Here is a 70,849-nt window from a genome sequence, read left to right as displayed (position 1 = left end):
AGCCAAAATTCAATAGCCAGGGCAGGCTTGGGTGTGGTGGCTCGTGCCTTTAGTCCCGGTACTGAAAGGGCAGAAGTAGGCTGATCTCGGTGAGTTCCAGGTCAGGCTGGTCTACGTAGTGAGGCACTGTCTCAAAAGAAAGAAAAAGAGCTAGAGACAAAAGGATTGTGATTTCAAAGCTACCCAGGCCCCCGGCTGTGGTGGTTCACGCCTTTGATCCCAGCACTCAGAATGCAGAGGCAGTCAGGTCTCTGTGAGTTCAAGGCCAGCCTGCTCGCTCTACAGAACAAGTTCCAGGACAGCCAGGGCTACACAAAGAAGCCCTGTCTTGAAAAACAAAAGCACTAAACTCAAAGCTAGCCTGGGCTACATAGTGAGATACTTCCTTTAAAATTTTTTGGGTTTTTGTTTTTGTTTTGTTTCCAAAGAAAGCTTGGATGTGAGAGAATCCACCCACCTTGCTTCTGGTGTGGAAAAGTCTGTGTTGCATGATGAGATAAATCAGCGCTTGGGCCCTGTGTGTAAGGAAGACACAGGTTGGAATCGGCATCCTCCAAAGGGTTTTCTGAACAGAACCCTGGCCTGTGGGAGGGGCTTCCGGGGGAGGAGGCTGACCATGTCTGAGATGGGTGTTAGACGCCCGCCTACAGTGAAGTCAAACAGTTCAGAGACCCCATGCTAGTTAGTGACAGGACTCTAGCTGAAAGAGCAGGTGTGACTGGCAGGTGGACTCCAACTGCATCCAAACTCTGTGTGGGAGGGAGGGAGACAGAGAGAGAGAGACAGAGACAGAGAGACACAGAGACAGAGAGACAGAGACAGAGAGAGAGACAGACAGACAAAGAGACAGAGAGACAGAGAGAGAGGGCCCACAAAGAGGGCAAACACAAACAGACAGGCAGGGCTACATGGAAACAGTTGACTCAGATCTGAGATCACTGATGAAGGATTAATGATAGCTCCCCTGTAGAAACATTAAAGAATCGCGCCCTTGGGATCCCAGTATTCAGGAAACTGAAGTAGTCGTAGCAAGAGTTCCAGGCCTGCCTGAGCCTCAGAAAACAGAACAAAAGAGCCAGGCATGGTGGTCCACACCTATAAACCCAGCACTGGGGAGGCAGAGGAGAGCCTGGTCTACATACGAGTTTCAGGACAGCCACAGTTACCTAGAGAAATAGATGCTGTCTGAAAACAAACAAAATTATGGGCTAGGCAGCAGGGAAATGGCTCAGCAGGTAAAGGGGCTTGCCACTAAGCTTGAAAACCCAAGTTAGAGCCTTGTGACCCACATGACAGGAAGAACTGACTCTCTTAAATTGTCCTCTGACCTCCGTAACTACGGCACACACTATAAATAACAAGTGCTCTAATAATTTAACACAACATGGCAGTCAAACCACTGTCCTCTGCTGCCATCTAGTGGAAATTGTCAGGACCGTGAACATTGCTTAAAGGGGCAGACTAGATAAAGTAATAATTACTGGTTAGTTTTTTTTTTTTTTTTTTTTTTTAGCGTTTTGAGACAGGGTCTCTTAGGTAGCCGAGGCCAGCCCAGAACTCACTATTATAACTCAGAATGGAGTTGAACTTAATCTCCCTGCCTCGGCTTCCAGAAGGTGGAATTACTATCCCCAGCTCATACATAGTTATTTTAAAGGTCTGAGTTGTTCCTTAATAAAACCCTGCGGCTGGAGAAACGGCTCAGCAATTAAGAGTACTGACTGCTCTTCCAGAGGATCCTGTTTCAAGTCCCAGCACCCACACAGCAGCTGACAACTGTCTGTAACTCCAGTTCCAGGGAATCAGACACCGTCACACAGGCACACATACAGGCAAAACACCAATCACATAAAGTAAATAAATAAACAAATCATTTTAAAATTAAAAAACTGACCCCTTCATTTACATGCAGAATCTAGCAAAACATGCCCTTATAAGAAAGTAGTAATTTTCACTGCAATAAGCTGTTTCGAAAAAAATATCATATAACACTATTTGATGCATAATTTCTAAAAGTATCACAATAAGACTGGGTGTGATGGTTCATACCTTTAACCCCAGCATTTGGAAGAGGCAGGTAGATCTCTGGGAGTTTGAGGCCAGCCTGGTCTACACAGCCAGTTCAAAACTGGCCAAGACTACATTGAGAGAACCTGTCTCAACAAAACACGACCAATAAGTAAATAAAACAAAATAATAAAAGGAGTAGACTACTCCTCTAACAATTATAAACACTGATGGCCAAGTGCGTAGGATATGGAGGCCACGGCCCATATTGGGTACACAAACCCTCCTGATCCCAAAATGTGCTAACCTATTGTCTTGGTGAGGGTTTCTATTACTGTGGCAAAACACCAACCATGACCAAAAAGCAAGTTGATGAGGGAAGGGTTTGCTTGACTTACACTTCAGCATTGCTGTTCATCACCGAAGGAAGTCAGGACAGGAACTCAAGCAGGGCAGGTTCCGGGAGGCAGGAGCTGATGCAGAGGGGAGCTGTTTACTGGCTTGCTTCCCCACGGCTTGCTCAGCCTGCTTTCTTATGGAATCCAGGATGAGCAGCCAGGGATGGCCCCACCCACCATGGGCTGGGCCCTCCCCCATGAATCACTAAATGAGAAAATGCCTTACAGCTGGATCTCAAGGAGGCATTTCCTCAGCCGAGGCTCCTTCCTCTCTGATGACTCCAGCTTGTGTCAAGTTGACACACAGAACCAGGCAGAACACCTATCTTTTTCCATTAAAGGCGTTAACCAAAGTCGCAGTAGACCAGCAAAATGCCCTGCATCAGACTACATCTTGTTATATATGTCCCTGAAAGTGTGCGTTAGCCACTTTCTGTTTTTTAATTTTACCAAGAAAGATGCCTCTGTGTAGAAGGATCACTGGTGAGCTGCAATTGACTGACAGACCCGAAAATGCCTGACACGACAATTAGATGTATTCACAACTGTTAGTGTCTGTCCGTCTGTCTGTCTGCCATGTGGGTAGCTGTTTGGTTGTGTGTTTGCAGGGCTGGGGATCGAACCCAGAGCCTTGCACACGCTAGGCCAGCTCACCACCCCTGAGCCACACTTGCCAGCGGTACATCCTTAATTCAGAACTTTTTTTCCCCTGCGGGTGCACCCCTTGCAGAGCCCCTGGAGGCTGTGTATGGAAGAAACGGTTGTGGGAGTCTCCTGCGAGAAATGGAGCTTTTAAATCAGGGCTACCCTCAAAAGAGCAGGGTTGTTTGTTTCTTGAGACAGGCTCTCAGTGTGTAGGCGTGACTGGCCTGAAATTCACTATATAGATGGCATTGGCCTTGAACTCACAAAGATCAGCCTGCCTCAACTTCCCCGGGACTGGGCTTAAAGGCGTGCACCACCACACCTGGCAGGGTACTGTATTTCTTATTCATTTACTTTTATTTTATGTCTGTGGATGTTCTCTTTGCACACATGTATGTGTACGTGGATGTTCTCTCTGCACGCATGCATGTGTATGTGGATTTTCTCTCTGCACGCATGTATGTGTGTGTACATGGATGTTCTTTCTGCACACACGCATGTGTGTACATGGATGTTCTCTCTGCACGCACGCATGTGTGTGTACGTGGATGTTCTCTCTTCATGCACGCATGTATGTGTACGTAGATGTTCTCTCTGCAAGCATGTATGTATGTGTACGTGGATGTTCCCTCTGCACACACGCATGTATGTGTACATGGATGTTCTCTCTGCACGCATGCATGTGTGTGTACCACATGTGTGCCTGTTGCCTGTGGAAGCCAGAAGGGACTACTGGATCGTCCAGAACTGAGTCACACAGGTTGTGAACCATCCTGTGTGGGTGCTGGGAATTGAGCCTGGGTCCTCTGGAAAAGCAGCAAATGCTCTTAACAGCTAGGGATAGAAAAGTAGAATTTAACGACCCAACAATATCAAGTCCTTTTTTAGGGCAGGCCTATGTGGGCCTCAACCCCGCTTTCCTAGCACACTATTTGAGGGCCCTCCCTTTGACTTGTCTTTTAGCCCGTCTACACTTTAGTAGGTGTTTCTTAAAAAGCAGGACACCCTTTTACACAACTACAGTGTAACTATCAGCTTGGGCATTAGCGGTGATACACAGTTGCCTAGCAAATAAGCCTGGTAGTATTTCACCAGTTGTCCTGATGTTATTCTTTTTAATTGTTCCCTTTCCCCCATTTATTTAGTGTGGGGGTGCTGTCAGAAGACACCTCGAAGGAGTTGGCTCTCTCCTTTCACCAAGAGCATTCTGGGGATTGAACTCGGGGCTGGCAGGCAGCAAGAGCCTACCCACGGTCCTCCAGTATTAGTTCCCGTGGCATTTTCTCCCTAACCATCCCCACTGTTTTGGCTTTTGCTTGTCACCTCTGTATCTTGTTTGATCTGAAAAGTCCACTCATCATTTTTGCTCCTCATCCATGGCAGGACTGTTCTGAAGCATGTGGTCCTATTGTTGGATGTCCTTCCTCTTAGGTTTGCCTCTTTTGTCCTGGTGACAGTGTGACAGTTTGATTATGAAGTGTCCTCCGCCAGCTCATAGACTGAATGTCTGGTCTCTAAATGGTGGCTCTGTTTTAGGTCCTGATTATTTTTACTGTGTTCTCAACTTGTAGCCCCAAACTGGTCTCGAACTCATGATCCTCCTGCTTAAAAGCCTCCTGAGTGCTAGGGATTACAGGTTTGTGACTGCGTTGCGGTACTGTCTGGGGAGATCGTAGAAATTCTGGGAGGCAAAGCCTTGTGGAAAGAACCTGGCCGCTAGAAGTGTGTCTTTAAGGATTGCGTCCGTGCTTCCTGTTTGCTGTGAAATAAACAGTCTCTGCCCTGATCTTCTACTCAGCACCAGCAGAGCCAAGAACTACGAAGAACTCTCTGAAACCATGTGCCGAAATAAGCCATTTCCCCTCTGTCTCCTCGGGTGTCTGTCTATCAGGCAAGAAGAAGTAGCAGTCAGATTCAGGTTTAGACCCGCCTCCTGCACAGCCTGTATCCGAGAATGTGGCGAGGGCATCGGGATAGATGACACAGAGACCAGTCGGTTGTGTTAAGAAAACTTCGTGCTCCCCAAATTGGCTTAGGAGAACTTCCCAAGAAAAACACTTCCCTCCAGAAAAACTTCTGCCATCCATACATGCACAAATCTCCAACAGACCTCTCTTTTTCCTCCTGGCTGGTGGTTAAATCTCTGACACTAGAATCGGGAACAGCAGGGAGCAGAAAAAAGTAGCTAGCCATCAGGAAGATCAAAGTCAGGGGGTTTCAGTGAGTGAGCCCTTATCAGGAACTTATGGCATTGGATTGTTTTCAGTAAACATGTTTTCAGTAAACATTGTCTCCCAGCTGCCTGCTCCCAGGCTGATGGAGGAGTGGGTTTCTGGCCAGGGTCTGTGATCCCCACACCTCCACACTACAAGCCCTCTGGAGCCTGCCTGTTCCCCATTTGACCTTTCAGCCCAGAGGTCCGCAAACATCCTTTTGAACGGTTTCCATCGCAACCATTCCATGCGTCGCCGCAGTGTGAAGACAGCACGGGTACGGTGCAGGTGAATGCGCCTGGCTATCCCTGCAGATTGAGTGTTCCCACTGTCTCTGGGGATATGGTGTGAAGAGACACCATGACCATGATGACAGCTCTTATAAATGAAAACATCTACTTGAAGGGGCTCGCTTACAGTTTCAGAGGTTCGGTCCTTTATCACCACGGCGGGGAGCGTGGTGGCCCGCAGGCAGACGCGGTGCTGGAGGAGTGGCTGAGAGTCCTACATCTTGCAGTCAACAGGAAGTCGACTGAGACACTGGATGGTACCCTGAGCATAGGAAACCTCGAAGCCCACCTGACCCACTTCCTCCAGGGCCATAGCTCCCTATGAGATTGTGGGGACCAATTACATTCAAACTGCCACACCCACGCAAACTCAGGGAGAATGTTGAGAGTGGGGGGCACTCTCCTACAATCCCAGTGCTTGGGAGGTGCCAGTAACGGGATCGAATTCCAGCTTATTCTTGTACAGACAGAGCTCAAGGCTAGGCTTAATCCTGGGATATGAAGGTGGGAAGATCTCTGTGAGTTACAGAGTCCCAGAAAGCCTGTCTCAAAAAACTAAAACACCACCCTGGGTTACTGCAACCCTGTGGGTTTTGTTTGTTTGTTTTTTGTTTTTTAAGGAGATGGAGTGAAGGCTCAGGAGTTGAGAGGACTTGCTGCTTTTCCAGAGAACCCAGGTCTGGTTCCCAGCACCCACATTATTTCACTCACACTTGCCTGTTACTCCAGGTCCAGGGACTCTAATAACCTCTTCTGCCCTTCAAGGGCACTGCACACATGTGCTCCACAGGGTTTCTCTGTGGCTTTGGAGACTGTCCTGGAGCTCGCTCTTGTAGACCAGGCTGGTCTTGAACTAGAACTCACAGAGATCTGCCTGCCTCTGCCTCCTGAGTGCTGGGACTAAAGGTGTGTGCCACCACCGCCCTGCATAAGTATCTTTTTAAGGTAAACATATTGTTGTTGATATGCATAGGGCGAAGGCCCCGGGATTTGATCCCTGGAACTCACACAGCGGAAGGAGAGAAATTACTCCCAGTACTTGTCCTCTGACCTCCATAAATGACTCTGTAGACCCACACATGTGCACCCGAGTGCACGCGCACACGCGCGAGCGCGCGCGCACACACACAATAATAATAACAATAACAATAATATTAAGTTAAATATAAAAAAATGAAATGAAAACCTCACGCGGAGATTTAATCCCTGCTGTGAATTAATAAGCGGTCAGCCCAGAAGCCCGGCATGATGGAGCATGTCATGGTGGCACTCGTGCCTTCAATCCCAGAATTCAGGTGACAGACAGACCTGATCTCTTTGAATTCCAGGCCAGATCGGCTGAAGGACAGCCTGGGCTACAGAGCTGAATGGTCTCAAAACAACAACAACAACAACAAAAACCCCAAGTCAGAGCCAAGTGGGGCTTTTAAACAGTGGTTCGGTCGGGAAGGCTCTGCTCCCCGGAGCACATTAGTGCGCGGGGTATTTACAGGCTCAGGGGGCGTGGCAGCAGTCCATCCGCCACCAAAGCCAGCCCTGCTGACACTCCACGTGACTCCCTCTGCACCTGCTCTCCCCATGACACCCGCTGCCTGGTCACTGCCCAGCAGGAAGGCTTTTTCCCACCCGTGAGCGCCAGCCGGTGCCATGTTCTTAGACTTCACACTCCAGGAACGTGGGTTAAATAAACCTTTAATCTCCTGGGTAACCCAGGACTTGGTGACAGCAAACAGAATTAGACTGAGACCTTCTAGCTGTTCCCAAGGATGTGGTCGTGTTCTTCTTGTAGGGTTTCGCTGCTCTCTCTCTCTCTCCTCCCCGTCACAGACACACTTGGGTCTGAAAGGGGAAATGGGAGGACAAAGTCACACCTCCAGAGCCGGCTTCTCTGCAAGCTCAGACAGCACACGACAATTTACCAGTACGGTGTTCGTTACTCCAGAGTTTGCCGACATATATGCAAGATATATATATATATGCATATATATATATATATATTATATGCATGGGTGTTTTGTCTACACATATGTCCATTGCACCACATGATGGGGAAGTCCTGTGTATATGTCAATAAAGCACTGTTGGCCAATAGGGAAGCAAGATAGGTGAGACTAGGAGTCTAGGAGGACTCTGGGTAGGAGAAACACAGGGAGTCATCATGTAGCCCGCCAGAGAAGTAAGATGTCCATACGGTAAGAGAAATACTTAGATGGGTTAAATACTTAAGTCAGAGCTAGCTAATAAGAAACAAGCAAGGCCAACAGCTTCATAATTAGTACAAGGTCTTGTGTGTTATTTGGGGACTACAACTTGGCAGAGCCCAGGCGACTGGTGGGGAAAAAACCAAAGCGGCTGGCAAGGAAAAGGCTTCTCTCAACAGCCACATGTATTCCTGATGTCTGAGGAGGTCAGAAGAGGGTATCAGACCCCAGAGTTACAGATAGTTGAGAGCCACCATGTGGGTGCTGGGAATTGAAGCCCAGGTCTCTGGAAAAGTAGCCAGTTCTCTTGACCCCTAAGTCACCTCTCCACCCCCTATTTATTTGAATGGATTTTTTTAAGCATGGTGTCATTATATTGTTCAGATGGATCTCAAACCCATAACCCTCCCACATTCCGACTCCAGCCTGCTGACCCCTGCTCCATCCACGCCTGGCCACCAAAACCAAAGAAACAAAAATTCCATGCCTATTGTAGCCCACAGTTTCTAGAACTCTGTGGGCCCTCGCCCATGTCTTTTATCCCAAGGGATACAACGTTATCACTGGGGGATGTCTTTCTCCAGGATTATCTGTCACCAAGACATGTCATCTTTTATCCCGAGGGATACAAAGTTACCACTGGGGGATGTCTTTCTCCAGGATTATCTGACCTGGCTACTTTAATGGCAGATTTAGATACGGTAGCTGGAGTGTTTGTGACTGTGGGGAGACAAGAAGACTTGGCTGTCTCCCTTGACTCACCAAGTCCTGATGTGGGACCCAAAAGATCTGAGAAGCCTACCTTGGAACCTGCCTTTCCAGGTCAATCTAAAGTATGGCTAACACAATCGAAAGTGGAGACAACATGTCATGTATCATCTGATTGCTTGGATTATATTTTACAGATACTTGGCCTACATGTGTGCCTTGGTATTGTGCGTGTGTGCCTGTGTGTGTGCCTGTGCGTGTGCCTGTGCGTGTGCCTGTGCGTGTGCCTGTGCGTGCGTGTGTGTGTGTGTGTGTGTGTGTGTGTGTGTGTGTGTTTGCGCCCGAGCGCGTATGTGCCTGCTGTCCTAGGAGGCCAGAAGAGGGCACGGGAACTCCTGGAACTGGAGTTACAGACAGTTGTGAATTGCTAAGTGGGTGCTGGGAATTGAAACCACATTCTCTGGAAGCACAGCCTACGCTCTTAACTGCTGAGCTGTCACCTCTCTAGGCCACGTGCTATGCTTTTTCAGTAGGCACAGTGTGAGGCCGGTACCTCTGCTGCATATCACAGGGACAGCCTGTGTCAGGCGGAACACTGAGGACAGATGCCGTCATGCTGTACTTGTTCACACACATGTTCAGGGGCAAAAGAGTCTGCCAGTGGCGCACGCCTTTACTCCCAGCACTGGGGAGGCAGAGGCAGGCGGATCTCTGTGAGTTCAAGACCAGCCTAGTCTATGAGAACGAGTTCCAGGACAGCCTCCAAAGCCACACAGAGAAAGCCTGTCTTGAAAAAAAAAAATGCTTACAGCCACTCAGCTTGGTACCAATCCCCAGTCCTAGTAACTAAGCCTCTAAAAACCAGAACAGGCTGGGCGTTGGTGGCGCACACCTTTAATCCCAGCACTCAGGAGGCAGAGGCAGACGGATCTCTGTGAGTTCAAGACCAGCCTGTTCTACAGAGCGAGTTCCAGGACAGCCTCCAAAGCCACAGAGAAACCCTGTCTCGAAAAACCAAAAAAAAAAAAAAAAAAAAAAAAAAAACCAGAACAGAAAAGTCCCCAAGCTTTTAGTAGTCCCTCAGTCTTCCTACAGTCTCCCTCTGGGATCTGGGATATCTTTTCTTTATAATTTTTCTAAGTTGTTTGGACATGGGGTCTCGGGGGCTAGAGAGACAGGTCAGGGTCACACTATTCATTCAGAGGACTTAATTTCACGGTCTTGAACCCATCATGGGTGGTTCCCAGCGGTCTATAACACCAACTCCAGAGGATTCCATGCCCTCTTCTGACTTCCTGGGCGTATGTAACAGGTCTTTCTTTGGACCACCAGCTCCTGAATAATGACAGGGATACTTGTTTGATGTGGGATGTTCTTCTATATATGTGTTTCTCTTACTGGTTGATGAATAAAACACTGGTTGGCCAGGAGAGACAGGAAGATAGGCAGGATTAGGAGACAAGGAGAATGCTGAGGAGAGAGGCCTGGATGGGACTCCATGTAGAGACCGGGAAGATAGGATGTCCTAGGCGTTCTCTGGCAAGATAAGGCCATGTAGAAATACATAGATTAGTAGTTATGGGTTAGTAATTAGGAGAGCACCACCCAGTAAGAAGCCCTAGCCATCGGCCAACAATTTTATAATTAACATAGTGTCTGTGTGTGGGGGCTGGAGAGATGGCTCACAGGTTAAGAGCACTGACTGCTCTTCCAAAGGTCCTGAGTTCAATTCCCAGCAACCACATGGTGGTTCACAGCCATCTATAATGAGACCTGATGCCCTCTTCAGGCCTGCAGACATACATGCAGGCAGAATACTGTATGTATAATAAATAAATAAATCTAAAAAAAAAACCATAGTGTCTGTGTTTATTTGGGGGTGAAGAATCTGGCAGGACAGAAACCTCCATCTTCAAATGGTGTCCAATGTGAAGCCAGATTTTCTGCCCAAAACCTAACAAAAGTTTTATGGGGGATTTTTAAAAACAAAAGAGCAAAGTCAAGCATGGCTTCTTGGTAGCAGCATTTCCTCAGGTGGGCTCTGTTTCCTAGAGACAAACAGAGGCTCGGGCTCCTTTAAGAGAGGTTTCCTGACTCAGCAAAAAGCACAGGGCTCTTTTAAGAGGCCCTGCTACCAAACAATTAAATGGTATTTCTGAGCAGCTGGCGGCAGCATGCTTCTTCGGGGTAACATGGATCTAGAAACTACATGGAGTGGTGGCAATAAGCATGAAGCTGGACTCTCAGAAAGCCAAGGAATAGAATGGGGCCACCCGCCGGTTTAATTTTAGCCATGCTGTTTAGCAGATAAAAGACTCATAGCCAGAAAAAGGGATATACCGTAAAGACAGGTTCAGATGAAGAAAAAGCTCTAAAGTGTTTACAATGTGTTTAAAAATATTTGTAGGCTTGGGAGAGAAAAGAAAAAGAATAAAGTTCTTTAACAAAAAATAAAAAAGGAATAGAGTAGCTGGGTGTGGTGGTCCACGCCTTTAATCCCAGCACTCAGGAGGCAGAGGCAGGCGGATCTCTGGGAGTTCAAGGCCAGCCTGGTCTACAGAGTGAGTTCCAGGACAGCCAAAGTACACACAGAAACCCTGTCCCAAAATACAAAAAACAAGAGTAAAAGAAATAGAGTGATTAAAAAAGCCATGTAAACGACATAAAGATGGAAAGTACACAGAGAGTCTGGGTACTGTACATTATTGTGTTGTCTTTGAATTGTTTGATGGCTGAGGGAAATGCAAAGACTGATAAAAGACATTTGATAATCAATTCTGCTGAATTAATCCAAATTTCATATTTTGAAAATGCCTTGAATTCTAAATTTAAGTCTAAGGGCATGTTACTTTGGAAAAGAGATTTTGTTTTTGTTTCCACAGAAAATGAAAAGCTGTGGATTCCTTCCAGGCTAATATGGTTTGGTCAAGAAAGACCCCCTGAAGCAGGTGATCCAACATCCAAGACACCTGGGACCGTACAGCCTCACAGACCATGACAGCGAGGATTTGGGCAGGTTTCTGGGTTTTCTCAGGATCCCATGGTTTTGACAGCAACCCCTAACAGCAGGATGCAGTTTGGAGATAACGACTCCCAAATTCCCAAATATTGTTTATGTATGTTTGTTCTCATTTAAATGGGGTTGGTTATAAATGGTTAATGATCACAGCCAATATCTTTCTTAAAAGGGGGAGCAGAATATGATATAGAAATGGATAATTTGTATTGGTATGCATTTCGATTTATTGATACAAATTTAAGGTCAATTTTGTGATGTGCATATTTCTTCTCTTGTTTAGGTATTGTGTTTATACAGCTCGTTTAAAAAATGTAATGTGTAATTACAGATTGTAGTAACCTATAATAGTCAAAACTTACGTTAGTTAGGTTTTGTAGATATGTAGAGATATATTTCAAATGGGTAGATATTCTTCAGACCTTTCAAAGACATACAGAATACGACATTTAAAATGGCTTAGGGTTTTTAGTGGCAATGAGACATAGCTGCTCCTGGCAACACCAATTACATCAGAGAGGAAGATGGGCATAGAAGAAACTCATTATAGAGTTTGCCTTTGACATGGCAAGACCAGCCATTTGGGCAAGAAACTGCTCTTGCCTGGACTGTTTGACTGTATAATGTCCAAACTGGCCATACAGGATCCACAGGAAAGTGACTGCTGAATTTACCAAAACAAGACGGGACATTCCTTCAGGGTTCCTGCTTCATGGAAGAATCTGCCCGACATTCTACAGGACACAGAGAAAAATGACTGTCAATACAGGCAGGACAGTTTCAAATTTCCTGCTTCACTGAGTCTGCCAGACTCTCTTGGCCTGTAGGCTGAAGATGGATTCTCCAACACTACAGAGGAACTTTGGATGACTTTTCAGACAGTGAGAGGTCTCTGTCCATTCTAGAGTTTACATATTATCCTTCTGAGGTCTTTGATGGAGTTGAAGACAGATAGTTATGGTTATGGTTTTCCCTAGTTATGATAAGATATGGTACACATAAAACTTCAGACTCGCCGGGCATTGGTGGCGCATGCCTTTAATCCCAGCACTCGGGAGGCAGAGGCAGGCGGATCTCTGTGAGTTCGAGGCCAGGCTGGACCGACAGCCTCCAAAACAGAGAAACCCTGTCTCGTAAAACCAAAAAAAAAAAAAAACAAAAAAAACAAAAAACTTCAGATTCACAAAGATAGGATAGAAGATAGAATATTTTCTTTAGATTTTGCCAAATGTTAATGAACCGAATATTGTTTACTATAGTTCTTACTTGATAACTGTTTTGTTATATATAATTTTACTATGTTAAAGTTAAAACCGTTCTTTTCACTTAGACAGAAAAGAGGAGATGATGGGGGATGTTCTTCTGTGTATATGTTTCCCTTATTGGTTATTGAATAAAACACTGGTTGGTCAGGAGAGACAGGAAGACAGGCAGGACTAGGAGATGAGGAGACAGGGAGAATTAAGGGGAGAGAGGAAAGAGAGGCTGCAAAGGGACATCACGTAGAGACAGGGAAGACAGGATGCGCCAGGCATTCTCTGGTAAGATAAGGCCATGTAGTTACATAGATTAGCAACTATGGGTTAATAATTAAGAGAGAGCCAGCCAGTAAGACACCCTCGCTATCGGCCAATAGTTTTTAATTGATAGATCGTCTGTGTGTTTATTTGGGGCTGAAGGGTTGGTCGCTGAACATCGCAAGAGAGCAGTAAATACTTCTGAGTCATCTCTGCATCCCAGAATTTGTCTTTTTTTTCTTTCTGTAAGATCCATTTATTTTTATGTGCATGCGTGTTTTGCCTGCGTGTACGCGTGTGAGCCTTGTCATGTGCCTGTGCAGGCCAAGAGAGTGCATCGGATCACCCAGGACTGGAGTTACTGATGGTGGGAATTGAACCCGGGTCCTCTAGAAGAGCGACCAGTGGTCCTGACCACTTACCCAGCTCACCCACCCCCAAACTCGTCAATTTTGATACTTGGAATCTCCTAAGACAAATTTGATGAAAGTATTTTTGCTAAAATATATGGACTACTCTATTCTTCTACTTGATAGTAATTATGCTTATTGGCATAATTTGCTATTTGGACTTTATAAATAACTCAAGTCACTATCAGAACACATAATCGAGATGTTCTTTTGAGGCGTGGTCTCAAAAAGAGGAATAGCCCAAGCTGTGTGTGAATTTGCAATCCTCCTGCATCAGTGTCCTGAATGCTAGAACCACGAGCGTAGATTACCACGTGCGGCGGCAAATGCAGCTGACCCTTAAGATGCGAAACGGATAAAATACAGGTTTTTGCCCTCAAAAATCGTGCACACTGGAATCAGCTACTGATCGCTCTTCTAACTAGAGACTGTCGCAGAGTTGAGGGGGCTGGAGAGGTGACTCGGCCTACAGCTCGTGCAGAGGACCCGGGTTTGCCTCCTGGCACCCGTACGGTGACTCACAACCACTGTAGCTCCAGTTCCAGGAATCTGAACCCCGGGTAGTGCGAAGACCACATGGAATGCTTGGGCAAGAGCGTGGTAAATGGTGACCTTGATCCTCCGGAAGGCAATCTTTCCTTTAGGCTGCCGTTTCCATCCCTGGTTGACGCTGATTTCCTTTGACAGGTCATGAGAGTTAAGTTTGGGCGTGGCCTTGACTGGGCAAAGGGCTGCTCGGGTACTAATAAAACATTACGTCTGGGCACTTTGGTAAGAGGGCTCTGGGAGGAAACTAGCATGGCACCATTAAACTGAATAATGGGAAGCAGAGGTAGGCGGACCTTTGTGAGTTCGAGACCAACCCGGTCTGCAGAGCGGAGTTCCAGTACAGCCAGGGATACACAGAGAAACCCTGTCTCAAAACAAACAAAGCAAGGGGGTGGTGGAACCCTGGCCCCGACCTCCATCCCCATCCACCACTTCTTGGTCATGAAGTGACGGGTATTGCTCCACCACCCACGGCACTCAATGAGCGGCCTTGCCAGAGGCCCAAAGCAAACGGACCGGTCATTCATTGGCTGAGATCTCTGAACTCACGAGCCAAATCAGATGTCTTTGTAAATTGATTTTCTCAGGTATCTTGTGGGACATCTGTGTTGTGCTTTGGCAGATTTTGTTTTTGAATCAATGAATAGTAATTGTATAAAAGGATGAGTCTTCTTACACATGTACGTGGAGGTACACATTTCGGTTTTGCTTTGATACGGGGTCTCATTCTGTAGCTGGGCTGGCCTTGGATTCCAGAGCCCTCCACCCTCAGCCTCCTCCGGGCCTTGGTTTTCAGGCAAGGCATGTGTTGTGTGAGTCTCCCGCAGGAGGGAGGGACGCACTCGAGAGACTTAAGAGATAAAGGCAAGGTCACATCTGGGAAAGGCAAAACTTAGGAGATCCTTGAAGGTCCCTGCCCAGCTTCAGCAAAGGAGTAAACACTTGCTGAGGGCGGAGGGACACTGCCAGCTGAGGTGCAGAGAGGAGGGGAAGGGGAGACTGCCAGCTGAGGTGCAGACAGGAAACTACTGAGGACTGTGAGCTACCTGTGAGTTGTTGGGTGGGCAGCTGACGCCGTGGTGGGCTTCTCAGGCCAGGGTGGTCGTCTCACACTGGGGTGGGCCTATCCTGTTTGGGTGGGCTTCTCAGAGATGTAGCTGCCTTTCCAAATCATCCACACTCCTGTCACTAATCCTATTAACAGCTCACAGGCTGTAATCCTAGCACTCGGGAAGCAGAGGCAGGCGGATCTCTGTGAGTTCAAGGCCAGCCTGGTCTACAGAGCGAGTTCCAGGACAGCCTCCAAAGCAATACAGAGAAACCCTGTCTGGAAAAACAAAAGCAAACAAACAAACAAAAAAACAACCCGTAGGCTCACCAAGCTGGACGTGGATATGACCATTCCTTTAACATGCTGTGACTTCCAGTTTTGGGGGAGTAGTCATGCGTGTTGTGTCTCCCTGTGAAAAAGACCTTTTCACTAGCTTCTCATGTTCTCTTTCCCTCCTCCTCTCCCCTTCCTCCTGCTCTTCCTCTTCTCCACCTACCCCACTCCCACCCCACCCCCCACCAGTCAGGGTAAGACATCCATTTTCCCCTGTCCTCAGACACCAGAGCTCCTGGTTCCAGAACATACCTGTAATCAGGTTTGACTGGAAACGACATAGACTAGTCATCTCAAAGGCAAGGCTCAGTTGAGGGCAATTGCCTAGATCAGGTGAGCCCTGTCTGCCGGGGGCTGATTATTAGTAGGTGCAGGAGGCCCCAGCGCATTGTGGGCAACACCATCCCTCGGAAAGCGCTTCTGCGTAAAAAGGTAGCCAGCTGAGCATGAACCTGAGAACAGGCTGGCAGGCACCGTTTCTTCCCAGTTCCTTCCAGGTCCCTGGCCAGACTTCTCTCAACCGCAGACTGTGGTCTGAAATGCAAGCCAAATGTGGTGGTTTGAAAGGGAGGGGCAGTGTTAGGAGGTGTGGCCTCTTGGAGGAAGTGTGCCACTGCGGGGGTGGGCCCTGAGGTCTCTTTTGCTTAAACTTCCTGTAAAGAGAAGCCTTCCCGCCAGCCTGGTTCCAGAGCTGCATCAGTCCCCAATAAACACACAGAAGGCTATATTAATTATGAAGCTGTTGGCCTTGCTTGGTTCTTACTGGCTAGCTCTGACTTAAGTATTTATCCCATAATTGTTAATCTAAGTATGTCTCTTACCGGAGAGGTTTCCGGGCTTCCTACCCCATGGCGGTTACATCTTGACTCCTGTGTTTCTCCTTCCCTGAGTCCTCCTGGACTCCTAGTCCCACCTATCTTGCTTCCCTATTGGCCAACAGTGCTTTATTGACATATACACAGGACTTCCCCAACAGTTTCCCTTGAAGGTGAGGATATGATGACTTCACTAGACCCAAGATAAATGATAAACAGGTGCTTACTGGGGAACACTTGCACAGAAACATACCAAGAACCGCCGGAGTGTCTCTCTGCCCTTCCTACCAGATTGGCTGATGCACCAGAAAGAGCGCAAGCAGAAACCACGCCTCAAGCTTCCTCTTTCTGCTTCCTTCTTCCTGAGGCCAAGTTCAAGTTCACTGCGAGACTGACGCATTCCCTCAGTGTGACAGTCAACTTCCTGTGGCTTGCAGACTCTGAGCTGCTCTAGCACAGTCTGCCTGCACGCTACCATGCTCCCCGTCATGATGATAATGGACCGAACTTCTGAAGCTGTAAGCCAGCCCCAATTAAGTGTTTTCTTCATAAGAGTTGTCGTGGTCATTGTAGGGAAAAAGGACCAGCCAAAGAAACACACCCTGAGCAGAGCCAAAGAAACACACTTTGCCCCTGGAATCAGAGTCAGCGAAAGAAATGCACCCTGGCCCTAAAACTAGAGCTAAAAGGCTAAAAAGGACCAGAGAAAGAAACACACCCTGAGCAGAGCCAAAGAAACACACTTGGGCCCTGCAACCAGAACTAAAGAAATGCACCCTGGCCCTAAAACTAGAGCCAAAAGGCTAAAAATAACCAGAGAAAGAAACACACGTTGGCCCTGAAACCAGAGGCAAATCTGACCCTGTGCAGAAAACTAACCAATCCCTGAGCAAAGCTCTAGCCAATCTGAGCTCAGCATTAAAATCTGACCAATCCCTACCCTGGAAGCCCTATATAAACCCTGTGTCTGTTCAGCTTGTGACTATTCATGCTACCAGGGTGTCCTCTGCCACTCTCCTGGATTCTTCCCTCCTAATAAACCCGTTGGATGGGCTTTGGGTGAAGATCTTCTTTTGTGGCGGAGCAGAGACCACCCTGGGCAGAGCAGAGCGAGCAGGGCTGTAACACTTTTGCCAGGGAAACCGCTCCCCACTCTCTGCTCTCCACTCTCCCTGAGCAGAGCTGAACTGTAGCAACTTTGCCCGGGAAACCCTCTTCTGCTGGACAAAACTGCTACACTGGGCGAACATCCCCAGCTGGAAGACCCTGGCTAATACACTGGGGAAGCCTTTCTCTGAGGCAAGGCTGTAAGCAGCTAAGCTTACTGCAACCTGTGATGGTCCTTGGCTCCCTGAGCTCCAGGATACCTTTCCAGGTGAGCTGTGTAAGACTCAGTTTTCTGTGACTCCCGAGACCCAGGATACCTTTCCATCCGATCTGTCAAAACGCCCACAGTCATGGTGTCTCTTTACAGCAATGGAAACCCTAAGACACCAAATAAGCCGTTTTCTCCTCTTTGTTATTTCCAGTCAAAGTGTTTTATCGCAGAAACTAGAACAACATTCAGTCCCCACTCCCACACTTGCTCTCAGCCTGAGGCCCGCAGCTTCAGGATAAATTAGACCACGTGCTTTTCTGGCACTCCAGCTTTACAAAAGACAGCAGATGGTGGGATTCCTTGGCCTCTATAATCGCGCGAGCCAATTCCTATCTAAACCTCTTCTTATAAATCTATATATATCCTATTGATGTGCTTCTCTGGAGAGCTATCCATCACTAATACACGGATGTGCCCTGGCCTTCCCTGTCCAGGTAGCACTGGTGTGTTAGAGCAGAACTCAGCTCTCTGGGGACTGTGCCTTAGGAATGAGGACCTCCTTAAATGGTGTGTGTGCATTTGGTGCGACACCCACACCCACCCTGCCCTCTTCCTGCCCTGGTCCCCTGCTGGCAAAGCATGCAGACACAGCAGCAAATACAAATCCTTTCCAGGTCAAATGTGCCCTGGTTTCTGACATTTCATAAACAAAGGGGTTGGCTGTCCACATTCCTCAGCATTGAGCTGTCACTAGATGCAGAAATCACTGTGTTCTGCAGTGGAGCAAGCCTGGGCTCCCCCCCCATTTCTATAGTGGTGTAAGCCTGGGCCCCCCATTTCTACAGTGGTGTAAGCCTGGATCCCCCATTTCTACAGTGGTGTAAGCCTGGACCCCCATTTCTACAGTGGTGCAAGCCTGGAATCCCCCCATTTCTACAGTGGTGCAAGCCTGGGCCCCCCCATTTCTATAGTGGTGTAAGCCTGGACTCCCCCCCATTTCTATAGTGGTGTAAGCCTGGACCCCCATTTCTACAGTGGTGCAAGCCTGGAATCCCCCCCCCCGTTTCTACAGTGGTGCAAGCCTGGACCCCCATTTCTACAGTGGTGCAAGCCTGGAATCCCCCCCATTTCTATAGTGGTGCAAGCCTGGACCCCCATTTCTACAGTGGTGCAAGCCTGGACCCCCATTTCTATAGTGGTGTAAGCCTGGACCCCCATTTCTACAGTGGTGCAAGCCTAGACTCCCCCCATTTCTACAGTGGTACAAGCCTAGACCCCCATTTCTACAGTGGTGTAAGCCTGGACCCCCATTTCTACAGTGGTGCAAGCCTGGACTCTCCCCCCCATTTCCCTTGCCATCACTCCCATACAGCAGCCTTGTGATAGCCTAACACTTAGTCCTTGAGAATTTTCAGGGGTTATTCCCCTGCCACGCCCAAAACCCCTGAATGATCAGGAAAAGTGTACAAGACTACAGTTCTAAAGCTCAGAAGGCTGAGAGGCGTGGGGGGGGGGATTCTCAAGCTCCAGGACAACCTGAACTTCATACTGAAATTTGGTTTCAAAAAATAAGAACGGGCTGGAGAGATGGCTCGGTGGTTAAAAGCACTGGTTGCTCTTCCAGAGGTCCTGAGTTCAATCCCCAGCAACCACATAGTGGCTCACAGCCATCTGTGATGGGGTCTGATGCCCTCTTCTGGTATACATGCAGGCAGAACACTGTGTACATAATAAAACAATAAATTTAAAAAAAATAGAATAAGAACAGGAGGCTGGACGTGGTGGTGCATACGTTTAGTCCCCACATTCTGGCAGCAGAGGCAAGTAGATTTTGCCCAGCTTGGTCTGCATAGTGAGTTCCAGGACAGCCAAGGATGCACAGAGAAAATTTAGGAAAAAAAAGAAAAACAAACAAACAAAAACAAGAGCAGAAGGCTCAGCAACCAAGAGCAGGTAGGTATCTTAGGTCGAGGGGAACCTGATGGGGCTGTCTTCTGCATATGTTTGTCTTATTGGTTGATGAATAAAGCACTATTGGCCAATAGCAAAGCAAGATAGGTGGGTGATGCTGGAACGATAAACGGCACACTTACTGAAAGTATAAGTAAGTATTTATTGTAGAAATTACTCACAAGAGACAAACAAGTAACTCAGATGAGCCCAGTAGTTTTCCGCCGCCGAACTGGAAGCCGAAAGTTGGTGGTGCACACCTTTAATCCCAGCACTTGGGAGGCAGAGGCAGGCAGATTTCTGTGAATTCAAGGGTTCAAGACCAGCCTGGTCTACAGAGCGAGTTCCAGGACAGCCTCCAGAACAAGACAGAGAAACCCTGTCTCGAAAAAACGAAACAAAACAAAATATATAGATAATGATCAATACAAACAGCAGGAAGAGTCTGCATGCTTTGCCTCCATGGGAACGCAGCTGGGGTGAAGCTGGGAGTGACTGGCATGTGGTATGATTGCTTCTGCATGATGGGATGGTTTAATTTCATGGCATGTATTAGTGGCATTTCTATTTGAAAAAAAATTTTTTTTCAAAGAAAAATGACTGCGAGTTTCTTTTTCCTTGTGTAGCATTGTTTCATTCTGGAACCTTCCAATTAAGCTTTTGGCTAAACACATGAATATGATAATGATGATTATTCAGGAATTGAGAGGTCTGTGGAAACACTGTGCGTCATTAGGGTAATCAAGCTAAGCTCTCACACATCTTGGCTTTCCAGGATAATTATACCACGCTGGAGGCCCAGACGGGGTGAATGAGAAAGCCATGGGTGTCTGCCACACAGGGACAAGAAAACACCACGCAGAATTACTCAACTGGCAGTTGAAATTTGCTGTTAACATAGCACATGACAAGAAAGGAATTGGAATGCTTGGACTTGGGGGCGAAACATTTTATTTTCTAAAACCAAACATAGAACAGAAGAAATATTCCACGCAGCTTATTCTTCTGTAACCCTGGAGTTAAGAGAACAATCTTTAAAGTTGGAACTAGTTCCTTTTACATAGTCTATTTTATTTTTAAAGACTTAAAAAAAAATCTTCAGAGGCAGGCAGATCTCTGCGAGTTCGAGACCAGCCTGGTCTTCAAGAGCTGATCCCAGGATAGGCTCCAGAGCCACAGAGAAACCCTGTCTCAAAATAAATAAATAAATGAATGAATGAATAAATAAATAAATAGATAAAACAAAACAAAACTTAGATGTATGCATATGAGTGTTTCACCTGCATGTGTGCCTAGAGCCTCTGAGGTCAGAACAGGGCGTCGGATCCCCTAAAACTGGAGCTACAGAGTGTTGTTAGCCATCATGGCTGCTGTGAACTGAAGCTGGATCCTCCACCAAACACACAAATGCTCTTAACTGCTGCGCCGCCTTTCCCGCCACGAACCCACCTGCATGTTACCTTTTCGTTTTGGGCAGTCCCACTGGGTAGCCCAGGCCTCAAATCCCCTGCCCCCAAAAGCAGATGCCAGGCACCCATCGCCACCTGCCGCCTCCCCCGCTCAGCTCCACGCCCACCTGAACTTCTGTTGTAATAACTACGTCCTCCGTGGGAGGACAAGGGCCTGAGAAGATCCCCAAAGCTAACCACACGTGAGTCTCAGGAAGCTCCAGAAATTTACACGGCTCGGGAAGCTGGGGAAGTGAGGAGCTTCACGGGGCCATTCCCCGAGGGCCAGGGAGCTCCGGGATTTGGCTTTGGGGATGGCTTTGTTTCAGTGATGTGACTGCTGGTGGGTGCCCCCCCCCATAAGCAAGCGAGCATCTGCTCATCAGCTAGACTTGGTGCAGTCATGCCTTCTGTCTGGGTAGCACCCTCCCCAGCATAAACAGGCTTTCGTTCGGCTCCCCTAGGAAAAGTCACACAACAGCCTGCATCCTAGTTGACTAGGAAAGGACTTGCCCTCTCTGCGAAAACATAATGACTCCAGTCACGTTAGTTCTGGATCTAGCATAAGATGTAAAGGAAGGCCCGGTAGGGGTGGTGCGCACCTTTGATCCCAGCACTTGGGAGGCGGAGACAGGTCGATCTCTGTGAGTTCGAGACCAGGACATCCAGCACTACACAGAGAAACCCTGTCTCAAAAAACAAACAAACAAACGAAGAAACAAAAGCTATAAAGGAAGAAAATGCAATTTATATTATTGCAATATTAGAATTAACAATGACTTTACATGTATTTATTATGTGCCGATAAATTACAGCACAGATGAACAACAAGAGCAAAAAGATGCAGGTTTTCCAGAGGGGGTGGAATCCACTGCTCTTGTTATTGTTGTTTGGTTTTTTTTTTTTTTTTTTTTTTTTTGAGACAGCAGTGTCTCACTTTGTAGCGCAGGCCTGGAACTCACAATTCCCCTGCCTCGGCCCTCCCAAGTGCTAAAACTACAGTTGTGTACAGTTGCACAACACCAGGCCTAACTAAATTTGCACAACCTAACCCTAGCTGCACATTCTAGATTTGAGCAAGGCTCTCCTTTCTGGGACCACCAGCCTGGCTAAGATCAGGACAAGAGGGGCTGGAGAGACTACTCAACAATAAAGAGCACTGGCTGCTTTTCCAGAGGACCTGGGCTCTATTGCCAGCACCGCATGGTGGCTCACAACCGTCTGTGACTCCAGTCCCGAGGATCTGACGCCCTCTTCTGACCACCACAGGCACTGCACACACTTGATACACACGTGTTCTGCAGGCAAAACACCCATACACATCAATTTAAAAAGTAAAGGAAATAAGCCGGGCGTTAGTGGCGAACGCCTTTAATCCCAGCACTCGGGAGGCAGAAAGCAGGAAGTGCAAGCAAGTGACTTCCAAAATATGTTAGTAACAACAGGCACACCCGGCTTCCTGGACAGTCATCCAAGGTTCTTCTGCAACGCTGGGACACCCATCTTTGGCCTAAAGGACTAGACTTTTCTATGAAGTAGGATTTTTGGAGGACTGCCCCACCTTGTCTTGGAAAGGTTTTGTAATCACTCTCTTTTGTGTCCTGTTTGTCCAATTTGGGCACCACACTGTCAGCAGTTGAAGCAAGGATACTTTCTTGCCCAGTGGCTAACTTTTGCCACAAAAAGTAAACCCAATGTGGAGTTTCTTGAATGCCCATAATCTTCTCTGAATATACTGTTGCTACCAGGAACAGGCATGCCTCACTGTAATAAAAGAAAAAGAACCTATGCTATTAAAACACCTTAAATGCCATATTCTGTAGATCTCTGAAGTGTTTGAAGATGACCAGTCTATCTAAACTATATCTCTTTTGACCTTGAAAACACACCTGGTATGACTACATTTAACTGTAATAGGTGACTAATTACTAACCTGCATTTACTTATTATCCTAAATAGTTGGCAATAATAATTTTCAAGGACTAGAAATTTTCATTACATTGTTAAATGCGCCATATAGCTACAATACCTTGAACAAGATTACAAAGCTATGTACAAAAGTTTTAGAAAAGTTTTTAACAAAACTTTAGAAAGGTTTTAGCAAAATTAATCTCAACTTTGTATCAATATGCAAAATTTATATACATTGTACAAAAATCCAATCCAATGTAAAATGTTCAAAACTAGTAGTTGATTTTTAAAAGTAGATTCAATAATCTACCTTTTATGTCTATATCATCCCTTTTTTCTTTTCAGAGTAAATTCAATAATCTACCCTTTTATATTTTTATTCCGTTTTTTTCTTTTCGAAAATAAAATACCCTGAATATAATATTCCTTATTTAGCTTTCTTTCTGTTACCAATAACAACTTGTAACCAATCCCCTAAACAATGAGAAATATCCGTAACCAAATGGAAGGCAAAAAACCACCCACCCCACCTCTTGGGAATGCTGGCATTGTGTTCTCAAATTTACTTCTTGCTGTCTGGGGGGTCATGGGATCTTTAGGGGATCCTGAAAAGAAAACCTGGGTTAATTGTCAAGTCCTGGGAGAGGTATCCGTATCATTTGTTGTCCAGTCTCTGCATAATGGGGAGGTGCAGGGCTTGTCTCAAGTCCTGACCAGAGTAGTCTGTGAGGCTAGACCATCTTAGGGAGCCTCCTTGAAATTGTCCTGAGCAGTTTGTAGTCCAAAGCCAAAATTTAGGTGGTATTTTTCAGCGTAGTGGAGTTATCATAGTCCTAGTGTAATTATCGTTGTGGGGCCCCATCTTCCTTTTGGAGACTTCAGAGGTCACTCTTAGGCATGGGCATGGTTCACTGCAGAAAACTGATAAAGACTCAAACCTGAAATCGTGTACAGGAAGGTAAATGAAGCTTTCTTCTAGAATTAGTACTCTACATGACTATTAATACCATGACAAAGAGTATATATATATACATATATATGTATATATACACACATATATGATATACATATCATATGTATATATATGCTATATATATCTTATAAATTTTGAGATAATATTTATAACTTAAGATAAACTGTTAGAGTCAAAATCAGAGAATATGAGCTTGGTGGCAATAAAATAGTCTTATAATTTTGGTTTTTCTTCTGTCCCATATCAGGTGGGTCTTCTGACATGAGACAGAGATTTTGGATTTTACTTTAACAAGCATGCTTTGGTTTGGAGAAGGAGAGAGCCACACTCCAACTCCAAAGCCAGCTTTAATTTTTAATTGGACTGGGGCTACATTTTGCATTATATGTCTGCAGAGAACAGCAGAAACAAACATTTCGGAAGATTTGGAAAGCATCATCATGGTCATGAGATTCACATTGATTGCATCTCAGATCCATCCCTCCAAGGGCGCTGATCTTTCCTTTAAAGGAGGACTTATCCTCTTACATCGTGCACTAGCATTTTCAAAAATCAGATATTCAATTATTATTTGTGTAGCTTCTGAATTTGGTATCGTCCTATCTGCTGCTGATGTCAATCTTTGTAAAAAGAAAATCAGTGAAGGTTTCTTTCAGGCCCTGTGTGACTTTAGTAAATGACTCAGTCTTCTTTCATACTTCAGTTCTGTTCCAAGCATTCAAGGCTGCTGCATGGCATAAACCCAGGGTGTGGCCCTCATACGGGGATTGCCTTCCTCAGCTGCATGGCATAAATCCAGGGTGCGGCCCTCATACAGGGATTGCCTTCCTAAGTAGCACAATCTCCTTCTCCAGGAAGTTGGTCTTGGGAGATTTCTATGCCTCTAGCTCTACCCCAACGTTCAGTGGTCTTAGCCCCTTCTTCCCACCAGGTCCCCATTATAACTGTGGACCAGGATTCCAAGACTACTGTAACCAGGTCTCTCCGTGAGTTTAATATCATAAAAGGTGAATGCCTATCATATGACACTATCACTTCCTTGAATCTCCTTAAATCTATCATTGTCACAGGAGTCCAGTCAGCTCTTACACAGCCTTGGGGATATCTATCATTTGGCAATTCCTGTGAGAATACTGGATATATTAAGGTTACTTGTTTGAAAACCTTAGGCTGTTCTCTTTAAGCTTATAATGCAATGCTGAAACTTGCTCTACTTTAAATTCCTGTCTGGGTTTGAATATCTCTACGGTCTGTTTTAATTAAGTTTTTCTAAGGCCTGTATCTTGGTACTCATCTCAAACAACTTTTTTTTCTTTTGTTTTGTTTTGTTTTGTTTTTCGAGACAGGGTTTCTCTGTATTGTTTTGGAGGATGTCCAGGAACTCGCTCTGTTGACCAGGCTGACCTCAAACTCACAGAGATCCGCCTGCCTCTGCCTCCCGAGTGCTGGGATTAAAGGCATGCGCCACCAATGCCCGGCTCATATCAAACAACTTTTTAAAGATAAACCAACTGTGAGTTCAAGGCCAGCCTGGTCTACAGAGCAAGTTCCAGGACAAATGGCGATTTGTTTAGCTCACTTTTGAAGACTGCAAACCCAAGACCAGTTGCCTTCTTTGTTCATCTGACTGTGAGAACGACCCTCCCCAACACACAACTGAGTCACACATGTTCCCGAGGAAGAGCAGCTATGGCGAGACAGGACGCCGGACAGCAGGTAGAGAGGTCGGCTTGCTCTTCTGTAAAACCTTGCTTGTAAAAGAACTCATTCCTCAAGACGAGCACTCATCCACCCAAGGGTGAAGCCTCCCATATCCGAGGACTGGCTACTAAGACCCACCTCCCAGCTCTCTGGAGGCAGAGGTGGGCAGACCTCTGTGAGGTCAAGGTCGGCCTGGTCTACAGTTCGAGGACAGCCAGGGTTAGAGAGTGAGAGCCAGTCTCAAAACAATGAACACGTTCTACAGTTTATGGGGTGGCAACATGGCTTGAATGGGGTGGGAACTATCTGCTGCCGAGCTTGATGGCCTGGGTTTGATTGCCAGGATTTACATGGTAAAAGAGAAAACTGGTTTCTTCCAGCAAGTTGTCCTCTACTTGGGGATATGGAGCATGGTATCCACAAAACCCACACACATACACACTACCATTTCTCAGTATTGCCCCAGGTGGGGACTAAATTTTACATGAATTATTGGGAGACACATTCAAACCGTAACAGACACAAGGGACACTGAAGACCCTAGCAACCCTGGATAAAGACGGTGTATTTGGGGAGGAGGGGGAGGTAGGTAGAGTAATGGGGAAGTTACCAAATTGGCAATTAAATGTAAAACGTAATTAGGACAGGGGGTATAGCTCTGCTCTGGAGCACTTCCCTAATGTGCATGCGGCCCTGAGTTCCATCGCCAGCCAGCAGCATGGAAGGAAAACCATGCGGGGTGTGTGTGTGTGTGTGTGTGTGTGTGTGTGTGTGTGTGTGTGTGTGGGGTGCTGTGCATGTGTGTGGTGCGTGGGCTACCAGCCAGGAGGTGTGGGAGATGTAAACTTGAGTATTGGGTCTCATCAGACACTGGGAGAGAACGCGCTCACTACGGAAGCCTGAGAAGACAACTTTGGACTGAGACCTACGATGGGAAACCAAGTCGAACCTGAGCATTGCACGCCCCGGCATCGACTTTGTACTGAAGCAGGGACCCTTGGAGCTGTGCACCAATCGCATCGCAGCTCATTACTACTCGCTCCTGCTCGCCCCGCCTCCACCCCCACCCCCGCTTGAACACCCAGGTGATCACCACGCATTTACTCAGCTCAACAGACGTCCTGCTCGCTGCTGGAGCTCCCTTCACCCCAGTTGTTCATTCTTGCAGCAAAAAAAAGCCCACAGAGCAGCTGTCCCGTGCCAGTTGCTACGTTTGGCCCCGACGACGACGCAAGCCTTGACCAAAACCAGCATCCCTTCCTCAAAGTATTTGCATTTTAGCCAAGGAGGCAGAGGCACACCTATGGTTAGACATAGGAGGAGAAATAAGTGCTGTGGGGGGGGGGGGGTGTTGGGTAGAGTGAGGTCCGGGATAGTACTGTAAACAAATCATCTCGGGGTGGCTTTTGAGCAGTGAAACGAACTGTGAAAGCTCTGTGTAGAGAAGGGATGCTTCCAGCAGTGTGGAGTTGTGTAACAAGAGGCTAAACCTATGTCCTCTAAGAAGTCTGGTTTTCGTTTCTGTTTCACAGGTAGTCTGTGGAGGGTACTGAGTGGGGGGGGGGGATATGTTATCTGGCTTGATTTGAACAAGAGTCCACCGTCTCTTGCTACCTGGACATGATGCCCGGCTACTGTGCTAAAACCCTAGTAGGAGTTAAGAGGGAAGTTACTGCCAGTGGTAGTTCTGGCCGGAGTCACTGAGGCTTCCCGTAGAGCCATAAGGATGGAGACGATGTAGACTGTTAACAGACACGATTTACAGTTACAACCCGAGTCGGGGGAGAAGCGGAAGTCAATCCAGGGCTAGGGTCTTCGTAGCTTAGCAGATGGTCCCGGTTCCTAGCTACCTCGGAGGAACAACGAGCCAGAGGAACGAGCTTGGAGGGAAACCGGGCACAGCTGCGGCTTTGGACACACGGTCAGAAAACGGAGTGGACATGTGAAATCAGAGCCGAGGAGAGAGGAGAGAGACAGAGACAGACAGAGACAGAGAGAGGAGAGAGAGACAGAGAGACACACAGAGAGGAGAGACACACAGAGAGGAGACAGAGAGACAGAGACACAGAGGAGAGACAGAGAGACACACACACAAAGAGGAGACAGGAGAGACAGAAACACAGAGAGAGAGAGGAGACAGAGAGAGGAGAGAGGGAGAGAGAGACAGAGACACAGAGGAGAGACAGAGAGAGAGACAAACAGAGACACAGCCGGGCGGTGGTGGCACACGCCTTTAATCCCAGCACTCGGGAGGCAGAGGCAGGCGGATCTCTGTGAGTTCGAGGCCGGGCTGGTCCGACAGCCTCCAAAACAATACAGAGAAACCCTGTCTCGTAACCCCCCCCAAAAAAAGACACAGAGAGAGAGGAGAGAGACAGAGAGAGAGAGAGAGACACGCCGGGGACTTGCTAGTGTCCAGCGGCACCCTGAATGCCAAGGAGCCCGGATCAAGCCGTCTGAACCGAGTTGGACCCTGCAGGAAGGACAAGCAAGTTTTTTTTTTGGGGGGGGACAGAGTTCCAGCGCTGCTCCGGCCCGCCGATGGCCGGCCCACGAGCTAGGAGGGCGACCGCTCGCTCACCAAGGCACCGACCTCGGGGCTCGTGACCAAATGGCGGCGGCCGCACAGTCAGCCGTCGGTGCCGTGGGGGAAAAAAAAAAAACAGAAGCAGTAGCAGCAGCTTCCGTCTCTCCGAAAACGCCACCGGAGCGAAAGCCCGGTCTCCCCCGGGGAAGGGGAGCGGGAGCGGGGGAAACTTGGGCCCGACCATTGCCGCGGAGGGAGCCAGGAAGCGCCGGCGGCGGCCGCGGCCCGCCCGAGTCTCGCGAGAGCGCACGCGCGGCCTCGCCCTCCCGGCATGCCCCGCGCCGCCGCCGTCGCCGCTTCCGCCGCCGCCGCGGTCCTGAGGGCGGGAGGCTGGGGGAGGGTAGCGGAGCCGGCGCGGCCGCCATGTTGGCTCCGAGGAGGCTGCTGTGAGGTCGGCGATTTGAGCGGAGGGGAGCGCGAGCGAGCGAGCGAGCGAACGGGGCGGGCGGGCGGGCGACGTCGCCATGAGCGGGGGCACTCCTTACATCGGGAGCAAGATCAGCCTCATCTCCAAGGCGGAGATCCGCTACGAGGGCATCCTCTACACCATCGACACCGAGAACTCCACGGTAGCCCTCGCCAAAGGTACGGCGGGGCCGGGCCTCGTTGTGGGATGGCGGTGGGTGGGTGTGGGGGGGGGAGCGCGGGCCGAGCCGGGCCGGGCCGGGCGGGGGCGCGGGTCCTCAGGGGAGGCCGCACCGTCGCTCCCGGTCCCCCCGAGAGCGTGACGAGGGCCCCGGGGCGCGGCCGGTTCCCCGGGTTCTCCCCACCCCGGGCGGCTGCTGCTGCTGCTGCTTCCTTCCCTCCCCCGCTCGCCCCCGGCCGCTCCGCGCCTTCCATCCGGGGAACGAGCGCGCGGCGGCGGCGGCGGCCCCGGGGCGGGGCGCTCCCGAGAAGTCCCGGGAAGCGGCGGGAGGAGAACGCACGCACACACGCGCGCGCACACACCGCGGGTTCGCGTCTTCCAAGACCGAAATTCGGCCGTCCCGTCTCCTCCGAAGCCGCCGAACAAAGCCCGGGGGGAGCCCCAGGAATCTTTCCGCCCGGCCTGGAGCTGAAATGCGGCGGATGTGTTGGCTCCCGGCACCACCCCCTCCTCCTTTTTATTTATTTTTTTATTATTGTATTTTTTAACGCCTTCCCCCGAGGTCTTCGTCTCGCTCGGCTCCAGCGGAGCCCCAAGCTCGAGCGCGCTCGGAAACTTTGGGGTGCGCGCCGCGCGGGCGGTGGGGGCCGCGGAAGGCCGTCGGCGTTGGCTCGGCCGGGGACGGTGGAGCCGCTCGCGCCCGGCTCGCTGGCTTCGCTTGCCGCCCCCCGTGCAGTCTCCCGGGGCCTCTTCTTCCTGGGACCCCGGTGGGGAGGAAAAGCTGAAGCTCGGTGACCCGGCACTCCTCCCGTGCGCGACTCGGATCGAGCTTAATTGACTGCGGAGCTGCTGGACCGAGTTCCACGGGGTGGGGGGAGAGGGAAGTTGTGTTTAAGAGAGGAGGGGGCGCCACCACCCACCCGCACCCACCCCTTCGGCGTCCGCACAGCCTCTGGGTTTTGCTTTCCGTTCGCACACGTGCTGCTGGCCCTTTGCCAAGAAAGCAGACAGAAAATAAAATAAAATCAGTTAACTCTGAGCGTCTGATCTTAGAGGAAGCCCCGCAACGGTTCGCAAATACTCACTGGGGAGGAGCGCTTTCCCACCACACCTTGGCTAGGGAAAGAGGTCCTGTGGAACGGGGCTGGGTCTCGTCTTTAGGTGAGTGGGAGAGCCCCCTCAGCACCGAACAAGCTGTGATAACTCTCTCTTGTTTTTTGGATGTTTTGGAAGACCCTTTCGATATTTGTTGGGGGGCAAATTGACCTAGGTAAGAAAATTTTTACTTTATGTTGTTGGATACCTGACATGGATTAGGACTTTGACCCCGATTGACGTCTCTCAAAGTGGGAGATCTGGATCCCATCTCCAGTACCACAAAAACAACGCTCAGAAAAATAACACTAAACCGGGCGGTGGTGGTGCACACCCGGGAGGCAGAGGCAGGAGGATCTCTGTGAGTTCAAAGCCAGCCTGGTCTACAGAGCGAGTTCCAGGACAGCCTCCAAAACAATACAGAGAAACCCTGTCTTAAAAAGAAAAAAAAAGCATACTATAAAAGAGTAGGGTGTTATTTTCTATACTTGAATTGTGGTGATACTTGAGTAACTTTTGGCAATGTACTTTTAAAGCATCCTTGAACCAAACACAGTGAAAAGTCTGCTATTTAAACAGCAGTATGAAGCCTGGTTCTGTGATGATTGCCTCTAGTCCCAGCTATTCCAAAGGCTTCTTGAACTAAGGAAGTTCAGGCCTGCTTAAGCAACACGGGCACGTCATCTTAAAAGGCAGATAAATACAGGTGTCTCAGTTGATGGAGTGCATAAAACCCTGGGTTCAATCCCCAGTGAGAAAAAGAGGGTGTGGGTGGTACATGCCTGTGATTCCACGGGGAGGGGTGGGGCAGGAGGTCAGGCACTCCAGATCTGCCTGGTAGACATGAAACCCTCTGAGAAAAGACAAAACTGAAAAGCCAAGGAATGCCCCCATCTTCCTCTTTGCCTGTGGAGTACTGTAACACGTTGCCTGTGAAAGAGCCTGCTTTTGTCTCTAAAGACACTCACTGTACTTCAGGGTGTATGATTCCGTTCTCTTCAGTAGTTATTAAAGACTTGGCCATGTTGTGAAGCTGGGCGTGGTGGCACAGACCTTTGTCCCCGCATTCAAGAGGTAGTGGCAGGTGGATTTGAGTTCAGGACAGCCTGGTCTGTTCAGGGAGTTCCAGGCCAACAAAACTACATAGTGAGACCCTGCCTCAAAACAAGCTGGAAAGGCTTGGGCGTCATTAGTTTGCTTGCTTTTTTTGTCTACTTGCTGATTTTGCTTCATGGGTATGTTTTAATGATTTTGTTAAAGTGTAGGGGAAGCTTTCTAAAGTTCTTAGTGCTCTCACCAAATGACCTAGACTCTGGTTGAGAACAGTGTTTCTCATTAAAGTGGTTCTGCAGAGGTTTGGGGGTTTGTTCATTTGACAGTCTTATAGCTTGGGCTGGCCTCCAGCTGGGTGTATAGTCAAGGATGCTTTGAAGGATCTGCCAGCTTCCGCTTGGAAGTCCTAGTCTCCTAGCCAGCACCTGGGTGCTGCACGGGTTATAAGGTGTGGGAACTCTTTGAAAACATTTTTTATGTTATTTATTTATTCATTTGAGACAGGCTTTCTCTGTATTGTTTTGGAGGCTGTCCTGCAACTCGCTCTGTACACCAGGTTGGCTTCGACTCACAGAGATCTACCTACCTGTGCCTCCCAAGTGCTGGAATTAAAGGTGTGCACCACCTCAATTTTCAAAATGAGACGTTGGGAGCTGGGGGTGACTAAAACCTGAGGTGCCTGACAAGCCTTAGTTCAGTTCTTAGACTCTTGGTAGAAGGAGAGAGGCAACGCCAGCAGATAGCTCACCTCCACATGTTCACACAAAATAAATTTAATATGCTTGACCTTTATTTTATTTTATGTGTGTGGAAGTTTTGCTTGCATATATGTCTGAACCACATGCATGCCTGGTGACCGTGGAGACCAGAAAGGGACATCAGATCCCTTGGAAGAGCAACTACATTCTTAACCCCTGAGCCATTCCCCAAAATAATTTTTTTTTTTTTTTTTGGTTTTTGGAGACAGGGTTTCTCTGTAGCTTTGGAGGCTGTCCTGGAACTCACTCTGTGGACCAGGCTGGCCTCGAACTCACAGAGATCCGCCTGCCTCTGCCTCTCGAGTGCTGGGATTAAAGGCGTGCGCCACCAACACCCGGCCTCCCCAAAATAATTTTTAAAAGTTATTAAAGAGCTGGAGAAAATGCTCAGCTGGTATGAGCACAACGGTTAGAACTTTGGGTAGATGGAATATTTTACTTAATCTTCCCACAGGTTTGGATATTTGACAGCAGCAGTTTGTTTACAGCTTGGGGATATTCAGAACAGTATTTTTAGGAAAATTAGTGTTTGAATGCACCAATGATGTGTTTAAATCATCTTGGGGGGCACATACGTAGGATTTGAATTGCAGGGGCACAGGAAGTGTATGTCTTTACTAAGTAATGCAAAGCAGTTTTTTCTTCTAGGTGCTTACTAGTTTTTATTTCAATAGTAAGAATACTAGTTGTCCCGTGCCTCACCAGCAATAGTGCTGAGGGCCATATATCTTCATTCTTGCCAATCTGGTGGTGTGGCTTTCATTGATTTATCTTGTTATTAGTTAGGTGGATGTGTAGGAAGGTGTGTGCACATGGGTGCAGTTGCCAGAGGCGTGGGTTTCCCCTGGTGGTGAGATCTGAGAGTGTGGTGGGCGTGCAGCTCTTAACCACTGGGCCACCTGCTGCCCTTGGATGGGCTTTAGTCCCTCTTTCTCTGGCTGCTGGTAAGTTTTGAAGGTCTTTCCATTTCTAAGCCATTTGATGTTTATCTTTCCTTAAGTGCCTTTGAAATTTATCAGTGGGGTTATCTGCTGGAGTTTTGAGTTCTAAATATAAATCCTTTGGTGGGTGTATATATTACAAATATCTTTTCCCATGTAATGGGTTTATTGTAGATATTTCCTCATTTTAATGTAGACATGTTTATCAGACTTTCTTTTAGTGTTAGTGGGATGGTGCTTCTTTTCATCTTTTTATCCATGTTAATAATGTTCTTTTCTTTAATCCAGTGCTATGCTACTTCATCTTTTTAGACCACTTCTTTTGTTTGTTTTTGGTTTTCCACACTTAGCTGAAATGTTTAGAACTTTAATTTAACTTCAGTAAAAGACTCGCTTGGATTTTATGGTCTGTACTATAAGTCTTTTACATGGCTATCATGTATAACTTAGATATACCTGAAACTTTTGAAATTTGGCTAGTTAACATTTGGTATGATAAAGAATTACAGTGACTGTATCTGTGGCTTTGCCTGGTAGAAAGTCATCATTTATGCCTATCTTAATGTCAATTCTTAAAAAAAACACTTCTCTCCTATTCTAGTTTGAGTAATAAATTGTATAATCCCACAATAATAAGAAAATGAGCCAGTGATGGTGCACTAATCCCAGCACTTGGGAGGCAGAGGCAGGCGGATCTCTGTGAGTTCGAGGCCAGCCTGGTCTACAGATCGATTTCCAGGACAGCCTCCAAAGCCACAGAGAAATCCTGTCTCAAAAGAAAGTGAAAGCCTGCTAGGGAGGTACTGGTAATGGTTGGTTTCTCTTGCATTCTTCTAGAGATCGCATAAATTAGCTCTCTTCCCGAAGGCAAAGCCCAGATAAGCTTGATGGCCTTTGATCCTAACAACCTAGGTAAATGTCAGGAAGTCTTAAAAGGCAATCTGAAATGACCTGGACAGTTGCCTCTTAAGAGTGCTTAAGTGTGGATAACCTGTGTCGTGGTGGTTTTAGTGGCACCTGCACTTTGTAGTCCTGTGTTATTCCTTTAAAATTAAATCATCTGGGTCTGGAGTTAGAAGCACTGGCTGATCTCCAGAGAACCCGGGTTCCCTTCTCAGCACCAACATGACCATCCTCAGCCATCTGTAGTCTCTGGAGATCTGACGCCTCTTCTGGCCTCCAAGGGACTGCATGTGTGTGGTACACATGACATACATCATGCAGGCAAAGATGATGCCATACATAATTTCTTTAATGTAAATCCCTGAATGGGAATGTTGGGAAATTTGCATGAGTGGGTAGGTAAAAGAGGAAGTTTTATAACAAATAGACATTGTCAGGGGGGTAAACTTGTACTCTGTGACTTAAATTTTCACTTAAAAAAATCAGATCAAGGGGTCTGGAGAGATGGCTCAGGGGTTAAGAGCACTGGCTGCTCTTCAGATGTCCTGAATTTGTGTCATATACAAAGGTGGTAAACTGTTAACTGTCTTCAACTGCTGAGTCGTGTCTACTGGCTTAGCTTATCATCCTGCTTGTTCATTGGCCACGAGTCATAAATCACTGTCCTAGTGGTACTAGTAGACACTTGACCTTTTCTTGATAGACTCTCTCTATGTAGCCTGACTGACCTGACATTCATGCTGTCCTCAAATTCATGAGATCACCTGCCTCTCCTGCCTTACCAATGCTGAGACTACAATGCCTGGCCACAACTTGCATGGTGGAAAAATCTAAATCTAAGAACTCACAAAATTGTTACCTCAAACAACAAAGATCTCATGAAATTTAAAGCCCAGGTTTCTTTTGTTTGCTCTGTTTTGTGCAAACTAAGGCTAAAAAACATTTTTGTAGCTGCTGCTGTACAAGGCACAGAAATGTAGACTTCTAAGAGTCTTAAACAGGTGTTTTTCCGTGCAAGATGGGTAGGATGAGCCATGACTTTCTGTATAATAATGCTGAGAACCGTGTATGCCAGAAAAAAAAATAATAGAGGAGGGAAATGAAATAAGAGTAAAGAAACTTTGTTGACACAGGGTAACAGCGAGAGCTGTATTTAACTCAGTGCTGTGGTAATAAACAGCCGTGAGTACAGGTAGTTTAACTTGAATTTAATTCTTCTCTGGGAACACTTTGCCCTTATTTTCTTTCATATTTTGTGTAGATAAAGTGGTCAGTCAAGCTTATTCTAGTTTGTGTGTTTCTGGAAGAACTTGTGACCCAACAGTTGATTGGAGTACAGAGTACTTGACCAGCCAAGGCTTTTAGTATCTTTATCTTTTCCTTGGGGATGCAAGGCCTATCTTTTACCCATCCTGATAATTACATGAAGTGCTGCATAAAAGTAATTAGCTTAGAGTCAGTACTTAATGAAGTAGCAAAGCATTTTAAGTGCTTAGCAGATAAACCCCAACTTCTACCATCCATGCAGCTCTCTTGTATCTGGACGTGACAGTCCTTCGATGCCCTCACTCTCGCTCATCATTTCACCATCTGTATCCTGTTTCAATCCTGTGAGCAGTCTCTCTCTCCGCACTCCGCAGCCCTCAGTATATAGCCAGCTTCACTGAACCGACGGGGATTCCCAGGGGTCATGCTGTGTTTCCATCCCCTACTGTTTCCTGGGGGGGGGGGGGCTGTGCTCCTTCCCTTTCTCCAGACCTTCAACACCTTGTACCCACTTTTACTTTTAGTCTGTTAACCTGACTTAAACACTACACTGTGTGGATCCATGTAGCAAAACATTACATGACACCCCGCTGATGTACAATGTCTGTGTCAGCCGGCAAGGTGGGTCAGTGCTTACGGGCTCTGGTGAAAAGCCTGATGGGAAGACCTGAGTCGAATTCGTATCGCCTGGGACCCACGTGGTGGAAGGAGAGACGCGGCGGCTGCAGATTGTCGTCTGACTTCATGTGTGCACACATGTGTGCCCACTCGTCAGTGTAGACAGACTGCTCTGCCTTGTACTCAGGCACTTTGTTCACTTCTGCTTTCCTTACTGCTCTCCAGCCGCGCTTCTGTTTCCTTGTTGCATCTTTGGGAGATTAAGATACAGTGCCAAGCACAAGAAAAGTGCCCAACTGAAAGCATCTTAAAGACAGTATTAGGCCAGGTGTGGTGGCACAGCTCCTTTAATCCCAGCAGAGGCTGGTGGATCTCTGTGAGTTCAAGGCCAGCCCCAGCTACATAGTAGGTTCTAGGACTACATAGACCCTGTCTCAAAAACAAAACAAAACACCCAGAAAAGTCAAGCTTAAGTGTTGACTGCTGAGGAAGGACAGTAGATTAAACATGTTTTTTTTGTTATTTTACTTTTTTCCTGTTGATTATTAATGCCAAAAATGCATAAGATGAAAGCTTTTTTAAAGGCATAAATCTACAAAAGACCCAAGTAGATTTGGGAAAGAGACACTATTAACCAAAATTTGGAGGCCAGACAGCAAGCAAATGAGTTTATAGAACAAATTCTCAGTAGAACTGTACCTGGAAACTAAGTAGGTGGTAGGCAAAGTAACCTGATCTCTACCCTAGCTCCTGGAAGGCTCAGAATCACCATAAGGGAGTACAAGCAAAGGAAGCGATTGGGGGTGTGCATGGAGCTGAAAACTGTAGGGTTAGCTCAGAGTTTGCTCAGACAGTGCTCAGGCCAGCAGTTCCTTCTTCGTTTCTATGACTGGTGACTTTCTTGTTCCCTGGGGATGCTAAGATAAGAGTAAAACTGTTTGCAGGGAACCCAGGCATTTTGAGAGCAAATGGGATGTCATGAATGAGGACGGACATGCTGGATGCTGGGACACCGCTCAGTGTGCTTCTCCCCTCTTAAACTGTGCGTTGTGGGAGGAACTAGTGGTTATGTCCTTGTTTTGTCTTGCTTTTGTGGGTTTTTCTTTTTTTTTTTGGTATGTTTTGTTTTTGAAGTAAAGGTCTAACTATATAACCCTGGCTGGCTGGCCTTGAATCTGCTGTGATCAGTTTGCTTCTTATTGAATGCTGGGTTTATGTAGAGGGAAGCCTTCCCTACAGCCTGGTTCCAGAGCCACATCAGTCCCAAATAAACACACAGGAGGCTAATAATTATGAAGCTGTTGGCCTTGCTTGTTTCTTACTGGCTAGCTCTGACTTAAGAATTTACCCCATAATTGTTAATCTAAGTATTTCTCTTACCGGAGAAAAGTTGGCCTTGCTTGTTTCTTACTGGCTAGCTCTGACTTAAGAATTTACCCCATAATTGTTAATCTAAGTATATCTCTTACCGGAGAAAAGTTTCCAGGCTTCTTACCCCTATGGTGGTTACATCTTGACTCCCTGTGTTTCTCCTTCCCAGAGTCCTCCTCGACTCCTAGTCCCACTATCTTGCTTCCCGGTTGGCCAACAGTGCTTTATTGACATGTACACAGGACTTCCACAACAGGTTTATACATATTTACCACCACACCCAACTACCTTAAGTTGTATTAAGTGCAATTCAGCAACTATAGTTTTTTTCTCTTCTCTTTTTAACAGCTTTATTGTGTAGTTTACATGCTATAAAATTCACCCATTTTCAGTGTACAAGGCTGTGAGAGTCACATAGCCATCACTTCTTTGTTTAAGAGTTTATTGGCTCACAGCTCAAGGAAAGTGAGGTGGCAGGTGTCTCTATGATGGCGGGAGTGTAAAGCTGTGATTCCTCCCGTTTGCTGAAAGAGGAACTGGAATCTGCTTTTACAACAGATTACCATCCTAAAGTTCCTTTGTCTGGTTATTCGTGTCTACTCTCCTTTGTTTTTGGCCTTATATTCCCTTACAGACAGAGCCCAAAGTCAAGCCCAGGGCCCTGAGTTCTACCACCCTGCTACAGTCCCTGTTCCCTTTGCTTTTAATATGTGAATTACACTGATTGGGTTCCCAATTCAGAGCTATATTTTAGAAAGCTATGCTTGAGACAGTTATAGTGGAGTCCCAGCTTTTTATATGTGCCAGGAGCCCAGGCCCTCTGCAAGAGTCACAAGTGCTTTTAACCAGTGAGCTCTAAGACACAGATGAGTAGAACTTACCTTCTCTATGCCTAAGGTAAAAATATTAACGTGTGTTTGCTTTTCTTTCTCGCCTCTCTTTTCAGGTTTATATCATTTGAAATTGTAGTACAGGTTTTCATTACATTGCATAATTGTATTCTTGGAATCCCTTAAAATGGTTATATTAGCAATATTTATAGCAAATATATGTATATGAAAATTATACATTTATCTCATGAGTCAACATGAATTTGTTTAGCTATATTTTTCCCTTTTTTTAAGGGGAGGGAGAGGTATATGTGGAATCTGAGGTATGTGTCTGCCTGTGTCTTAACTATTTCTGCTTGTGTGGTAGCTAGCCTTACCAGCTAAGTTGTTTCCTTGTCCCTCTCCTTCCTCACTGAGAAGATAGGATTTAGGGCATCACACAAGGCATCTCCAGGTCCATCCATCACCCCCACACACCCTACCCAGTGTGCTTTTTAAACATTGTTCTGTAGTTTTTCTGGCTACTTACTCACTTAAGCGGTTTGCTACCAAGCCTGGTGGTGGCACACGCCTTTAATCCCAGCAGGCAGAGGCAGAGGCAGTTGAGCCTCTGAGTTTTGAGGTCAGTCTGGTCTACAAAGCTACAAGGAGAAACCTTGTCTTAAAGAAAAAAAAAAGAACGTTTGCTACCATCCTGGCTTTCATTTCTGTGTTGAGTACATCTTATTTGCTGGGCATGGTAGTCCTCTCTGTCACTCCAGCACTGGAGAAGCAGAGGCTGGAGGATCACCAGTGCTGAAATGTAGCCAGTGATTGGCATGATCTCAAAAAAAAAAAATCCATATTGGTGGTCTTTCTGGCAACTTCCTATTTAAGCCGTTGTGGGGCCTTTCCTTCAAGAGTACATCTTTCATTCCTATCCATGCTGATTAAGGAAGCTAGCCTTTCTGTAACCCAGGAAAATGTTTGTCTCTTATTTGGTTGTTGCTTTTTGTTGTGGATCTCTGCTTTAAAGATACTTAGTTTTAAATATTTTCCTGTGTAGTTCTGGCTGGCTGGGAACTCATGCATAATCCAGTTTGTCCTTGAACTCTGAAATCTGTCTGCCTCTATTGAGTGTGAACATGGCTTTGTATGTAATTTCTTATTTGAAGCTAGGAGACAGCACTTTGACTCTAAGAAGAGTTGGCCTTCCTGCCTTTGAGTAAACAATAAGTGTAATAAAACAGCACCTAAAATTTGCCCCTTCTCAGGAGTGTGGAGGCTGGAAGGGTCAAGGACACACCATGGGAGGGCTCAGCCATCAACTGACTTAGGTTCATAGGGGCTCCCAGAGACTGGACTGACAACCAGGGAGAGTCTGACCTAGGCACTCTGAATGTTACAGTTCTGTAGCTTGATTCTGTTGGTGGAACTCCCAACAGCGGCATCAGGGGCTGTCTCTGACTGACTTTTACTGGCTTTTGGGATCCGACTCCTCATACTGGGTCACCTTGCCAGCCTTAATCCATGGGGAGGTGCTTGGTCTTACTGCAACTTGATATGCTGTGTTTTGTTGACACTCTTGGGAGACCTGCCCTTTCCTGGACAGAGATGCAGGAGACTGAGGGCGTCAGGGGGGAGCATGTGGGGGAGGCTGCGCCTGGGATGTAAGATAAATAGATGAATAAAAAAGTTGTCCCTTTTCCTTAAGTGTTTTGTGTTTGTATTTAAAAGAAGGATGGGGGCTGAAAATGGCTCAGAGGTAGAACCCTGGCTATTCTTCCAAAGGACCCAGGTTCGGTTCCCAGCACTCCACTTCACGGGGCGTGTTCCTCTAAGTCCTACTTGCTGCTTTTCAGATGCCCCGGTAGTGCTGTCGCACTGTGACTCCATGGAGGGATCCCTCCTCGGGCTCCAGTCACTTCCCCAGAGCCCGTGAGCTGGCAGGCAGATGCCCTCTGCATTTCATGCTCATTCAAGCCGGGCTGGCTAAAGGCTTTTCAATTCTCTGCATCTCTTCAGCAGCCACCCCAGCCAAGATTGTCATGTCAGCCTGGGAACAGAGCCTTCCTGTGATCTTTACTCAGTGCTTTGCATGTCTCTTTTTCATTTCATAACATGTGTGCATCTCTGTCCTAGGGAGCTCACCCTACCCTTGTCTGCCATTGTCGTCGTGGAATCTCAGTTCAGATGTTGCACGGTGAAAACAGCTCTTTGGGCTTCATGTGATTTCCTTTAACCTCATTTTTCTCATTTCTGGCATTTTTTATGAGAGGAACAACCACTTGCAGTACAGTCTTCGTGCAGAGTAGCTAGCTAATTAGCACATGTTGTGGTTCCTGGTTTATTCCCAAATTGGGGTGGGAAGGATCAGATCCGTGGTAGTCAATGCTCCCTGTCACCTTATTGTAAACCCACGAGTTCCTGGGTTTCCTTGCTACAGATTTTCGAGTTCTGTTAATGCCATTGTCGTCATATGTCAGGGACCCACGGCTGTGTGGGACTCGTGTCCCAGCTGACCCGTTACTCTTGGCTTCCATGGCCACAATGCTTCCTTTGTCATGAGAATGGCAGGTTAACGTTTCCCTGGAGTGCTATGGGGAGGCATAAACAGTGTTGGCCAATAATGACCGGGGAGTTCATACTGACAGCATTGGGTAAAGCCTTATTGTCTGAGGGGAAGAAGCCGTGCTGGTGAGGTCAGCTGCACTGTTTTAAGAGGATGGGGAAAGGGAAATGTAGACTTAACCCTAGCTTTGTGTTTATCGGGCTTCACCTTTCTGTTTCACTACCAGACGTCAATGTCTTTGTACACAACGTGTTAGCTATTTGTTGATCACATGGAAGGTACTTCTCAGAAAAATTGTGCCTGGTTGGAAAATGTATAGTTCAAATTTGGTGAGTATTTATTTAGAAGACAGTGGAATGACGATGGGGTTGTTTTTTGAGTCATAGTCTTTCTACGTAACCCCTATGGTCCTCAAATTTAGAGTCCTTTTACCTCAGCCTCCTGAGTGCTGGGATAACCATTACACCTAACCTGGAGACAGATGTGTTTATGTCAGTTTCCTTTGTCCATCCTGTACTCTGTAGAAATTTGTTGGACATGATTCCCCCCCCCCCCCAAAAGGGTTTCTCTGTATTGTTTTGGAGGCTGTCCTGGAACTCTGGAACTGGCTCTGTAGACCAGGCTGGTCTCGAACTCACAGAGATCCGCCTGTGTCTGCCTCCCGAGTGCTGGGATTCAAGGCATGCGCCACCAACACCCTGCAGACATGATCTCTGTTACAGTTAGAGTTTACCTTATAAGAAACAGACCAAGGGGGCATTATTATATCGCCATGTAAAACCTCAATGCTTTAGGTTTTAACATGTCTGTGCTGTTACTTTAGAACTTTTTATCTTTGATAGAATCAGCTTGGTTATTTATCCTGATACATTCTTTTTGCTTTTTCTCACATACCTTTAGCACGTGTTGCCTTTAATAAACAAGGGGAAGGTCTGGGCTTTGTTGTTGCTTTTTGTTTGTTTGTTTGTTTTTGTGGGTCACTAGATTCACCTGGATACAGGTTGAGTGGTTTCATTAGGCCTTAGAAAGCCTAATCGAATGCTCTGACTTTGTAGAAGGGCCTTGACTTATCCACTCTGTTTCAGAACAAGCTAATGGGCAGCTTTGAGGCCTGGGATATTATTCATTTGTGGTGATGATGAAGATGGATTGAGATTGATTTTTATCTGTAATTTTCTTAGTTCTGTTTTCTGTTCTTCGTCCTTCTGTAAAGAAGGTCGAAGTAGGGACTGAAGAGGTAGCCCAAAGGTTGGGTGAGCACTGCTTCTGCAGAGGACCCAAGTTTGGTGTCCGCACTGCCTGTCGGGTAGCTCACAACCACCTATAACTGCATCTCCAGGGCATCTGATGCCCTCTGCTCTCCTCCATGGGCATTTGTACTCATATGCACATACTTACAAATAAACACACACAAGTGCACATAATTTAAAATAAAGCAAACCTTTCTGTCGAAAGGCCAAAGTATAAACCTTCTTACCTTAATGTGCTTTGTGGGGGAGGACATGCGCCGTGGCTCCTGCCTTTTGGCCATGAAGAGAGGTCAGGAGCGTGCTGCCCAGCTAAAGCCTTCTGTATCAGTCTCTCCTAGTGTACCTGTGTCCTCGCCTCCGTCTGTCCGTCTGGATAGTCTGGGTTTGCTAGTGCGAGTTTCCGTGGAGTTAGAGAGGACAAAGGGTAATACTTGTTCTTCCAGTTTAGACTGAGTCTCTGCCCAAATGATTGTCCTTCTTGAGAGCAGATCTCATTCACTGAACAGAAACCACAGGAATACGGAGTGGACTGCCGTGCCTGGTTACTTAGGTGTTCAGTGTGGTTTGGTTTTTGGTTTTTTTTGTTTTTTGTTTTTTTTCCGAGACAGGGTTTCTCTGTGGGTTTGGAGTCTGTCCTGGAACTCACTTTGTAGACCAGGCTGGCCTCGAACTCACAGAGATCCACCTGCCTCTGCCTCCCAAGTGCGTGGTTTGGTTTTTAGTCTTCTAGAACTTGTGTGCAGTTTAGTCCTGCCTCAACCTCCCAAGTGCTGGGCTACAAGCGTGAGCTGGGGCTTCTTTTAGGGGCTTATTTTGTTTGTTTGTTTGTTTGATTTGGATTTTAAGCTTCCCTTTGACTTTCATTTCTTTACATTTAGGGAAGGATGTTCTACAAACCTAATGATGATGTCGTAGTCTTTCCCAAAATTTCCTGATAAGTATTGGGAGGAATTTTGAGAATGAGAAACAATGCAGTCTTAAATGGGAATAGCAATGTCTCTGCCCTCCGCCCTTTACTCTTGCCGTGAGCAGTTGGTGATCAACACTTTCTTATTTGGAGCATCTCAAGGATGCTGGTGTTTTCAGTAGTCTCCTGAAACCAGCGTAAGAGACCCAGGGAGCGGCTTCAAGTGCAGATTCTGAACCCTGTTCTCAGGAACACTCAGTGGAGCGCTTCGTTATCGCCTGCTTACACTGCGGTGTGAGCCGCCGGTTCACTTCCATTGATTCCATCTTTGGTGTTAAATACTGAGAGTTAATGCATGGCAGCTATTTTAGGTGATGAGTATTTTAGTCTTCCCATGGAAACTCAGCTTCTGAAGAGTTACTCTTAAAACTTAAAAACGTTTGTTGCCATCCCTTCCCAACCAAGAACTATGATGTAAGTTGTCATATCTTTATTTTGCTGAATGAAAACACTAAAAACAAAATAGCAATGAGAAAAAAAGCAAAAACATTTTCACACATTACCACAGCCACCAAAAATAGAAGTAAAGCTGTGAGAGCAGAGGCTCATAACACTGCTTTGAGCAAAATGTGTCCTCTGTTTTCCTCCTCCAAAAATGTTTAACTGTATATTAATAAATACTTTGTCATGAGTGGTACTTGAGAACGATGCTTGGTGTTTCTAGCAGAATCCTAAGGCCCTGCCTGCGTATAGTCAGCAGCAAACATAGATCTCATGTCCTCTCTCCTCACCAGTTCGATCCTTCGGTACAGAAGATAGACCAACAGACCGGCCAATACCACCTCGAGATGAAGTCTTTGAGTACATTATATTCCGGGGAAGTGACATCAAAGACCTCACTGTCTGTGAGCCACCAAAGCCGCAGTGTTCTTTGCCTCAGGACCCAGCTATCGTTCAGGTAACTAATAGTAGATTGCCTTTGAGTGGTAGCTCACTAGGTAGTATTTACTTGGATAATATTCTTCTCTAGGTTTCTTTTGGGACCCTAAGTTGAAACATTTTTTTTAATGTACATATAAAAGTTGGTCCTCATGGTGGTCTTTCAACTTGATGCCCATATTTTCTTTTGTTTTCTTAAGTGAGGAAATTAAAAAGAAACCAGGTTTGAGTGGATCCAGATAGTAAGTCTCCAGAATCTAAGACCTGTGACTCTACACTATGCAGATCATGGTTCATACTACAAACCAGGATGACAGTGACTACTCTGGGATAAAATAACTATGTTAGATGGGGTGCTAAGTCATTGTGTGTACTATACAATATGCAGTGTGTAAATGATACCACAAGCATAGAAGGGTATTAACATAAGTTCGTTAAGGTCCCAAGTTGAAATTAGCCTTAAGTGGTCTTAGAATGGAATCTTTGCATGTTGTATTAAAGATGGATGCACCCCTGGGCAGTCCCAGCACTTCAGAGGGGGCCATGACATGGTGAGTGCATCAGGAGATAGAGGTATAACTGTCTATACAATGTTACAGTTAACCGTGAACTGAAGTCACTGTTCATGTATTTCCTAAATGTGTTATAAAACCGAACTCAGAAGAGGAATTTACATAGAGAAAGTATTTCTTGGTAGCATTAAATGTGACTGGCACAAGTAGACATACTGGCCAGAGAGATATCTCAGCAGTTAAGAGCACTGACTGCTCTTGCAGAGGTCCCAAGTCCGTCCCCAGCAACCACATGGTGACTTACAAATACTGAAAGAGGGTTGTTGACTGTTGTAATAGTGAGTGCATACTGTAAGCCATTGTGACTGCTTTTTTACCTAACAGTTAAACGTAGCATGTTTTTTAAAACCCTAGAAAAATCTGAGTTTCCATTATGTGCATGCTGCTTAGAAATTAGAATAACCTGTGGTTTTTTTCAGTCCTCACTAGGTTCATCTTCTTCTTCATTCCAGTCAGTGGGTTCCTATGGACCTTTTGGCAGGATGCCAGCATACAGTCAGTTCAGTCCAAGCACTTTGGTTGGGCAGCAGTTTGGTGCCGTTGGTGTTGGTATGTGGTAATATTTTTCCTCTTTTCCCTTTTTTTTTTTTTTTTTTTTTTTTTGTCTCAATTTATTGACCATAATGGTATAGAAACTTGTTTGGTATTTGTTTTATGACTGTAAGTATTTGTGTTGTAAGTTGGGCACAGTGTTTCATTTTATAATCCTAGCACTTGGGAATGGAGGCAGGAGGATCAGAAGCTCAAGGTTACTCTCAGAAACATAGCAAGTGTGAGGCTCGCCTAGAGTACATGTGACCCTGTCTCCAGAAAAAAGTTCACACTCTTTAACCTTTTTGTAGTAAATGAGTCAAAGTGCATTAAGGGGGGCTGGAGAGGTGGCTCGGAGGTTAAGAGCATTGACTGCTCTTCCAGAGGTCCTAAGTTCAAGTCCTGGCAACCACATGGTGTCTCACAACCATCAGTAGTGAAAGTTGGCTCCCTCTTCTGGCTTGCAGGGAGAACACTGTATACATAATTAATAAATAAATTTTTTAATGCATTTAAGGAGCTGCGAAGATGGCTTAGTGATTAAGAATACTTAACTACCTAGCACCCTGCTTAGTGTCTAACAGCCATCTGTAGCTCCAGTGATTCAGTGCTGTCTTCTGGCTTCCTAAGCAGCATGCATAGAACCCAAAGGCTGATGGGGTTCAGACTTGAAGCTGAACATCAGAACAACAAGGCGGCCGGCTACTAGCTCTGCACCAATTCTATAACTGGAGAACAAATGCCTCTACTGAGACCTTGCTTTTGTCTTACGTATTTCCCTAATGCTGGGATTAAAGGTGTGAGCTATAACTTGTAGATGATTCACTCTTGTGTAGATCTGGGTGGCCTTGGACTCACAGAGATCTGTCTATCTCTTAATCCTGACTGCTAGGATTAAAGTTGTGTTCCTGGCTAATATATCACTAATCCTAGTATTATTGCACACATGTACGCACATAAACATTTAATAAGGAAGCAAATAAATAAGCATTTAACCCACCAAACATATTAGCAGAGTAACACATTAGTCCACAGTTAAGAAAATTTAGTCTAGCACAAAGCCCACTTTTCATGAAGTGTAGAAACTCATGTATAAATACAGATGGCTTATGCAGACATGGTGAGGTGTGAAAACCCAAAGTATCTTTTTTTAAAAAAAATGCTTTCCTGACTGCACAGCATGTGGTAAGAATGGGGGTTGCTCCTCTGATCTCATGGCTGACCAAGAGCTATGGCTTGCTGCTGTCCATCATCATAGAAGAATATCTTAATTCATATAGCTAGTCTAGGAAACAATTTAAAGAGTAATTTCTACTGAATAAGCATGCTTTCCTATTACTATAAAGTGGAATGATTGTAATCAGCCCATCTTAAGTTTGGCGCTGTTACTATTTCTTCAAAATAGTTTTGTCATTGAGTCCACTATGTTACATTATTTAATTTCTGTCTCTAATGAGAGCTTCTAGAAATAGTGGACATCAGCAACTCAACAAAATTGAGTAAGGGTTTGGAACTCACTGTAAAACACAAATGTCCAGGACTGGAGAGCTGGCTTAGCCCAGAAGGACCCAAGTTCAGACCCTCATTTCTTATAGAAGCCGCCCGTATCAGTTGAAAGGGTAGAGATGAATGAATCACTGGGGCTCACAGGCCAGCCAGTCTAGATGATGAACTCCAGGTTTGGTGAGAGACCCTGTCTCATGGGGGGGGACAATTACATTAGATACCTGATGTTGACCGCTGGCCTGGACACACTTGTATACACAAGTGCCTCATACACACTCACACACACTTTTTTTTTTAACTAAATACAAACCAGGCATGATAGCACCCACCCTTAATCCCAGCAGGCAGCTTTCTGAGTTTAAAGCCAACCTAGTCTACAAAGACAGTTTTAAGACAGCCAGAGCTATATAGAGAAACCTTGTTTCCAAAATATAAATATAAATGTCCCATAAACGTGTGAAAAGGTGCTTTGCTCTTGATTACGATAAAAGCAAGTGTTTTGGAATGCGACTCAGTTAATAGAGTACTTGCATAACATGCTGGAGGCCCTGGGTTTAATGTGAGTAATATAAATTAACCAGCAATCCTGCCTTACCAGGTTCAGCCCTACAGCCTCATACTTTTAGGACAAGCACTATATAATTAAGCTACCTTCCCAGGCCTAACCAGGGGTCGCAGACAAGTTACATTAATAGCCAAAAGAATTAGAATTGTATATGGTATCTTCTCAAGCCACAAAAAATGAATTTTGGATTAATAAAGGTAATTTGAAAAACACAAATGTACATGAAATAAAAACAAGCACATCCCTAGAAATGAGGAGAGGGACCAAATTGCCCATGTTCTCTGGGGACATTTGTCAGTGAAGAGCTTTTAAAACTGGAGCTGATTTGGTATGTGGTGAGTAGTTCAGGGTGCTGAGACAGCGCCTAGTTCCCAGTGTTGTCTGACCTAGAATGTAATAAATGTTGAGAGAAGCCCAGGACTGCCCAGAGACTAGCACTCTACGAAAACAGCTATTCTTCACGCATACGGATCAAGAGTCAAAACATTACAGACTAAAGAGTCAAGTCAGAAATCACATAGGTCCCTTTAAAATAGGACTGTAAAGTTTATACCACCCAATTTCAAGACCGTTATAAAGATAGAATTATTAGAGCCACGAATTACTGGCATAAATATGGATAAGTGAAAAACAAAATAGAAGTAGAGACACCCAAATACTGATTTTTTTTTCATGAAGTTTCTGATACAGCTTGGTGGGATAGAGGGGAACACCATTTTAACAGATAGTGTTGTAGCAGCTGAATATCTCCATAGATAATGCAAACCTCGATTGATTTGTTTGTTTTTGTTTTGCTGTTTTATATTAACTTTAAGACAGGGTTTCTCTGTGAAACAGTTCTGGCTGTCCTGGAACTCACTCTGTAGACCAGGCTGGCCTCAGACTCACAGAGATCCGCCTGCCTCTGCCTCCCAAGTGCTGGGATTAAAGGTGTGTGCTACCACTGCCAGGCTTGATTGACCCTTCTTAATTAAGCCTTGGATAAAAAGTGCTTTGGGAGGCAGGTGTGACTCATGCCTATTACCCATGAACTGGGTGGTTCTGTGTGTCAACTTGACACAAGCTGGAGTCATGAGAGGAAGCCTCAGCTAAGGAAACACCTCCATGAGATCCAGCTGTAAGACAGTTTCCCATTTAGTGATTCATGGGGGAGGACCCAGGCCACAGTGAGTGGTGCCATCCCTGGGCTGCTGGTCCTGGATTCTATAAGAAAGCAGGCTGAGAGCGCCATGGGGAAGCAAGCCAGTAAGCAGCTCTCCTCTGCATCAGCTCCTGCCTTCGGGATCCTGCCCTGCTTGAGTTCCTGTCCTGACTTCCTTCAGAGATGAACAGCAATGCTGAAGTGTAAACCAAATCAACCGTTTCCTCCCCAGCTTGCTCTTTGGTCACGGGGTTTCATCCCAGCAATAGAAACCCTAACTAAGACACCTCAGTCTCTGGAAATCTGAGGCAGGGAGACTTTGAATTTGAAGAAAGCCTGGTCTACATAGTCTATTAGTGATCATGGTAGAGTGGGGGTCACAGACATGAATCAGTGGCAGAATTAAGTTAAGGAGCGGGGCCCAGTGAGAATAGGAGGTACAGGGTTTGCTACCATTGAATTTGGCACTCCAGCAGGCAGTCAGCAAGACGGTAAGAGTACACGCCTGCCTTACCCAGGAACACAAGGTGTGTCTTTAAAATGCTTCCTGTGTTCCCAGAATTTGTGGGGGTGGTGTTTCATCTCTTACAGAGCTGGTCAGAGCAGAAGCCTAACTGGAATGTGCCTTGGTGGCTGAGAGTCCTTGATGTGTGAGACGCTGCTACGTTCTGATGGCCCATTTTAAGGGGGGTTGAAGAGTAGAATTATCAGATCAGGAGTCGGGAACAGCACAGTGTCTTAAGCACCATGGCTGAAGTGTTAGAAATGGTGGAAAGAACTGGAGTGCACGGGTTCAAATACGACAAGCGTTGTGAGGAGGGTTTTATAAGCTGAGGAAATAGTGGGGCATTGGGAACCATGAGAGGGTCCCAGGTACTGTGATGGTGTGGTTCTATCTGTATTCTGACTACCTTCAGAGGTGTATGGCTGAGAGCTGGGGTGGGGCTGTTGGAACCTATAAAGGCGCAAACACTCGTCTTAGAGAAACCTGGTGCAGCAGCTATGGCAGAGGCTGGCTCCTCTCTGGTCATCTGTTACCACAGTTCCCACTCTTTTGTAACTGTTTTGGGCAAAGTGCAACACCACGATTCCTCCGAGTGGGAAGCAGTAGAGGCAGAGTCTTCTGTCTACTGCCTTACATGGTGGAAAGCTCTAGCAGAGGTATCTGATGATTCACCTGTTGATGCAAACGTTACAATAACTGAAGTTAATGTCAGTGTCCAGTGTATTGTTTCTGTTGCTCACCATCTGATTGTGTCTTCATTTTTGCAATGTGTTCCAAAAACTGTTTGCTTGAAGGCCATAGGACTACATAATCCCATTTTTTTTCATCTTACAGTGTCTAGATTTCCCAATTTTTTTGTATAATTTAATTGTCAGGATGAATAATTTTTATAAGTGTGTGTTGGGTACCTAGACAAACAGTAAAATACTGAATTTTTTTAATCCTTTGAAGCTGGGAGCTCGTTGACATCCTTTGGAACAGAAGCCTCGAATAGCAGTACCTTATCCCAGAGCAGCACAGTTGGCTCCGCCTTCACACAGGACACAAGATCTGTAAAACCGCAGCTAGCCCAAGGTAAGCTCTTCTGCCTGTCGACCACTTGCGTTCTAAACTTCTAGCAGGGTTTCCTTGTTCTGAAGGCTTAGTAACAGCATGCATCATTGGTGTTGGAGACAGGGGTCTCACTTCTTATCTTAAGCTAGCCTAATTCAGTATATTCCTGCCTTTGCCTTCTGAGGGCTGGGATAACAGGTGCGTACCAACATATTATTGCAATACATGTTTCACTGAATGCCTATTGAAATAAATGTTCTACTGAATGGCTTCTATCTATTTTCACTTTTTAGACTTTCTACAAACTGGAATTGAAATAATGAGCATTCTGTATTTGATAATTGTTCACAAAGTTTATCAAATTCCCCCTAGACGCACTCACCCCTTAGGTGAATTGGAAAACCTGTCCAAAGAAATAAACTTGATATACATGCTGGGCAGTCTTGTCTGGTGCCTCACAGACGTGGGACTTTTGTCTCAGTGGGTCACCACAAAAGAGCATCTTGTAGTGCTTCTAAAAACATAAGTCCCAATTGGTAAGAGGATTTAGATTTAGTCTTGCCAAGGACCTGAGTGGGATTCCCAACACCCACACGGGACAGCTCAGAACTGCCCGTGACTCCAGTGGGATCCAAACTGATAACCTCTAGCTATCATGGGCACTGACACAAACATAAATAAGTATATAGGGGTATGTGTTAAGTTTTAAACATTTTAAAGATTTTCTGTAAGTGACTTGGAAATAGAAGTGTAAGGAATAAAACAAAACTATAATCATGCTACCCACAAATGACAGTATTTATATCTGTGTCTTTGTTATTTTGCTGTTTTTTATATTAGAGCTCTTTCTTTACTGAAAAAATAATAAGCCTTAATTTCCTGAATTATAGCCGGGCGTTGGTGGCGCACGCCTTTAATCCCAGCACTCGGGAGGCAGAGGCAGGCGGATCTCTGTGAGTTCGAGGCCAGCCTAGTCTACAGAGCGAGTGCCAGGACAGCCTCCAAAACTACACAGAGAAACCCTGTCTCGAAAAAACAAAAAAAAAAATTCCTGAATTATAAAATGGGACTTTTCCTTGTGATCACCAAATTTCCTGTAAAAATACAAATTTTGCTGTGTGTTAGCTCACAACTTTAATCCTGGCAGTCTGGAGGAGGCAGAAGCAGGCAGATCCCTCTGAGTTCCAGGACAGCAAGGGCTGCATAGTCAAACTCTGTCTTTAAAAATCAAAAGAGGGAGCTGGAGAGATGGCTCAGCGGTTAAGAGCTGCTCTTCCAGAGGACCTAGATTAAATTCCTAGCATCCACATAGCAGCTCACAACGGTCTGCAACTCTAGTTCCAGGTGACCTGATGCCTCATACCAGTGCACATAAAATAAAGTTAAATAAACTACATATATATCAAGGGAAGAATAATGAATAACGAGCACTGGCTGCTCTTCCAGAGGTCCTGAGTTCAATTCCCAGCAACCACATGGTGGCTCACTACCATCTATACCAGTGATATCTGGTGCCCTCTTCTGGCCTGCAGAGATAAATGTAGACAGAATACTGTATCCAAAGTAAATAAGTAAATAAAAAAAGAATAATAAATAGGGATTGGAGATGTGACTCGGGGTTTAAGAACACTTGCTGCTTTTTTCAGAGGACCCAGGTTTGATTCTCAGCACCCATATGGAGGCTCACAGTCATATGTAACTCCAATCTTGAGACCCAACTTCTTCTGGCCTCTGTGGCGCTGCATGGTACACACATGCAGGCAAAACACCACAAAAGTAAAGTAAAAGTATACTGAAACCATAGGAATAAATTTAAAGATGAACAAAATAATGTACAGTGCTGCTGGTGGTGTTTAGTGGTGAAGCACTTCCTAGCTGCGTGTGATCATCTGGGTTTGATCTAGATTAAGTTATAGTAGAAAAGGGCTGGTTATTCCTGTGACATTGGTGCCTGTTGGTTTAAGAAAAGATTGAATTTCTTCCCTCATACTGAAGACTTGAAAACAGAACTAGTTTTATTAAATTCTGATGTGAATATTTATATAAATCTATGGCACAGGAAGCCTAAGACTGCTGCTCCACAGGCACAGACACATACACGGGGTGAAAATAAAATAAGGAGCCAGGTCGTGGTGGCGCTCATCTTTAATCCCAGCACTTTGGAGGCAGAGGCAGGGGGATCTCTGTTAGTTTCAGGCCAGCCAGGGCTACACAGTAAAATGCTGTCTCAAAACGCTAAATAGAGAAGTTTCTGAATTTCACACGAGTACGTGAGACTTTCTTTTTATAAGAATGTGATGGTCACTGGAGGAGGTTGTTTTGGTTTTGCTGAAATCATTTCTGGATTTATTCCTAACCCTTATTAGTAGTGAAATCAACACCATGATTAGCAAGTTGTTAGTAAACAGGAAATTTAATGTGCAGCCAACGAGCCAGTGACCCAGTGTGTGGCCCTTGTGTTCACCTCTGTACTAATTCAGAGTCACGGCTTTCTTCTCAGAAAAGCAGTGCTAAAGAGAGGTTTTATAAATCTGAGAGGTCATTTGATTATAGAATGAACGGCAGCAACAGGCAGCTCTCATCCTAACCCTTCAGGCTGCTTATGATGGTATACACCTGTAATCCCGCATACGGAAGGTTGAGGCAGGACTGTTAGGGTTCAAGGTCAGCCTTTTCTACTTAGCAAGGGCATGCTCTAAAGGGGAGAAGAAAGAAAGCGTAACTATTTGAAAAGTGCGTGGTGGCATATGCCTGTGACCTCTGCCATAGGCAGCTAGCTACATTAAAGCTGAGGCAGGGGGATCACTTGAGTCCCGGTGGCGAGTGCCAGCCAGAGCGCCTAGTCATTCCCCATCTCAAGCGGAGCTTAGCATCTTTATACAGGGTTTCTTGTGAGCCAGAGTGTACAGCCACGGACAACAGAGACTGAGTGTTTCTCTTAATACCACTTTATGTCTCCAGTGTTTTACTGGTAATTCAACTTTTGACTAAAGGAACTTTGCTGTGCATCCCATAGACATTGTAATTACACACTTGGAGAATAGTGCTAGTAAATCATCCCTGGGGGCCCGAGTACTCTACAGACAGAGCGGTCAGCATCCACCTTCTTCCCTGGTTGCCTGGACACATAGAGACAGGAGCCTGTCTAGGGATTCTTTTTTTTTTTTTTTTTTTTTTCAATAGAATGAAGATAATTTTTAACAGAATTCTCTTGGGTACAATGTCGTGGAATCTGAGAGCCAGCAAACATTACAGGAACAAAAAAACATGATTATTGCCAGGTGTTGATGGCTAGCCTGATCTACGGAGTGAGTCCCAGGACAACCTCCAAAGCTACACAAGAAACCCTGTCCTGGAAAACCAACCCCCCCCCAAAAAAAGCATGATTTAATGCCACCGTGACGTCATGAAGGAAAGGTGGGAGTGGCAGGAGAGCTTCTATGTGACTGAGAACGAGTGCCGCTGCTCTGGACGTCTCAGAAGACTTTGATTTTGCCGCCTTTCTAACCCTGACTTTATTTACCCATCTACCTGCCATGCCTTACTGTTCTTTACTTACTGTGACAGCTCTGTGCTGTAGTCATTTACACCTGCAGTCCTAGCACTGGGGTGATGGAGACAGGAGAATCAGGAGTTTAAAGACAATCTGGACTGTATGAGATTGTGTCTCCAAAAAATAAAAGTCTGACGTGTCATCATAATCTTGTGATTAGGGAAAGCCACATGACTACAGTGTGGTCTTTTCATCCCAGCACTCAGAAGGCAGAGGCAGGTGGATCTCTGAGTTTGAGGCCACCCTGGTCTAGACAGTGAGTTCCAGGACAGCCAAGGCTTCAGAGAAACCTGTCTCGAACAATGAATGAATGAATGACTGAATGACAGATAGGGTCATGGAGTGGTGGGTGGGGCTACTATGTATTTCATGAGGGTTTTGGTTTGGTTTTTTTCCCTTGTTTGTTTGAATCAGCAGCCCACTAAAGATAAGTAGATTTAAACACTGGTCTAATAAAATTAATTCAGTTTTATGCTGAGGATCTGATTAAGCAGAATAAAATTCTAGACTTTTTTTCACAAAGTCTAGATGGTTTTGAAATCCCAGGTTAGGGTAGTTTATTATCTTCTGGTTACATTTTAGGTCGATCAAGCCCTCAGTTAGACCCTTTGAGAAAAAGTCCAACCATGGAACAAGCAGTACAGACCGCCTCGGCCCACTTACCTGCTCCGGCACCTGTTGGGAGAAGGAGCCCTGTGCCAGCCAGGCCTTTGCCATCTGCCAGCCAGAAAGCAGTAGACAACCAAGAGCACAGGCGAGGTAGAGCTGAGATGTTCACTGTGCCTGCCCTGACCGGTCGATCACTCTTCACCTCATTTCACCACGAGGGTGACTTATATGAACGGCCCTAGCAGGGCTAAGCTGAACTTTATTAAATTAATAGGGTTGGGTCTTTCAACTTTGAATTAAAGTAGTGGGAGCATGGGGGTGTTTTTGTGGGGGTGTTGCCATCTCCATTCTAACGTTGCAGAAATTTTTGGTTATATCTTCTAAATTGGTTTGTCACTTTGCGTGTCTCCTTCTGTAGCTGAAGTGCATAAAGTCCCAAGGCCAGAAAACGAGCAGCTCAGAAATGATAGCAAGAGGCAAGTAGGTAAGTTCCCCGGGTAGTTGGTTTGGGCCCATTGATTTGAGGGGTTTGATGGGTGGATGGGTGGGTGGGTGGTTGTGACAGGTGGTCCCTGGGTAGCCGTGGTTGGCTTGGAACTCTGCCTCCCAAGTGCTGGAATTAAAGGCATGTGCCACCACACGCAGAAGCTACCTGGAAGTGGGGGCCCTGTGTTGTGGATCTCAATGGGGGAAATCATTTCAAGATGCAGAGTTGCTCTGACAAAGAAAGGGAGGTGGAGTCGGTGACCAGAGAGGACTGGCCCAGGGGAGTGGGTTAGTGTGACCTGCACATGTGGCAGACTATTGCTGACCTCTGCAGAATGGATGTAGGAAACCAGTGACAGCTGAGGAAGATCTGTAGTCGGTTAATTACATTCTGCCAGTGTCTGTCTCCTGGTTCTGCTCGTATACAGTAGTTCGGATGTTACTGTTGAGAAGGAAGCAGGAAAATTAGCTTTTCTGAAGTACAATTTTTCTGGAAAAGACTCTACTTGATGGCACACAGTTGTGTTTGAGTTTGGGGGTTTGTGTACGTGTTCTTGTGGCTGTATGTGCATTCAGGTGTATACTGCATATATGTGCATGTGGGGAGGGAAGCCCGAGGGAATATTAGGTGTCTGTTGATCACTCTCCACATTATTTTTGAAGTAGGATCCTCTCACTGAACCTGGGGTTCATTAACGTGGCTGGGCTGGCTGCTTAGTGAACTCCAGGGACCCACCTGTGTTCAGAACTTGATGTGTACAGGGGGTGTGTGTGGAGACCAGAGGTGGACACCAGATGTCCTCAGTCACTCTTCATCCTACACACTGGGGAAGGCTTTCTTGCCTGAACCCTGAGCTTGCTAATTATGCTACTTTAACTAGCCAGCTTGCTCCAGGGATCCCCCCCCCCACCTTCTGAGAGCTGGGGTCACAGGTGCAGGCTGTTGTGCCCTCCCCACGTTTGTGTGGGTGCTGAGCGTCTAGACGGCAGCCCTCACAGTTGTATAGCAGGAGACTTTACCCTCTGCCCTTTGGGTTTTTTCGATGTGTGTTGCGTGTTTGCCTGCATGTATGTGTGTGTGATTGCCTCATGCATACCTGTTGCCCACAGAGGTGTCAGATCACTTGGAACTGGAGTTACAGATAGCTGTGGGCTGTCGTGCCATGTAGCTGCTGGGAATCCCAGGTCCTTAAGAAGTCAGACAGGCCGGGCGGTGGTGGCGCACGCCTTTAATCCCAGCACTCGGGAGGCAGAGGCAGGCGGATCTCTGTGAGTTCGAGGCCGGGCTGGACCGATAACCTCCAAAACAATACGGAGAAACCCTGTCTCGTAAAAACCAAAAAAAAAAAAAAAAAAAAAAAAGAAGTCAGACAGTACCCTTTGGAAGGTCAGCCGGCACAATTTACACACACACACACAATCGTGAGTTTTGTTTTTTTGTATTTCAGGCACCAGCAAGATGGCTGGCCCCAGATAAAGAAAGGTGTTGCTGCCAGATTGATTAATGTTCATACAAAGTATTTACATTCCAAGTTTAGGGGTTTGATTTTTTTGTTTGTTTGTTTGTTTGTTTTTAAGAGTCTCATGCAGCACAGTCTAGCCTGGAAATTACTGAATAATCAGTGTGGCCTCTGTCTCCTGATTCTGCCTCCCAAGTGCTGGCATTATAGACGTGTGCCACCAAAGTCAGCACAGAGATCTTTGCTTTTTCTTTTTTGTTTTTCGAGACAGGGTTTCGAGCCTGTCCTGGAACTCACTCTGTAGACCAGGCTGGTTTCAAACTCACAGAGATCCACTTGCCTCTGCCTCCCGAGTGCTGGGATTAAAGGCATGCTTGTGTGTGTGTGTTTTGCCTGTATGCATATATATGCACCACATGCCTGTTAGATCCCCTGGAACTGAAGTTACATGTAGTGAGCCGTCTCTTTTTGCTTTTTTTAAATGAAGTACTTGTATAAGAACTTTTCGTGATTAGTATTTTAATGAGGTTTTACATTTTCATTGACAGTATTTGATATTTAATAAGCATGTTGTTGTTAATTTCCAGTTTGTTAATGGAAAAATCCGAAACTGTTCCAGATGAAAACAAATGATAATATATAATGTTAGATGCTGTTTAGACGTCTTTGTAGTCATTGGTGGACACCTCAGGGTGCTGTTTTGCACGTGTGAGCACTCATTTCCCTTGCACTCGTTTGGGAGCACTTTGTGTGACCTTGGCTGGCCTAGGCCTCCTCCTCCTGGTGGTTGCTTATTGCTTTCTGTGTGTTACTGCATTTTAAACAGCTGAATCTCTTACAATAATTGTCATGTTTTATCATTTGAAGTTACGTGTGGAGCTGAGAAACGCCTCAGCAGTCAAGAGTTGTTGCTGCTGTCGCAGAGGGGGATTTGATTCCTAGCCCCATAGCTGACGTCTCACACACTCCCTCCGACTCTGCAGGCACATGCATACACATAAATAAACAATAAGCTTTTTAACATTGTGTCAAGTAATAAGTACACTTATCCTAAGAGTGTCCTTCAAAACTCACCACCTGTAACCTGGGCGGGCGGTGGTGGCGCACACCTTTAACCCCAGCACTCGGAGGCAGAGGCAGGCGGGTCTCTGTGAGTTCCAGGACAGTCTGGACTGTCACACAGAGAAATTCTGTTTGGACAAACAAATACAAAAATCCTCACCTCCTGTGTTGGAGATAGCACTCAATGATAGAATGCCTGCCTGGAGTGCAGGAAGCCTCAGGTCCAGTCTCCAGTATTGCAGAAGCAAACAAGATAATGGAAAGCTTCACCACGCTCACCCACCACTAGGGATCACTAGCAGAACAGTGACTGTTCTTACAGCTTCTTGGATTTTTTTACAGCATGGGTGGGTGTTCTTTATACATAACTTTAAGGTGAATCATGCCGTTTTTCTGGCCTGTAACTGGGTTGCTTTTAATAATAAAACTAAATGTGTTAAAAGACCTGGATCTGCTATTCTGAGCTTTTATGTTTGGTTTTCTCAAACTAAGTTTACCAGTCCTCAGCAAACAGTGAGCATAGCCCTGTTACCCTGAAGTCACTTCGGATTCTGTTTTGGTTTTTTGAGACAAGATTTCTCTATGTAACAGCTCTGGCTGGCCTGAAAGTCACTTAGTGAGCCAGGCTGGCCTCAGAGTCGCAGGAATGTACCTGTGTCTACCCCGAGTGCTGGGATTAAAGGTGTGTGTCAGCACCGCCCCGCTGTCACTTCTGATTCCTGTCAGTATGTGAAACAGTTACACCTATTCAGTCTGTCCCTCATTAAATTCATCCTGCTTTGTGTTCTGCATTTTTAGAGTTAAACTCACACCAAGTACTAGTTCATACTCTGTTTTCTTCCTTCGTCACGTGTGTTAGATACTTGGGTTCCTAAGTTTTCACTGTGAATTAAGCAACTTCATATTGCTTTATCATATCTCAGATGATTGGCTGAACTGCAGTTGTGGCGGTGGTGGTGTTGCAGGAAGACTTGCTTAAGTGGGGCCGTCAAGGACTGGTGCTTCTCTTGTCTGTTTTGTCTGAATTGGGAGAAAAACACCCTGTGCCAATCAGTGTCCCCTTACTCTTATTGTACATCTTGTTTCCTGTTCTCCTTTCCCGGGGACCTGACGCTTTGGGTGGGTGTGAGGGGCATGGCAGAAAGAACAGAGCTTCTAGAGCCGATCTGTCGATTATACATCTCCTTGTTGTGATCTCCCTAGATACAGTTGTGTAAAAATCACATAAAAACTTAGGTTCTATTTCTTAATCTACATACTAACTTAGCAACTAATTGTTCTTGTTATCTCTGTGACATCTGTTTTTGTCTGTGTGTATGGGCATGTTGTCCTACAGTGAACCTGTAGGACAACTTGCAGGAATTGGGTTTGTTTGTTTGTTTTTAGATGTATTTGTATATATATGCCATTGCACAGATGTGGAGGTCAGAGGACACCTTGTGGAAGTCATTCTCTCGCCACTATGTGGGTCCCAGGGGTTGTCCTCATTCCTCTCCAGCCCCAGCTTCAGGGTGGTGATGGTGGTTGTTATGTCTGCGTACAACATGTGTCCCTAGTGCCTGCAGAGGTCAGAAGGAGGCATCAGCCGCTCCCTGTAACTGGAGTTCTGAATGGTTGTATGCCACCATGTAGATGCTGAGAACTGAATCCAGGTTCTCTGCGAGAGCAGCCAGTGTTTTTAGTCATTGAACCATCCCTCCACCGCCCCCCTTGTTATTTATATAAAAATGCATACATGCTGTACTTATAGAGAGAGAGACCTTTATATTGTAGATTACAAAGACCACAGCACTGTTCTAAACCAGCTGCTACATACTGAATGTCTGTTATAAATACTCTTTCTTACCGTAGTTCCAGGTGTTCCTTCTGCACCAAGGAGAGGACGTGGGGGTCATCGAGGTGGCAGGGGAAGATTTGGCATCCGTCGAGATGGTCCAATGAAATTTGAGAAAGACTTTGACTTTGAAAGTGCAAATGCACAATTTAACAAGGAAGAAATCGATAGAGAGTTTCACAATAAACTTAAATTAAAAGGTAAATTTTTACTTTTCCACTCAGAAGGTAATTTGATCTGTGAGGTAAAGATGTTTTACAGCTTCGATGTTCAGAGTCTTAACTTGGATGTCTTTCATTAGAAGATAAACCTGAGAAACAAGAGAAGCCTGTAAATGGTGAAGATAAAGGCGACTCCGGGGTTGACACTCAGAACAGCGAAGGGAACGCCGATGAAGAAGACCCCCTTGGCCCTAACTGCTATTACGACAGGACTAAGTCCTTCTTCGACAACATCTCCTGTGACGACAACAGGTACTGCAAGTACAAGGTTTCCTTGTGCAACCTTCCTTCCTGGCTGTCCTGGAACTTGCTGTGTAGACCAGGCTGGCCTCAAACTCAGAGATCCTGACTGACTCTGGAGCGCTGGGATTAAAGACGTGTGTTCACTTTATTTTGTATTTTGTTTTGGTATTTTGCCTACATGTGTGTCTTGTCTGTACAGCATGTGCATGCAGTCTCCACAGACACTGGAAAAGGACATCAGATCTTTGGAATCGTCTTTAGAGAAGGTTGTGAGCTGCTGTGTGGGAGCTTGGGATTGAATTTAAGTCTTCCAGAAGAGTAGCCGGTGCTCGTAGCTCTTGAGCTCTCTTTCCAGCCCCCATAATTGATTTTCTAATGATGTTTTTTTTCCTAAAAGAACTTAGCATTGCAAAGTTGTTTTGTGCGTGTGCACGTTCTATAGAGTGGGTGCGGTGGTCAGAGAACGACTTAGAGAAATCAGTTCTCTACCGTGTGGTTGTCTAGGAGTGGAACCCAGATGTCAAGCTTGCTGGTAAGCACCTTCATCAGCTGAGCCGTCTCACCAGCCCAGAAGTTTTAGTGACATGCCAAGTGGGTGGCAGTGGCGCATGTCCTTAATCCCAGTGCTTAGGAGGCAGAAGCAGGTGAAACTCTGTGAGTTCAAGCCCAGCCTGGTCAGCAAAGAGAGAGCTTCAGGATATCTGGGGCTGATACACAGAGAAACCTGTCTCTTTAAAAAAAAAAAAAAAAAAAAAGGCTGAGGATGCAGCTCAGTGGGGGATACTTGCCTAGCATCAGCACAGCCCTGGGTTTCATCCTAGTAACACAAAAAAGAAAAGGAACCATCAACTTAACCTGTTATCCCAGCATTTGGGTAGGGGGTGGTGTCAGGAGAATCAGGGGTTCGGGCCAACCTGTGTTATGGGAGAGATCCTGTCTGGGGGAAGAACAAACCTATACTTTATTTAAGGATGTAGAAGGATATAGTCATATTTAGATTCTAGTTAGAACAGAAGCATTTGTGTAAGCCTTTCCACTGCCCTGTCTACATTGTAATTCAGATGAAAGCAGACTCAGCTGGAAAATGCTTCTTCTGCATTGACTCATACAGTACAGTTCTGTCATATATAGTAAAGGTCCAGAACTGTCCAGATTGTTGAAGAGGGCTAGCCCTACACAGGGAGCTAAGGGCTGCAGAGTCTGCTGACCACATTGCATGACCTTTTGTCCTGACCGCAGCTTGCTGCCCCCTGGTGGCAGCTGTGCTTCAGTTTAAGCACGTTAGGAAGGCCTCAGTCCTGCTAGGCTGAATGTCTGTAACAATGCAGGTACTTGCTGGGTTTTAATTGCATCAGGTCCAGAGACTGGGCTAGGACACTAGGACCGTCATCTCCTAGCTTCTCTGAGCTAAGGCTTTTCTACCAGCTCTGTCCTACTTTGTTTTGGGTTTTTTGTTGTTGTTGTTGTTGTTTTATTTTTTTAAGACTTGTTTGTTTATTGTGTGTGCAGTATTCTGCCTGCATATATTCCTGCACTCCAGAAGAGGGCACCAAGTCCCATTACAGATGGTTGTGAGCCACTGTGTGGTTGCTGGAGTTGAACTCATGACTTCTAGAAGAGCTACTAGTGCACATAACCTCTCCAGCCTCCCCCTTTGTTGTTTGTGGGGTTTGTTTGTTTGTTTTTGCTTTTCGAGAAAGGCTTTCTCTGTGTAACCTTAACTGCCCTGGAACTGACTCTGTAGAACAAGCTGGCTAAAGGCGTGTGCCACCACTGCGTGGCTCTGGCTTTCTGTCTGCCAAGTGGAATCAGTTGCGTATCCTCTTGGTCTTAATTGTCTCCACATTAAGACTTCTAGCATCTTTTTGTCAATTCTGTGTATAAGAAACTAACCTGTATCATGTGAAATCATATTACAGAAATGTTTGGAATTTACACACCGCAAAAGCTCGGGGGGATTTCTATTAACTGCTTGGTTTGTTTGTTTTAATTATTTTGAGAAATCAACTAAAATTTATCTAAAATTAGAAAACTAGGGCTACATAGATTTTCCTGAGAGATGCACTGTTTTGAGTTGACACACTAATGTTCATCTGCTCCTGTATAACAGAGAAAGGAGACCAACTTGGGCTGAAGAAAGAAGGTTAAATGCTGAAACATTTGGAATCCCCCTTCGTCCAAACCGTGGCCGTGGGGGCTACCGAGGCAGAGGAAGCCTTGGCTTCCGTGGTGGCAGAGGACGTGGCAGTGGCCGAGGAGGGACTTTCACTGCCCCTCGAGGATTTCGCGGTGGATTCAGAGGTGGTCGTGGGGGCAGGGAGTTTGCAGATTTTGAATATAGGGTAAGTATGGCCGCATGCTGTGGGATTGCCCTTCAGAATATTTTACTTGACTTTATTTTGGCAGAATTATTTTTAAAACATCAGAATAACTTTCAGTGTAATTTCTTGGAGAATATACATGATTAGAATATTTATTTTAACTTAAAGGACAATAATTTCTTGGCTAATGAATTAAAAAGAGCTGGGCATAGTGGTATGTGCTTTGAATCCCAGCACTAGGGAAGCAAAACCAGGTGGGTCTCTTGAGTTCGAGGCTAGCCTTATCTACATAGTGAGACCTTATCTCAAAAAAAGAAAAAAGGAGCCAGGCACTCAAGAGGCAGAGGCAGGCTGATCTCTGTTCAAAGCCAGCCTGGTCTACTAAGTGAGTTCCAGGACAGCCAGGACTGTTTCACAGAGAAGCCCGGTCTCATAAAAAGAAAAGGTACTTGACGATATTGAGTACTTGACGATAGCATCAAGCTAAGCAGCATCTGTAGTGCTACCTGTTGACTAACTGCTCTTTCAGCCGAAGGGAGACTGGGAAGACTGATTTTTGCCTTTTGATTAGAGCCATGAGTTTTAAAGAAATTTTTTAAGGGAAACATACTACGGAGCACTAAAAGTGTACAATAAAAAAATGACTGTCATATCACCTATATTTTATGTGACTAGATTCTTACACTTTAACAGCAAAAGAATCCAGGAAGCAAAGCAAGCCTGTGTGTCTGACAGCCTTGGCTTTGGAATAATAGGGAGTGGGTGACTGGTGCTGAGTGGTTCACACACACTGACTTAAGCCTCACTTTGTCAGCTTTGTGAGGTGGTTCTATTATTATCTAAGGGCTACAAAGGAGACAGATACAGAGATATTAAATAACCTGTCCAAGGTCACAGCACCAGAGAGGGATGACGCTGAGTGTTGGGCCTAACAGGTTGACTCTTGAGTCACTGCTCTTAATATAGGTTTGTAGAGAACTCACTCGGCTCTTGTTTTCTTATTATGGTATGCTCTTGAGAGCCCTCTGGTATATTGGTATTGACCATCAGCTGGAGGACAATTTTGTAGCTCCATGTAGTATATTTTGTGTAGTTTATCTAGTAAAAGAGACCTGTCAGTTAAGGCATATTGTAACTGTCTTGTTGAAGTATCTTAGTTTTTTGACAAGGAAAGAAGAAAAAAAAAAGAACAAAATCATGTTAGATCCACTCACTGATAATAGAAAAAGACAGCTGCAAAGATTTGCTGGCTTACCAGGCAGTGGTGGTGCACACCTTTAATCCCAGCACTCAGGAACCAGAGGCAGGTGAATCTCTGTGAGTTTGAGACCAGCCTGGTCTACAGAGCTAGTTCCAGGACAAGCTTCAAAGCCACAGAGAAACCCTGTCTCGGAAAAAAAGAGAGAGAGACAGAGATTTGCTGGCTTGATTTTTATTGTCTGTTTGTGTTGTTGTTTGTTTTCTTGGCTTTTTGAGACAGGGTTTCTCTATTGTTTTGGAGGCTGTCCTGGAACTCGCTCTGTAGACCAGGCTGTGGCCTCGAACTCACAGAGATCCGCCTGTCTCTGCTAGTGCTGGGATTAAAGGCATGCACCACCAACGCCCGGCTGTCTGGTTTTTATAACCAGCTATTATTGAGGATCTCTGTGGAAGGAGATCGGTGTTGATGGGTCTGGGATTAGGTATGTTAATTTGAATGTCCTGACTATTGTGCCAGGTCTGCTCAGAATTAGCTTCAAGTCATTAGCTCCTGTTACCCAGCCATGCATTTGCAAGACCTCTTCCTTCAGGAATCACTCTGCTCGTCTGGCTTCTCTTGGAGTTGCCAGCTACCCCATAGTCAGTCAGTACTCTGACACTGTCCTGGTATAGTCTGGGGGTGCCTGTAAGCAAGCTTGTTTAACAGAGACAGAAGTAAAGATAGGACCACAGAGAATGAGCCAAGTGAGACCCTGTCTCCACCCTACTCCCACTAAGAGGTCTTAGACTTACTGTTGGACAGGGACCCAGCTCCAGGCAGGACATCCAGTGATAATTCTGCCCTGCCTTTTACTAAGACTAATGTTTTACACATCGGCTTTGCGTCCCGTGCTGTTTCGTTTCCTTTCTGGAGAAGGGATGTCTGCATTGAGTGTGGATGTAGCCAGCTTCTCTCCCATGCGCCTGTAGAGTCCTTCACAGTCACCATGGTAGCTGACCCGGTCCTCTGTTTCTTGAGAGAGGGCCCTGGGACACTGAAGAATCTGAAATGGGGGCTGGGGATGACTTCAGTGGTTACTGAAGACCCAAGTCTGACTGCCCGCACCCGTGCCAGGCGACTCAGACCTGCCGGTGCTGCCGCCTCGGGCAGTCTTGACTTCCCGCACGCATGCGCGAGTGTGCGCACACAGAATTGTTTTTAACTGGGGTGGGGAGGACGAATCTGAAATGACTCCGTCTCTTTCCTTCCCCTTTATTTTCTCCTCCCTCCCCTTACCCCTTTCTCTCCCTCTCTTTCGCCTGTCTTTTTTTTAACCTTTCAGAAAACCACGGCTTTTGGACCCTAAAAGGTCTGGATTGGTCATACTGCTTTCTGAAAGGTAAAAAAAGAAAAGAAAGAAATTGGGAGGCGTGAAGGTTGGTTTGGTGGGGGACAGAGGGCTCGTGTTTAGTTCATTTGTTTCTGTTCAGCTTGTACTTGGCCGCTCTGCTTCAGTTTGTTAGTAACACTGTACAAAAACGTTGGTGTTGCACCCTCAGATGACGTCCTCCGACTAGGAAGCACTTGTCCTGTCGTTAGGGTGAGTGTCACTAAAGCTAGCTGTGGCGCGGGCATCTGGCGCACACTTGCGTGCAGCACTCAGGAGGCAGAGGCAGGGAGAGACTGGCCAAGACTGCTACACGGAGAAGCCTTGTTCCGAAAACTAGTGATGGTGGTATGGGTATGGCCGGCATTCCGTATATAGGAGAGACTGCTACGTGAGCTGCGTAGATCCAGAGTCCACGGACACTTCAGTCCCTTATAAACAACAGTGCGTTTGCAGAGCCCGCCGTGTCCTCTCGCCTGTTTGTGGGTTCTAGGGATTTAACGGGGCCTCACTGCCAGCCCCTGTGTTGTCACTGACCCGCACGTTACTCACGTTACTCATGAGCAGTCGGGCCCTGTGACCGCGTGCTCATGGTTCTTAGACTCTTGCGTGGGCCCTAAAGGAGGAAAACACAACAAAAAGAGATTTCTACATGTTCCGGACACTTGCAGACACAAACACACATGCCGTAGTTTTTAATCCACTCCTGAAGACCAAGGATACAGGGAGTGGACAGTGTGTGCGGCGGCAGCAGCAGAAGCCCTGGTTTGTACTCCATGTAAACCCCGAGTTGTAGGTTAGTCTCACTGAGACCTTCAGAGCTGACAGCTGCTGCCCTTACTGATGTAGCTTTTAATTTTCCCAGTCAAGTCTGTTTTCAAACTTACTTCACCTTCACATTTAGACTTTTTTTAAAATTTGTATTAGTTTACAAAGTTTTGCGGGGGTTGTTTTTGTTTTGTTTTTTTAAGGCCTGGTCTTATGTGGCTTAAACTGGCCTTGAGTCAACTGTACATCCAAGGATTGCTGAGCGTGTCTCGTACCTCTATCTCCTTAGTGCTGTGATTAGGGGCTTCGTGTGGCAGGCAAGGACTCTGCTGGCCAAGGTGGAGTTTGGGGTCTAGAGAGGTGAGGCCGCTGAAGAGTTAAGAGTCCACTGCTCTTGCAGATCCCCAGTGTGGGTTCTTGGACTCAGACTGGGTTTCCACAACTCTCACAACCCCTGTGGCTGCGGCTCCGGGGACCCAGTGCCCTCTCCTGGCCTCTGTCTGCAAACACAGGCACACACGTGCGCACATACTCAGATATTTTAAATCCGATACTGCTTTCTCTTAGCACGCTGTTTAGAGAGAAATGTTGTTGTGTTACCTTCTGGATTGTTGTGTTCTTAGTAAAAGATGTCAACACTTAAGAATTTTATGAAGCTTGATTTTTCAAGCGTTTTCTGAGTAAGTGAAAGTTGAGGTAACTGTTGGTTTACATTACTAGAACAACCAAAGGTAAAGTGGCCTGCATGTCAGGCCAGTCACTGTCAGATGTGGGACTTAAAGCAGTGATTCCCAGAGTCCAGTGACCTTTTTCTCCTGTGAAAATAAGAGCAAGGGTGTATTTAAAGTAGCCTGAATAAACTTAAGCAAACTGAGAAAGAAAGCTCTTACTAATGAGCCATGGCTTAGAACACGAACTAATATTTCTTTTTCCTTTTTAGAAAGACAACAAAGTTGCTGCGTAGTCTACAAACAAGTCTTTGGAAGTAGGTGACTGCTAGCTCTTCATGGTCCTGGAAAGTGGTTTACGTCTTTGTGAAGAATGAAGACGTGACGTTGCTGTCAGCCTGTCACCAGCACTTGGTTTTATCTGTCTGTCTTTCTGCTTCCTTCCGAGGCTGCACTGCACTGCAGTCGCTTTGGGGGCAGGAAGCTTGTCTTAAACAGGAGCATGGGTGTGTGGGCAGCAGAGGCTGTGATCCTGGCTGGAGTTGAGTGGAACTGCATAGTCTTTCATCACTGAGAGGATTCTTCTTGTCATAATTAATTGTATTCGGTGATTACTTCCAGCTGCTGCAGATAGGCCGTGATACTGTGTTTGAGCCACAGAAGGTTTTGTGAGTGAGAGTGTGTGTGAGAGAGAGAGTGTGTGTGTGTGTGTGTGTGTGTGTGTGTGTGTCTTTCTTTTTGGAGAGCCTATAATATGAGGTAGCTTATTTTGACACTTAATTAGGGTGCTGGATGGTAAAGAATTTTGTCAGTCAACTATGTACACACAGGTAAATACTGTTTCTTAGGCAAAGGTAATTTTTTATATAGTTGTAAAATTCCATTATATTCCATTGCCAAAGAAACATTAAGATCTTTGTATAGCTGTATAAAAAGCAACTAATTTTTTAAAGAATAAACGTTTAAAGTCAGCAAACATACGTGTCCTTGCAGAAGTCAGTGTGCCGAGGAGCAGGGCTACGGGTGGGTCTTTTCCCTTTGCTTTCCAAGCTTAAGGTTTTTGATTTCTTTTTTAATGTTTGGAACACAAATGAAGATTTGGTAACTTTATTCCCTTACGTAAAATGAATAAATTATTCGTGCATAATGTATGGACTTCATTTTGTAGCAGATCACAGGATTTGTCCTAATAACAGATATTTTCAGTGTATGAATGTGAATAATCATAGATGAGAATGTACCTCGCTGTATTTTCAAATAAGTAACCCTCACCCTTTTTAAGACATTAAAGCTAGGCATCAATTGACCTGTTCTTCCTGCTGTGCCTGGAATTCTGTTGCAATGACACTGACTCCTGCTCTACTTCCAGAAGATGGATTTTCAGAATCCTCTGGCTCCAGACAACATCACTAACACAGCCGTGGGCCTGTGACCCACTGGAGACTCCGTGTACACATTTGTTGCTAACTGTAAATTACTGATAAACCTTTTTGATATTTAAGCTAGAGTGAAAAAGATCTGGCCACTTTGTTTTTAACGCAGGCCATGTAATAAAGGGATCTAAAGATTTAAGTATTTTTATCTATTTTGAGTTTTATTACCTTTCTCATTAAAACAGTAGTAGTGATAGGTGTGAGAAATGGCACTGTAGGATTGGACTAGCGATTATTTTTTAATTTTCTATCTTTTTGCATACATTAGCAAGGAAATGTTTTGTAATTTGGTTTCATTGGTAGATCCTGTACTTGGCAGCCATAGTTTTCTGTGTGCCTGCCTGTGAACAACTAACCCTTTGAGGGGCCCACAAATCATGATGTTGAACACATTTTTAGGCACTCTGAGCATCACAGCATGTGCTATGCCAATACCTCAAAAAATACTGTTCCAAGCCAGTTCCAGAGGAGCTGTAAATGCCAGTTCTCCATGCTCAAAGTCCCCTGGGTCACCGACTGGGGTATTCATTGTCCCAGGAATAGCTGGCAGCCGCTGTGTCCACACTGCACCTCTAGTAGCAAAGCTTTTATCCTAAACTGTCCAGTGAACGTGTTCTCAAAGTTCTCTCATAAGTAATGACATTCTCTTTCCATAGGAAGATTGATGGGAAGCATCTGGAGTACAGGATGCAGCGTGATAATGTTTGCCCTGAAGTAACTAAGTCGTGTCTATTTCCAACATTTATTTGTAATTGTAGATGATCGAGGAAAGCTAGAAATCCCTTTCTTCTGTGACATGAGACTAGGCCATCTACACATAGGCCACACTGGAACACTCTGTCCAGAGTGCACCCCTGTGGGCAGATGTAGCTCAAGGCAGTGGAGAGCTCGCCCAGCAGCCCTGGGTTCAATCCTCAGCACCTCACAAGCAATAAAGATGAAAACTGTCTGTTTGTCCCTCCAAGGGGAAGACTTGATGTGGGGTGAGAGTGTTCATACAGCCCAGAGGCTGTGAGGCAGTGTTGAGTTGACCTCCATAGGACACTAAGCAATGTGAGAAGTGGTGTTTGGCTCTGAATAGCTAGGGCGCATCATTGGTATTTAAGATTATAGGGCTGAGAGGGGCATTGGTGGCGCACACCTTTAATCCCAGCACTCGGGAGGCAGAGGCCGAAGCCAGCCTGGTCTACAGAGTTCTAGGACAGCCAGGGCTACACAGAGAAACTGTCTCACAAAAATAAAAAGATTGCAGAGCCATTAAATGGTATACACACCTTTAATCCTAGCACTCGGTGCAAAGGCAGGTGGAAGAAAGGAATAGAGTGTATGGCTGAGTAAATGTCAGTCATCATAACAGCTCAAAGTATAGTGTTGTCCCTTCTACCTCAAAAACCCTAGCTGTGGGAGCTGGAGAGATGACCTAAGAAAGGACACTTGCTATGCATGCCTGAAGGCACCATGTAAAAAAACAGTGTATGGACCGGTGTTGGTGGTGCTCGCCTTTAATCCCAGCACTCGGGAGGCAGAGGCAGACGGATGCCTGTGAGTTCAAGACCAGCCTGGTTGACAAGAACTAGTTCCAGGACAGCTTCCAAAGCAACAGAGAAACCCTGCCTTGAAAAGCAAAACAAAAAAAAGACAAAAAGCAGTCGTCTATGGCTATGTATGTATGTATGTATGTAGTTCCACCGTTGGGCCAGACAGCTAAGTTAAGTTAAAACAAAAGTTTCTAGTCCATTGAGATGCCCCAATGGAGTCTCAAGGGAATGAAGTGTCAAACCATAAAGAAACACATCTGCCGGGCGGTGGTGGCGCACGCCTTTAATCCCACCACTTGGGAGGCAGAGACAGACGGGTCTCCTTTCCTGACAGCTGGAAAGTGTTTGCTTCCTAAGTCTCTCTGGGCTGTGGCAGCACATGGCTTACAGGAGCACCCCCAGTAACACTGTCTGCCTTACATGGAAGAACTACATGCTGTCCTCTGCTGTCTGCGATCTCGGATGAGACTCTGCTAATGAGCATCTTCCTCTTTTGTTATCTTAGTGTTTTTCCTGCATGCATGTCTATGCACAGTGCCTGAGGCGGTCAAACAGAGTCAGGTCCCCTGGAACTAAAGTTACAAATGGGTGGGTGGGTGGGTGGGTGGGTGGGTGGGTGGAAGCCATCAAGTGGATGTTGGGGATCAAATTCAGGTCCCATTGCTCGTAACCACTAGGTCATCTCTCTAGTGCACACCCTTCCACCTTAGTTATTGATAGGCCTCAGGTAGCCAGGGTTGATCTTGAATTTATTCTGCACCTCCCCAGCTATGAGATGTAAGTCTGCACCTTGAATCCAGTTTATACAGCACTAGGGATGGAACCAAGGCTTCCTGCACACTAGGAGACTCTGCCAACAAAGCTACCCACCCCATCTGAGCACCGTCTTCACGGTAGCCTCCCATGTACTGCTGCCCTGCTCGAGAGTGCTTCTGAAGTTCTTCCATAGGGCCAAGTCTCACACCTCACAGGAAGCTGTGGTCAGCTAGTATCACTCACCATTGGATCGTCTGATTGACCTCCGAGAGCCTGGGTAGACTCCACGATAGGAGTAGATACAATTTTCCCCACCCAAACCCCATATATCCTTTTTTAAGTTGACCTTTAATGCTCGCACACATACACACCAAGAGAAAGTTAATCACTGTGTGGTCTACGCTGGCCTTGTACTCACCATCTTACCTCCGCCCTCCTGGGGTCACAAATGCTGACCACCATACCTGACTAAAGAGAAGAAACATTTCTCTAGTTTTCCTTCTTCCTGGCAGATAGCAAGTGAGTATATATTGTGCTGGGCCTGTCAGAGAATCTGCTACATGGCCCTGCATTGCCAGCATAGGCCAAGAAGCAGCTTCTTTCTCTGTGACCTCTGTGAATCGTTACTTTAAGCTCTTTGAGTGTCTCGGCGGTTTGTGCTAACATGGGATGTGTCCGGGTGTAAGGTAATCGAGGTGTCTTGTCTCTGAGAGCCCAGGTGGCACTACTCAGTTTACTGGTCAAGATGCGCTTTAAGCCAGACAGTGGCGCACACCTTTAGTCCCAGCACTTGGAAGGCAGAGGCAGGTAGACCTGAGTTCAAAGCCAGCCTGGCCCACAGAGTGAGTTCCTGGACAGCCAGGGCTACATAGAAAAGAAAAAGATTCAAAAAATAATAATAACCTGTCTTGAGGGAGAAAAAAATAAAGGAAAAAGTGGGTTTTTGTTTTTTGAGTCAGGGTTTCTCTCTAGCTTTGGGCCTATCCTGGCGCTCACTCTGTAGACCAGGCTGGCCTCAAACTCAAAAGATCCACCTATCTCTGCCTTCCAAGTGCAGGGATTAAGTCGTTAGCCACCCATCTTTAAAAAAGAAAAATGAGTTTCAAGAGCTAGCGGTGTAGTTGAGTGGGGTATAGTACTTGCCTAATATCTGCAGAGTTGTGTGTTTGATCCCAACGCCCCAAAAAAGGTAGGAACCAGTCTTGAAAGCAGCACTGTTTCCTCCTGAATCGGAGTGGTAAGTGGGGACTTGCAACATAGCCTCATGGTGACAACTTCCTGGAGGAGGCATCTGAGTAGACGGCAACAAAGGAGGTCACAGTTCTGAGTGTCCAGGTGGCCAGCCGCTAACGTGCTCACCCGTCCATGAGAGACAAGCTCCCTTGGGAGCAGCCTCCTGAGGAGGGGCAAGCACAGGGTTCTGGGCCCGTCCGCCAGGCTCAGGAAAAGGGCTTGTGGTTTTGGGGATTCACCAGCACAGGGCCAGACCACATCTAAGGTGGCTTCTGTCCTCCGATGTGGACTTGTGAGCCAGCATCCTTAACCCCAGCTCGGGTCATAGTTAAGAAAGTTGGCTTACTGATAAAATTATTTAGGCTATAAACCTATCAGAACAGACCCAAATCTAACTTCAGGGCGTAATGAGGTTAATTTTTTTTTTTAAGGAAATGCTTTCAAATGTGCTGATACCACGTTCCAGTTTAAGTCCCAGGGTTTCAAAGAACAAGACTGCTGTATGAGGGGAGGGCCTGTTTGGAGTCAAGAATGAGGCTTTCTTGGAGTGACTCATAGTCACCGGCCAAGAGCCATTCAGCCAGAAAGGTACCTCTCCTCCAGACGCCGGCAGTCTGAAGGCAAACAGTGCCAAGTCTGAAAGGTTGTGTGGAGCCCGGGCCGGATATAATGAGTTCCAGCTGATGGCGAACCGAGGACATACCAGGTGTCTGGAGGGCACCTATATAACCCAGGGGCTCCTCTAGTCCAGCTAATCCCTAGCAGCCAGCCTCCTGGGTCTGCCGGTGAAAGTGCAGATCTCAGCCGTGGTACGGGAGTTTGCTGAAGACTGCAATCTGCACTAGCTAGACAGTGACTCTCCTCACCCATTCCCCTACATGTTGGTCCCTGGTAAGTACAGGGAGCATGGCAGGCTGTAGTTTATAAGGTGGGATTAATATGTTTTCTTTCCATGGAAGCATCACATGTGAGAAGGGCGGGCATGCTATTGAAGGGATGGAGATTTTGTTTTGGAGACAAGATCTCCGTAAGTATCTAGGCTGGTCTCCCAACATGCCATCCTCCTGTATGTGTACTCTAAGCTGACTTTGAACTCTTTTTTTTTTTTTTTTTTT

At 46.1% G+C, this 70,849-nt stretch overlaps 1 protein-coding gene and 2 long non-coding RNA genes across 7 annotated transcripts in view; 1 reads left to right on the top strand and 2 right to left on the bottom strand.

Annotated features, from left to right (window-relative positions):
• The window catches only part of LOC110343032, an 8,898-nt gene extending 6,464 nt beyond the window's left edge, over positions 1-2,434 (bottom strand). Inside the window, exons 1-3 of the long non-coding RNA XR_002385218.2 lie at positions 2,406-2,434; positions 458-515; positions 1-126 (exon numbers count right to left, since the gene is read on the bottom strand). The exon at positions 1-126 is cut by the window's left edge and continues 276 nt beyond it. This is a non-coding gene — a long non-coding RNA (uncharacterized LOC110343032). The remainder of the gene's footprint in view (positions 127-457; positions 516-2,405) is intronic.
• Positions 2,435-12,000: 9,566 nt separating this feature from the next.
• LOC110343035 lies at positions 12,001-15,870 on the bottom strand. Its single transcript, XR_002385225.2, has 3 exons — positions 15,591-15,870; positions 15,333-15,414; positions 12,001-12,212 (listed from the first exon to the last, which is right to left on the bottom strand). It is a non-coding gene; the product is annotated as an uncharacterized LOC110343035 (long non-coding RNA).
• A 12,623-nt stretch (positions 15,871-28,493) lies between these two features.
• Lsm14a (LSM14A mRNA processing body assembly factor) lies at positions 28,494-66,080 on the top strand. Of its 5 annotated transcripts, XM_040735419.1 has the most exons (11): positions 28,494-28,626; positions 42,965-43,128; positions 44,101-44,230; positions 48,881-49,003; positions 53,118-53,294; positions 53,563-53,628; positions 58,004-58,186; positions 58,288-58,459; positions 60,561-60,792; positions 63,294-63,350; positions 65,047-66,080. In XM_040735419.1, the coding sequence occupies exons 1-10, from the start codon at positions 28,506-28,508 to the stop codon at positions 63,315-63,317; spliced, it is 1,392 nt and encodes a 463-aa protein (XP_040591353.1). In that variant the 5' UTR covers positions 28,494-28,505; the 3' UTR covers positions 63,318-63,350; positions 65,047-66,080. The 5 variants fall into 5 exon arrangements, with proteins under 5 accessions (XP_040591353.1, XP_040591357.1, XP_040591358.1 ...); XM_040735423.1 differs by lacking the exon at positions 63,294-63,350 and having other exon boundaries at positions 44,134-44,230; XM_040735424.1 differs by lacking the exon at positions 53,118-53,294.
• The last annotated feature ends 4,769 nt before the right edge of the window (positions 66,081-70,849 follow it).

This window comes from Mesocricetus auratus, unplaced genomic scaffold (assembly GCF_017639785.1).
Source record: "Mesocricetus auratus isolate SY011 unplaced genomic scaffold, BCM_Maur_2.0 Super-Scaffold_100046, whole genome shotgun sequence".
Lineage (NCBI taxonomy): Eukaryota > Metazoa > Chordata > Mammalia > Rodentia > Cricetidae > Mesocricetus > Mesocricetus auratus.
The sequence above is the reverse complement of the archived record's forward strand: the minus strand, read 5'-3'. Positions and strand labels throughout refer to the sequence as shown.

Coding starts and splice junctions, on each gene's coding strand:
- Lsm14a (XM_040735422.1), top strand. CDS start 28,506: ATGAGCGGGGGCACTCCTTACATCGGGAGCAAGATCAGCCTCATCTCC. Junction 28,627..42,964: donor CACGGTAGCCCTCGCCAAAG/GTACGGCGGGGC, acceptor TCTCCTCACCAG/TTCGATCCTTCGGTACAGAA. Junction 43,129..44,100: donor AGGACCCAGCTATCGTTCAG/GTAACTAATAGT, acceptor GGTTTTTTTCAG/TCCTCACTAGGTTCATCTTC.